Source organism: Spinacia oleracea, chromosome 5, assembly GCF_020520425.1.
Source record: "Spinacia oleracea cultivar Varoflay chromosome 5, BTI_SOV_V1, whole genome shotgun sequence".
Classification (NCBI taxonomy): domain Eukaryota; kingdom Viridiplantae; phylum Streptophyta; class Magnoliopsida; order Caryophyllales; family Amaranthaceae; genus Spinacia; species Spinacia oleracea.
The window spans coordinates 87643091-87715179 of record NC_079491.1 but is presented as its reverse complement, the minus strand read 5'-3'; the positions used below and the strand labels follow the sequence as shown (position 1 = coordinate 87715179).

General features: G+C 37.4%; 1 protein-coding gene and 3 long non-coding RNA genes across 4 annotated transcripts; 2 read left to right on the top strand and 2 right to left on the bottom strand.

Moving 5' to 3' along the window:
- Nucleotides 1–34485: 34485 nt before the first annotated feature.
- LOC110778923 (uncharacterized) lies at nt 34486–35160 on the top strand. The gene has a single exon (XM_021983461.2). The coding sequence runs from the start codon at nt 34486–34488 to the stop codon at nt 35158–35160; it is 675 nt and encodes a 224-aa protein (XP_021839153.2).
- Nucleotides 35161–49731: 14571 nt separating this feature from the next.
- Nucleotides 49732–50862, bottom strand: LOC130461860 (uncharacterized). Its single transcript, XR_008921809.1, has 2 exons — nt 50724–50862; nt 49732–50636 (listed from the first exon to the last, which is right to left on the bottom strand). It is a non-coding gene; the product is annotated as an uncharacterized lncRNA (long non-coding RNA).
- A 1804-nt stretch (nt 50863–52666) lies between these two features.
- Nucleotides 52667–71380, top strand: LOC130461110 (uncharacterized). Its single transcript, XR_008921452.1, has 3 exons — nt 52667–52741; nt 63323–63421; nt 71210–71380. It is a non-coding gene; the product is annotated as an uncharacterized lncRNA (long non-coding RNA).
- On the bottom strand, nt 65893–67619 carry LOC130461109 (uncharacterized). Its single transcript, XR_008921451.1, has 3 exons — nt 67399–67619; nt 66718–66806; nt 65893–65993 (listed from the first exon to the last, which is right to left on the bottom strand). It is a non-coding gene; the product is annotated as an uncharacterized lncRNA (long non-coding RNA).
- Nucleotides 71381–72089: the final 709 nt, after the last annotated feature.

Genomic DNA, 72089 nt, shown 5'->3' with positions numbered 1-72089 from the left:
CAAACTGCTCGACAAATCTGCATTTGTGCAACATCAATGTACGTAGTATACAAAGTATTATGTATGTAGTATGTCGGATATAAAAGTGAAATATTTACTTCGTTTATGGCTAATGGCTAAGGAACAACCGCTTGTTTAGGGATCTATGCTACTCCGTGGTTATGAGTGATATCAATGCTGTTTTGTAAATTATCCGACTGAGAGATTATATTCTGGGGGAAATAATATGAGTCAAGGCTCCATTAAAAGACTAGATGTACAGTTTAATCATCTACATTTAATGGTTAATCAAGCAACTTGATTATGGCAACTTGATTATGTGAGGAGATAAAAGTCCAACATCAAATTCCCTATTCCCTCTTTGATACTAGTGAAGTATGATCACACTTGGTACGTTACCTAGGTTCGCAAGTCAAAATAAGATTATTTTGAAGAAGATTTAATTTGTGGCTAACACAAGGTGTGAGTCTTTGAAGTTAGTTTCTCCCACAACCGAGTTGTGGCATAAGACATTTACCCACAACCAGGTTGTGGAGCTTCCTGCCACAAAACGGAGAAACCATTTTGCCTTTCTAATCTGACCACAACCCACCCGTGGAAAAGAAGACAAGCCACACCCAGGCCGTGGAGTAGGCTGTCGCATGACATATTTGCATGAAAATACAAGCAAAATCTGCTTTACAAACAGGAGATAAAGTCATTGGTTGAGGAGGGTCAAGTTCGTATATCCGGCCTTTGCATTCCAACAAGTTTGTGCGGTAAAAGGGAAGTTCCTTCCTTTAATTTATATTTGTAAAACTTTAACTTATTCGCATAATTTATTTTATGTGCCCTCTAATGCAAAAGTGGGCAATGTGAGGGTTAAAGCTAAAGTTCGAAGACTAACAAGTATGTTAGTTGTGATTTTGTGCGTTGGACACTAACAAGGGTATGCAGGTTCATTATACTTGGACGCGTAGCTAATGTGAATACCTGTTTGCAAAGCTAGCAATAAAAATGAGGATGCTCGTCTACTACTTTGGAGAGCACTATCATTAATGATAGTGTATCCATCATGCTTGATGTCAGGGAAGTTTCTTATCTAAATTTATGTTGGCAAACTCTAACTTATTTACATAATATATATGTAGATATGTCCCCTCCTTTGATGTGTGGTACATTGTTATTTGATACTTTGTTGGTCAATGTGGGGGTGTGAGTTAATGTTTGGGGCCAACGGGCTAGTTTACTAGCTAGAAATGAAGAGTATGTAGGAACACGAACACTTAAGCATTGAAATGATTAGTTTTATTAAAATAACTTCATGCTATTTGTTTTATTATGAGCATAATTGATGCATATGTGTGTGTTCCTATATGTGGTTGGCTTTGATAGTGTTCATATTCCTTGTGTGAATCATATGTTGTTGCATGGTACACACGTTAGTGCTTTAAATGAAACTAATTAAAGTTTCTAGTTACTCAATTTAAGATAAAAGACAAGCTGAGGATAAATGAATCGGTAAAGGTACGTCCTAACTACATTTGAGTTTGTAGAGGCTTTTTGGTAAGTACCAATTTTTAATTGAGTGGCAATTATACTATTGTATAATCCTAGCATATTGTGGAAATTTATTTAGAAATAGTTTCTCATAAATTGAATATGCTAACATGCTTGAAGTTCTAATATTGTATGATTAATTCATGACTTGATGATGCTTGTGATGTAAGCATACTTTGTAGGTAATCCTGTAGTACACAGGTGGAGAGCGTGAAAGTAATCTCCATAATTGACCGAAAGGTACAATGGGAAGAGGATCAAACGAGCAGGTTTGAGATGCCCATTGAGTAACAATTATGAGCCTATTATGAAGTTTATGGTCAATATCATTGGATCCTACAAGTCAAGATTCATACAATTAGAAAGGGCTATTGGATGATTGCTCATTGTGGGGGTAAGTAATTTTATCACATTTCTTTATGTTGTCATTCACTATTTACTGTATGTGTGAGTTGTCAGGTACAATGAGTTAATTGGCAAAGTGAGACACATTCGTGCAATTTAGACACGAGAAGATACAGTTATTTGTGAATGTGATACCTTCCTTGAGTATGTGAGATTAAAGAGAAAATATTCTTTAAGTAAGGACTTGGCACGAGTTGGTGTCAAACTAGATAAGAGGAAAGGTTTCTAATTCTATGTCGTGTTCAATTTCTACGGAAAACACGTGTTAGGGTGAGCTTATTCTCTTAATGAATCTATAGCCCGATTTTGGGTGGTTTTATGAGAGAACTTGATGGATTCACCGTTTTGTGTGAGGTTGAGTATTTTACTCTTAATGTATCTAGCCTTATGGCCCCTAGAATGGGTGGTACTATAAGAAGCCTTGATAGATACACCGCTTTATGATTAGGAAGGTTAATCCTTGTTGCTCTTGTGAGTCCATAGTCCTATTGTGTGGATGGTTCTTATTATTGAACTTGATGGATTTAAGATTGAAGTATCTAGCCTCATTGACTTCACTTACTAAGTGATTTCATGAGAAGACGTGATAGATACATTGTGCAATTTGTGAGGTTGAACAATATGTTCTTAATATATACATATCTCCTTTGAGTGGTCCTAATAAAACGGACTTGATGGATATACTGATGGATAAGGTTGGACGTTTAAAGTTCTTAATGTCTTCATATCCCTTTTGGGTGGTTTATGTGGCAAAATAGTCTTGATGAGACACCTATGTGAGTAAGAGGGGATGGCATCCTTCTATGAAAAACATGTTTGTTGTTTTTCTAATAATACTCACTAAAATCCAAGGGAATGTTGGCCTCGTATGACGTTTCATGCGGTCGCGGAATTTTTCAAGCTTCTAAAGGTGAAGCATATGGTGTTGGGTTTCTTCAATAGTCGTAGAGTTCAATCATCGGATACTTTATTGGTTGTTGAATACCTCGCTCCACTAATGTGTTAGTTCAAGTCTTTAGACACTAACATTTATGCGCTAAACCTTTCATTTACTGCTCAGGTTTCAAGATCTCTTGTCCGTATGCATTAGTGGGGGATTGTTGGTATTTTTAATGCAATACGGATCCCTTTAACATGATAATGCTTGTGGGCCCGTTTTAGTGTTTGTCGTGGATTATTGGTTTTGGAGTATTGTTTGGAGGTTGCGGTTTATACCAGATTCTTTATAAATACTCCTTTATTTATTCCAATAACAAAAACCAGAGACATAGAGAAACAATAACACTAGTGGAAAAAGGCTTATTTGCATCCCCGCATTTGCCACGCCATTCTGAACATGCGAAGCAAATAACAAATTTTAGCATATAATTTAGTCATTTGCGTCGCAGATTTATAATTTTGCGTGGCAAATGACTCTAGGAGCACCCTAGAGTCATTTGCCACGCAGAATTATACATCTACGACGCAAATTACTCAATTAAGTGCATCGCAGATTTATAATTCTGCGTGGCAAATGACTCTAGGGTGCTCCTAGAGTCATTTGCCACACATAATTATAAATCTGCGATGCACTGGTTGCAAAACGAATATTAATTCATTCGCAAAACGAATATTAATTCATTCTGACTTAGGTTATTGCTCGACAAATTAACACTGCGCCCTAGCTCCCCAACGAAACCACCACCAACACCAACACTAGCTGCTTTGTTCTCACCGGCGGCACTGCCGTCGTTGCTTCGCCGCCTTCCATCGTTGCCGCGCCGGCGTTCCTTGGCTGATTCAAGTACTGCCCGCGAACAATTCACTGCTTCCCCTCACTGCTGCGCGCTTCATTGCTTCCCCTCACTGCTCTGTTTTTAGAGCCGCCGCCCACGCCGCCGGCCACGCCGCCACCCACTCAGCCGCCCTCGTTCATTGTCGTCTCTCCCCTCTTAGGTATTGAATAGTTTTGATATTTATTGAATTTTAATTGTGTATTTTAATTTTAATTTTGGACATTATAATTGAATAATTATGCATTATAGTTGAATTTTAATGGTTGATATTATTTGTTGAATTTTAATTGGGTACATTTTAGGATTTAGGTTTTGTTGAATTTTAGTTGTAGGTTTTGTTGAATTTTAGTTGAATTATATTTTAATTGGGTGCATTTTAGGAAACCACCATCTTATGTTGCTTTTACTGGAAATCAATGCTTTGTTGGTGATGCTGCCAAGAATCAAAGTGGTAGAAACCCTGCAAACACCATCTTTGGTTTGTTTTTCTTACTCTTCTCCGACTTCAGCTTCATTTGAGATGCTATTGGTTTCCCAATTATGCTGGTTTTATAGTCTTCTGCCACAATGTCATGAATCATGATCTTATAGTTTTGCACTGTTTGGTAGAAATACCTTCTCATTCACTCACACTACTAGCCTCTTGCCTTACAACATACATTAGAGTGAATGCGGTGGACAAACATAAGATGAATTGTTGTTGTTGTTAAAAGAATCATGATATTAGTTGCCTCACATTACGAATACACGAATATTGTCTACTACGTTTTTCATTTGATTGTAACATGTCTCGTGAACTTGTACAAATTACTAATACATGAATGTTGTCTACAGTTTTTTACTTTTTAGCTAGTAACAGGCCTAATGAACTTGTATATATTTTTATCTCACAAAGTACCAGTTCTCCTTTTAGCTAGTATCAGTGTATCCACCTTCCTAAATAATCAGTCGTGCTCACTGACATTTTGTAACGCCCCGACCTCTAAATCACTTATTAAGGCATACTTAGCAGCGGAATTAACCTAATTCGGTCGGGACATTACTGCCGTAATCTCCCTTTTGGGAATTACAAGGCAACCATCAATCATAAGCTATTAAACTCCAAAATTAAGATAATAATCCTTACTTAAACTTGTTACAACTTAACATTAACTTAGGTGAACTTTGTAATAGTGAAATCCTCGCCACTACTCGTTTCCGTGGTCCCCAGCAGTACCTAAAACAGAAAACAAAACGGTGAGCCGAAGACTCAATAACGAGTTACCCTAGCATCGTAAAATCATTTCAATTCATTTTATTTAATAACACAGGGAGAATAGAATATAGTAAAACATTTAATAAATCATCATTTCAAAAGCATCATATCAAAAACATCATTTCAGGAACATTAATTTCAGTAACATCGTTTCAGGAACATCGTTTCAGGAACATTATTTCAGGAACGTCATTTCATTAATCTTTTTCCTTTTAACAGTATTATTCTGGTCGTCAGGACTTTACAGGAAAACATGGTAGGACGTCTCCTACGAACAGGGGAAGCCAGTGCTTCATAACAGGGGGAGTCAATGCTCCATAACAGGGGAAGCCAGTGCTTCATTTCAGGGGGAACCTTGGTTCCATATCAGGGGAAGCCAGTGCTTCTTATCAAGGGGAACCTTGGTTCCATATCAGGGGAAGCTAGTGCTTCTTATCAGGGGGAACCTTGGTTCCATATCAGGGGAAGCCAGTGCTTCTTATCAGGGGGAGCCTGGGCTCCATAACAGGGGAACTTGACCAGTTCTTACACTTTCATTTATCATGTTTACATTTCTTTTAATAGAACATCAATCAGGAAAATCTCATTCATTCAGGATATTTCAGTAAAATCATTAAATCTCGTTATTTCGTAAAATCATTTCTTTTCGGAATAATAATTCATGAAATCAATACTTTGCATAAAGCTGAATTATCATAAAATAATTCAATCAAATCATACTTGTAATCCCGCAAATCATAAAGCATCATTATAAAACATCAATCATTCATAACATCATTCATAAATACATTTCGAAGGGATTGCGGGTACTAGCAATAACCGTTACCTGAATTCCACGATTTGACAGGCCTTTTTCCTTGGTTCATTCGTCCTGAGCTTCGAGTCCGATTTCTTTCAAAGTATCAAATTATTGAATTCATTACTAAAACGATAAATTTCTTTAAAACTAATACGATTTTAAAATAATGAATATGTATTTTATAATTTCGGAATTAATGAAATCTTATTTATTCCCAAAAATCTGTCAAATTATATTTTAAATCATTATTAATAATTTATTTTATTGAAATGTGTAAGTAACTATTAATTTTCGTAAAACAATTAGATTGATAAATTCATAAATAATAATTTTATAAATGGTGAATATTGAAATGATGAATTTAATAAAAAAATATGAATGTTTATAATTTCTTGAAAATATTATTAAACGAAATTTCAATCAAAATTTCATAAATCGATTTACATGAATATTATTTAATTTCATTAATTAACGAAAATATTATTTAAATTCCATATTTGATAAATAAAGCTAGTAACTTATTTCTAGTAAAATCGATAATTAAACCCAAAAGTCCAAACAATTAAAATGGGCCAATTCAAGTTGGGCTTGGGAGAATAAATCAAGTTTCAAATTGAAACTTGATTTATTTGGATTTCTGGAAAGGGGAGGCACGAGCAGGGGAAACAGGGGAGGGGCACGAGGGAGGAGAGGGGAAGGAAGGAGGTTGGGTGGCGGCCGGATTTATGGGCGGCGCATCAGCGCGGAACCGCGCCGGTGAGGCGGCGGTGGGGGTGGGTGGTTCACGGCAGAGAAGCAACGAGGAAGGGGTGAGTTTGCGCAAAACACGGGAATTACAGGGGAGTATTTATTTTTGGTTCTGGGCGGCGGCGCGACGGTTATTGGGGACGGAGGTGGGTTCACATAGTGGAGAGGATGGCTGGGAGTGGTGGTGCGACGCTGGTGGTTGTGGGTGTGGTACATCGAAGAGAAAAGAGGGAGAGGCAGGGGAGTTGCGAGAGAGGGGAAACAGGGGACGGTGGGGTGAGTGCGGTGGTGGTGGCCTGCGCACAGAGGAGATGGAGGGTGGTGCGCGGCCTAACTGCGGTCCCGGCGGCTAGGCGTGAAGAAGAGAAAAGTCAGGGGAGGTGAGTTGAACTGAAAAGCAGGGGAGGGGCAGGGGAGTTCACGACGAAGGAGGAGGAGAAATAAGGGAGGTGTTTGGGTCGGGTGTTGCGCCGGAGATGGTGGTGAGGGTGGCTGTGAATGGGGCTGCGTGGTTGGGTGGTTGCAGCACGGTGGTGCCTTGAAAGGAAGGAGGGAAGCTTGGTGGTGATGGTTCGAAACAGAGAGGAGACTTAGAATTGAAAATTGGTTTTGATTTTCTGATGTTGAATTCCAATTGGTACCATGACTGATTTGTATAGTCAAGAAGAGTGAATGGGAAGGAAAAGTCCTTGGTCTCCAAGGCATGAATGTAGACAGAATTCAAGGAAAGGAGTGGGAACATAGGTGGAGAGGAGGAAGAAGAAGAGAAATGGAATTTTTTTCTCTTTCAAGGGCATTTTTGTAATTTCACAAGATTAGGCCAAAATTCTGAAAATTGGTTTCTGTTTTTAGGAAATTAATTAGAATAGAAATGTTTAATTAAAACTAAGTTTCGAGATAATCTCTTATAAAAATATCGTTAACGAAAAATAAATTTAGTTTTCGAATAGAATAAGAACGTTTCGAAATTATTAAAAATCCGAAATAATTAACGAAATAACTAAAATAAATAGCTTAAGCTCGTAACTTTGAAATTAAATCATGGAATCTGAAAAATAATAAATCGTGTAATAATATTAAAAATTCAAGTGAAGTAAACTTCGTTAATTAAAATAAAGATCAAAATTAGGATTAAAAACGATTTTAAGCTAAGTACAAATCATTAAGCATAATTAATCGAGTTTTAAAAATTCGGGGTATTACACATTTACACTGAATGCCATGGTTTCCAAACAGAGAAGAAAGCTATTCTTCCTTCTTCATTTGATAACTTATTCAAACTCTGATTAGGTTCTTACTCTACACTTTTGATTGTAAATAGGATATGTGGAAGAGAAATGAAAATACTTTTTAATTAGGAGAAACATACCCATTCTCATGCTTTTTCTTCCCCCCTTTCCTGTTTTCTTTTGAACCCCATGTGCAATAAGGATCTGATCTTGATGATCATATTGTGGAATAATCCTATGTTTCTTTGTGTTATCTTATTCTTTGTGTTTGTTCATATCAACAAATTTACAGATGCAAAGAAGCTTCTAGGAAAGAGATTTAGTGATGTAACAGTTCTGATATGAGCTGTACAGATCAGTGCACAAAACTAATCAGAACTGACCAGTTCTGTGCACTGATCTGCACAGTTCTGATCTGAGCTGTGTAGATCAGTGCACAGAACTGGTCAGTTCTGATCAGTTATGTGCATTGATCTGCACAGTTCTGATCTGAGCTGTGCAGATCAGTGCACAGAACTGATCAGAACTGATCAGAACTGTGCACTGATCTGCACAGAACTGATATGAGCTGTGCAGATGAGTGCACAGAACTGATCAGAACTTACCAGTTCTGTGCACTGATCTGCACAGCTCTGATCAGTTCTGTGCAGATCATTGCATAGAACTGGTCAGTTCTGATCAGTTTTTGTTAGGTTATGATACATATGACAATTCATAAATCATGCGGAAAAACCATTTAGCCAGGAATACATATTATTTACACATAATCATATAGCATAGTTTAGATGCATACTCTTTGTTGCCACTAGTGGAAAAAATGCCTGTTGTAGCCCCCTTATTGAGGGGGGCATACATAAGTGAGCCTCAATAACCACTCAGTCAACGCGGGTCAAATGTTTTACTAACAGATTGGGGCGGGCTTTTGTGGTGTTCGCTTCTATAGATACTGTTGAGGGGGGCTTTTGATTGCCCGCCTCAATAGACACTAGTCTAAAGGGGCGGGCTTATTTTTGTTCGCTTCAACAGGTCTTCGCAACATTTAAACCTCCTCATTTCATCTGTTTCATTTCTCTCTCTTCTCTTCACTCTCCTCTCTCCTCTCCTCTCTCCTGGTTCAAAACTCCTCAAACCCGCTATTTCGTCAACAAATCGGGCTCCCTCTCGCTCTCCTCACAGTCGTTGGCTTCCATGGAAGCTTTTCCTCCGCCTTCCATGGAAGAGTTACAAAGCTAGGGTATCTCCGCGACCTCTCTCCCTCGACTCTTCAAACTCGTCGATTTGTCTCCCTCCTCAAGCTAGGGTATATCGATTCGACCGTCATCTACTTCGTATTCTCGAGGAAGACGGCGTCGTTCTCCAAATGAGGTAACTCTTTCATCTCTCTCCATCTCTCCTGCATTCTTCAATTCTTTTAGGTTTTTGATTTTTCATATTATTTTTTATTAACTCTTTTGATTTATAATTTAGGTTTTTGATTATTTTTGTTGATTTTAACGATTTTTTATTCTCTAAAGGGAGGTGGCGGTGGTGGAGGTGCGGCTCGGGTTTAGGTAGGTCGTGGGTGGTCGGATGAGGCGACGCAAGCAAGGTGATGGCTTGCTGGTGGCTCTGATCTTGCGGTGGTAAAGAGATCTTCTTCTTCTTCTTCTTGGAATTACTCTCATCAATTCCAATTAATGATTTACAATTGTGGTGAATTTAGGTTTTTTATTTTAGGTTTTTTGTCTCAAATTAGTTGCGGTGGTGGTGGTTTGTAATCTGAATTCATTGATGAGCTTGGATGCATGATTAATTTGTTCGGAAGATAGGGAAGAAGACAGTACGGAGTAGAATATGTGGGTATGAGGTTGGGAAAAAAAGCATATTGCTCTTCCATGATTAGCAAAACATGTTTTTAGTTGGTAGGAATTGCTGTTGATTTCTGAACCTGAACGTTCTTACTTTTTAGTCAGTTTTTCATTGTATTCTAAGTAGTCCTAGTAACAAGGAAGAATTGCGAAAGAGGTTGAGTGTTGCTGAAGATGATGATGAATATTTGAGTTGGGATATTGAAGATGATGATGAGCCAATTAAGAAAAGCTAGAGAAGAAGGGTATGATACTTAGTATTGGATGTCATGTAATTGTTTAGTTTCAAATATATTCCTAAGTTTAATTCTTTTGTGTGGTTTTTAAGGTCATTGTATAAAGTATCAAAATCTGCTTTGTTCTAATTGATTTGAAATTGAATACTACGGAGTACATTACATTACACATTACAAGAAGAAACGGCAGTTACATTGAATTCATTACCAAGTTGATTATTTCATTGTTAATACTTGTCAAGTCTAAATTGCTAAAATGTTGAATTTGAATGTTACGAGGGTCTATTTGAGGTTGTTTTGGCAATCCTTGTTGATTTACTAGATGGTTGATTGGTTTAGTTGTTGTGGAACAATACAAGTGTAGTTAGATGAGATGTAGAATAGATTATATAATATATAGGGTGGTAAAGGTGAAACATTTTAAGGTTGTAAAATTAAGTTAGGAAGTGTAGAGGGATATGGAAGGTGCAGCTTATGATGCCAAACGATCATCATCATTGGCTCATTGCTCATTGCTCATTGGCTCAGTGCTCGTGTCTTGGGTTATTACTTAATGATTCATCTAGCAATTTAAGCCTACTAACTGCACAACAAGTTGTTGTTAAGGATCATGTTTATGCTAATAGAAAATATGTTATGGCTGTCTAGTACTCTAGTGGAGATCAGACTGAACTGAATATCTGCAGTCAGTCCCTTGTCCATAAGCTTAATAGTTACTACTGCTCTGTCAAGTGTCAACTATCAAACATGTTGATAAATTATAAATCATAACAAATCACAGATGCTAGAAAAGGTATTTTCTATTTTTCTATTAATTTTATGTTAGTATTAAAACTTTTGTTTTGATTACTGATTACAATCTTGTTTCAATCTTGTTTCTAGCTAGTAGCAAAATATACAGAATACCATAATCGTGGCCTGATTTCAAGCAACTGTCGTAAAGGTTGTTTTTCTTCTCCCTCATTTCAGTTTCTTATTGTTAATTATTTTTAACTTTGTTCACTTTTGTATGAGATAGAGACTGGGAATAGGTAGTTTTCTGATGCTTATCAAGTGTTCTGTAATACATCTAATGCTTATTGATCTGTGATCTATTTTCTCCCTTGAGACATAGAGAACGGGCAGGAAAAGAATTTAATATTTGTCATCTCCGAATGCACCAAAACATCAACTGCAAAATATACCTGCTTGAACTCCAGTAAAACAGAACTGTAATTTTGATGATCTTCTTCCATTTCTTTTCCTATTAAGCGTCTTTCAGTGTTCTCCTGAGAAATTTTTACCATCCAGATATTCTGATATTGGATTCTCATGTATGATTAGTAATGGTTTTTGGTTCCACATGCAACAAACATCAACTACAATGTATATTTTCTTAAAGTTCAGTAAAACTGAACTGTCATTTTGCCATTTTTGGTGAACTTCGGGCATTACTTTGTTGTTTAACTGATAAATTTTTACCATTCATATATCATACCTTGCTTTATCTTGGATTCTCATGTATGATTAGTAACGTTTTGTGGTTCAAAATGCAGCAAACACAGCAGTATATTGCAGCAACAGGAGGGCAAGCAGCCATAAGCTCCATACAAAGCTCCATATTTTAACTCATCCAGACATCAAGGTATGTTCACTTTCTGGATTGCTGGTGTATGGCTTTAAGAATTAATATTCTGTGAATTGGGGCATCTGTGTGTATGAAACTATGAACCATTGCTGGGAAAAAAAAAGAAATCGTTTTGTTGGTTAAGCTTGATGTTGAGATTGTGTTTTAAAACTGCTTTTAGATGTATATGGTAGATGTATGCAGTTCTTATTTTCCCTACTGTTGCAGGATTGATATTGTACTTTAGCACTTTAATACTTTACTGCACTAATTTGTGTTTACAAAGGTCTGCTATGAGCATCAAATGCCCTAAAATGCCTCAAATGTTCCTTAGATATTCGCCTTGCCAAGAGCCTTTAAGACAATCACCTCCTTTTCACCGTGTAATGTAGTGCCTTAAGTGCTCCTTTTTGTGCAGTTATTTAGGTTTACTTTTTTAGGTTGTTGTAATAGTGAGGAGGAAATCATATTTCAATTAAAATTAGGAAAAATTGAAAATATAAATCCAACCTTAAGGGGAGGTGGTGAGAGAAGGAAAAGAAAGGCGACAGTTTTATCAAGTGGTATAATAAGTTGGGTTATTCTGTAAATAATTAAAAATGGGATGGTTTTAAGTTATAACTACAACTTTCTGATCTCTTGTTTAAAAAATTATTCATGAATCCAATATGAATTCATGAATCCAGTGTCTTGTTTAAAAAATAATTGTCGTTTTATTTTTTTCGCTTGTATCATATGTAGGTATGCTAGGCACGCATGATAGCCTATGTTGGGTTGTACGAGATTGGAGGTGCTAAGAAAGGAGATCGTGTCTTTGTCTCTGTTGCGTTTGGTGGTGTTGGCCAACTGGTTGGACAACTTGCAAAATTGAGTGGTTGTTCATTTACAAGGAAGAGTAATTTTGGTAATGGTCAAGGGAAGCGTAGGCAGAATAATCGAATTGTAGATTCAAATATTATTTTTGTGTGAATTTATATTATAAAATTACATTAAACAATATTATTTCAATATTAATGTGAATGAAGTATTTATTGTTTACAATTGTCTATTTTATGAGTATTATGGTTCTTCTATTACCTAACAAAGAAAATTAAAGCAGAATATTAGTGGTGGTATTGGCGCAAAAATACAGGTATTGACGCAAAAATACAGGTCTGTTGAGGGGGGCATTTAAGAAGTGAGCCTCAACAGAGGTGTCTGTTGAGGCGGGCTTTTGTAAAGCCCCCCACAACAGGTCCTTATTTTTCGCTTTGGTTTTGGGCTGTTGAGGCGGGTTTTTGAAAGCCCCCCACAACAGACTACCTGTTGAGGCGAACAAAGCCCGCCTCAACAGCTATGTGAGCTGTTGAAGCCACGTCTGTCGAAGCGGGCCTTGTTCGCCTCAATAAGCCCAAAATGCCCCCCTCAACAGGTATTTTTTCCACTAGTGTGCGTGCCTTCCCTAGCTGCGCCCGAACCGAACAAGAACAAGTATTTAGGACTCGAAGTGTCGTCCCTCCGTAGATAGTCCACAGCACGTCCGGATCCGCCTTAAGATTGACCAACTAGAATCGCCCTTAAGGTACTAAAGATTTTCGGCACTTATAGTCAAGAAATGTGTCTGAATTTTCTCTCAAAAACTCACTTTGAATACTTGAATTATCTTTTTAAAATATGTGACCCTAGGCACTTATTTATAGAGTTATGGAAAGGGTTTTGGAATCCTATTAGGATACTAATTTATTTAATTATAACCCTACTAGGACTCTAATTAAATAATCATTATCTAATAGTTTTAGGATTTAATCACACTTCGAATCCTGATTGCTTCAGGATTCCCGCACAAGCATTGCACGAGCACCGTACACCCGCGCAAGCCTTGCGGCCCACGCTAGGCGCACAGCGCTCGGCCCACTGCTGTGCTCCGCGCGCGCGCCCAAGGCCTTGGCTGGGCCTGGCCTTGCGCTGGGCCTGGCCGAGGCTTGGCGTGCGCTGGTGCGCGTTGGCTCGCTGGGCGACGGCCTGGCTTCGTGCTGGGCCTTCGTCTAGCGGGCCTCGTCCGATGCTAATTCGTACGATACGCTTCCGATTAAATTCCCGATTCCGGAATTCATTTCCGATACGAACAATATTTAATATTTCCGATTCCGGAATCAATTTCCGTTTCGAACAAATATTTAATATTTCCGTTTCCGGAATTATTTTCCGATTCCGATAATAATTCCGATTCTGACAATATTTCCGTTTCCGGCAATATTTTCGATTCTGGCAATATTTCCATTTCCGATAATATTTTCCGATACGTACCATGTTTCTGTTTCCGGCAACATCTACGACTTGGATAATATTTATATTTCCAATACGATCCATATTTCCGTTTCCGGGAATATCATCGTTTCCGGAGTATTCATTTCTTTCCTGTGACGATCTCAGCTCCCACTGAAACCAAGATCCGTCGATTCCGAATATCCATAGATGGAGTATTTAATGCCATTAAATACTTGATCCGTTTACGTACTATTTGTGTGACCCTACGGGTTCAGTCAAGAGTAAGCTGTGGATTAATATCATTAATTCCACTTGAACTGAAGCGGCCTCTAGCTAGGCATTCAGCTCACTTGATCTCACTGAATTATTAACTTGTTAATTAATACTGAACCGCATTTATTAGACTTAACATAGAATGCATACTTGGACCAAGGGCATTATTTCCTTCAGTCTCCCACTTGTCCTTAGGGACAAGTGTGCATTTCCTAATTCCTTTGTCGCTCGATGCTTGCTCTTGAACATAAGGTAAGAGTTGTCATCCTTATTATGTCCAGAGGTGTTTCTCGGTTTAAGAGTTCAACTGATCAAATAAACAGATAATCATAGCCTATGATTCATCCGAGCACGGCCATGCATTTCACAGTTTCTAGCTCTCCGAGTGGCCTTGTACAACTTTTAAGCATCTCATCCCGATTTATGGGAGGACAATCCCAATCTTGCGATCTTGAGATTAGACTTCGTTTGATAGGTGATTACCTGAGCGTTGCCTTTATAGCCTCCTTTTACGGTGCGACGGTTGGTCAGCGTCAAAGCAAACAGTTCTCAAACAAGTAATCTCAAATCACTCAGGTATTGAGGATTTAGTGTCTAATAATTTTAATGAAATTTACTTATGACAGATTTTCATCTCTTACAGTAAAGTTTCATAGGTCTTGTCCGATACTAGTCTTCCCAAAGTAAGTATCTATGCAAATGATTATGACATTTCCATGTCCACATAGTTCAAGAAACAGAACTACTAGTCATCTTGCATTCTAGTCGTCTAACGTTTTCTATTCGTCCAATTTTATAGAAAACTCCGACTAGGGACCATTTTCAACCTTTGACATTCAAGTTCACTTGATAGACATTTCTTAGTCACAGGACTGGTCCTGACAGTCTATCTTGAATATTTCGTCAAATTTGAAGGGACTCATCATTTAATACTAAACCAAGATTAAATGGAATATGAAAATACATTTCATATATGATAAATGTTCAACCCCAATGTTTTACAACCATGGGCCTCTAACCCATCTTTAAAACATTTCATGGAATTCAAAGCTATGCTTGATTTCCAGTGCTACAACGTGAGTGTTGCTTCTCACTTGTTGCATAGGTTTAGTTATCATGCTTTGCTAATCTTAACATCCTTTTCATCAAATGTTCTTTGAGATATGATGATAAGATCTTTTCGAGTTTGTTTATTATGTGATCTAGTCTTTCTTACTTCGATGGTGGTTTTACTCATTTTGCAATGAAGAACCATCAAGTTAGCAGACGTTTTTCTTGCTTCAAGAGTGGTTCTACGCATTTTTCAATGAAGAACCATCAAGCCAGCAGATAGGTGATCTACCCAAGTTCAGTGAAGAACTTTAAACAACCCTGTTTTATTGCTTCTTAGGCAATAATTACTTTTACTTCAACTGTATAGGTTGCTAGTGATGCTTTGTTTGGATTTACCTATCCAAGCAGTTCATAGATATGTGGAAGACTCTCCAACTATATCTTAGAACATAGAAATTATTATTTTAATTTCCCACGCAACAACTCATGGTCTCCAACCCATGTTGCCATTTCAAAACACGATGCTCTATAGCTCGTCCTTATCAATGGTTAACTCCAAGGGAATCTTGCTTGATCCTTTGCCAGTGTTTATGCGTGTAGCATCAATATTTAGCATATCTTTATTTCCTTGAATCAAGAACTATTCCTATGTACCTTTTTAAGTACCATAAGTTTTTCTTGATCTCAATCTAGTTGATCTTTACTTAGATAATTAGAGATTGGTATATGTTCGTCATGCCTAAAGTCATACGATACGTTTTTGGCGATCCTCATATTATATCATACATGATAAATTATTTTGCAGAATAATTCCCAATTGAATTCTATTCATGTAACTTTAGCTTATCTAGTTTCAGTAGATACTAAATTCAGCTAAATTCTTTGACATATAATATAGGTTAAGAATCTCATTTAGACTCTTTGATGTTTAACTTAGTAAATGCTTATACATAGTTCAAACATCCTTTACTTAGATTTATTCACATGGGTCAAATATCTCCAATGGAGACTTTCGTGTTTGATTTAGTAAATGCCATTACTTAATCCAAAACAATATCATAAGATCTTTGTAAATAGATCTTAATACCCAGTATGTACTAAGTTTCGCCATGGTCCATCATTGATGAATAATTTCAAATCTAAGTCATTAGCATTTGAATGTTATTTCACAATAGAGAGATATGTGTGTAATACACATAGGACCAATTAAGTTTTAAGTACTCCCACTAAACTTCTTATATATCTATAAGAATCATGTATATTTTATGAAACTAAAATACTTATTAGCTTCATTAAAATATAATTCCAATTCCCAATTGCTTGCTTAAATCTGTACTTAGATTTTATAAGCTAGCTTTCTCTTTCAAGCATTTATTTGGATCCACAAATCCTATGACATACCATGTACATAGTTTATTCCAACATTTGATTGAGGAATACGTTTTGTCATCCAATTGCTATATGTACCAATATGCAATCATTGCTTGAATTATAGACTTAAGCATTACGATTTTGCATGAGGTTTCAACACAATCCATGCCATGAATTTGCTTTTAACCTTTAGCAACTAATCTAGCTTTGTGTGTGAACACAATTCCATGTTTGATGGTTTTTATCCTTAAAACAAACTTGCAACCAATAGGTGTGAAACTATTCTTGCAAATCAACAAAATTTCAATTTTGTCATCAAAATATTGAGTATGTTTTATGGCCTTTAACCAATTAAACATATAGTCTATATATGGCCTCTAACCATTTTAGGGAATCTGTGTTTCGTAATAGCTTTCTTACAAGTCACTTCTTTTAGTTTGACTGCAAGTTGTAGGTTTCTTTACTATCTAATAGAAGAATTGCATAGTTTCAGTGACCTGAACTCCATGTTTCATTACTATCTAATAGAAGAATCTCATAGTTCCAGTGACTTGAACTCTATGCCTACTAGGGTATAGAACATCAAACAATAGAATATCAATAGCCACTTGAAAGTCCTTTGAATATTCTGTTCTCCTTGAAGCACTTGTAAAGTCTTCTAAGAGATGTCTATTCTTTAAAGCCACTTCTAAAGTCCTTAAAGAATAAGTTCGGATTTTCTGAAGCACTTCGAAAAGCCTTCGGAATGTCCGTTTATGTTTGTTGTTCGCCTCGAAGACTTTCGAGGTCTATTTTCTCCCACTTGTCATTTTGGAAACGAATTTCCAAAAAGGACATTATTTCGAGCAAACAAACATTATGTTCTCAAAAATTCGTGGTAGAAACAATACCCTTGTGTTTCATTTGAATAAATCATAATGAAACATATATCTATACTTGAGCCTTAGTTTGTCGAATGACAAACACTAAGCTCCCACTGAGTTTAGCAACTCTCTAGATATATTTTATGAAAAGTTATTCTGAAATTACTTTTCAATAGCTTTGACGAATTTGGTTTAGTTTGGTGGTAGTTGAGCATTTTGTTTTAGAAATTATAGGAAAAGTCTTTATGATCCATCATTGATCGAATCAAGTACTAATTGACTTCGATTATTCCAACTAAGATATGCCATATCTTATGGACCTAGATTGTGAAATTACAACACACAATCATTGATGATCATATTTGGTCTCAAGTAATCATCAACATGATCTAACCTAGATCTTTATGATTTCTTGCCAAGTGGATTTTATACTTCTGAATCTTTGAACTAGCCAAACAGATTCAACTTATATCACATTTGAGTAAATAAACCTATATTCACTCAAATCCATGTGAAATAATAAAGTCATAAAATCTTTCTTTAGCTTTGAACTCTATTGTCTAGGCGTTCTAACAATAGTTCATATCTTTTGTTACTTTCAACAAGTAAGATTAGTTGTCTTAAAATGATCTAGAAATCAATCAACTTTCAAAAGTCCATCAAAATAGAGCTTATGAATGTTAACTTGTTGATATGGTCTAAGCAACAATGCCAAAGATTAGTGGAACTCAAATCAAGGGGTTGATTTGAACCTAGTAAAGTTCTTTAAAGAGTTGTTTGTTTTAATCAAGCATATTGACTCAACCTGTAATTGACCATTTCATTCAAATAAACAAATAAACATTGTTTTTGTTTTTCTTGAATGTGAGTCTTTCTGTGTTTGAAGCAGAAATTTAGGTATGCTGATTATGGAACAAAATAGCCATTAAGTTCCAGCCTTTGAAAGGACTTAAAACAAACTTAGATGACCCTACAATTAATGTAGCAATGCCATGCTTCATTTCCCACTTGTAGGTCATTAGTGTATCCTAGCTTCCATTGTTTGAGTTATTACCGAAGTAAGAACCTCAAGCGGTATATGATACCAAGGAAGTTTGATTGCTAGGTCACTTCTCTTTAAACATAAACTTATAGGTAGAAACGGAATCGTAAATTCCTTTCATTTGTTCCTCGTTTTCCTATTTCTTGTACCCTTTCTTATAGTCTTAAGAATTGATTTCTTTAGTGTTGACTTTTATTTTTGTTAGACATGTCCAATGTCACCAACAAGGTTTTTACCATTTTAATTTATGTTGAATATTCTGTTTCAACTAGATGATCTTACAAGAAGCTTCTAAAGTTCTCTAAGCATCGATCTATTCGAATGTCTAGGGACTAGACTCATTCGAGAATTAAATGGACAAAGATATTAGGTTGTTAACCATTGGTAAGGCTGAGCGTTTAAACTCAATGCTTCATGATTTCAAAACTACAGTGTATTTTGAATTCACAAGCACCAATTGGTTTGCCATTCGACTTTGATGTTCGAAAACAACCATAAAAGTCGCTATAAGAAACGTACATTTTAAATTGCTCACTTTCTCTCATTTCCGTGAATCGTTCTTGGATTCACTACCAATCGAGGAAATTTACTGTTACCTTTCTAAAAGGATTTATTGCAGTGCAAGATATTTAATTATAAACAATAATTAAAACATACATTGAAGCATGCAAAGTCTAAACATTTATCATGAATAATAACTTGAAAATTAAAGCAATCATGCAATTTCAACAAGTTATTAGCATTTTATTCGAATTTATTGTTCCGGCAGGTGTGAATAAAATGATTCCAAGATCCTAAAATCATTGAAGAACTAAGCACAGTTTGTCGACTTAATCCTAAAACATCTTAGGTAAGCAAAAGCCTTTTGCTAATAGTCTAGAAACTATTCTTGGTTGATAGGTACGTCTAAGAACTTATTAGGTAAACCTATCGATTTTGCCACGACATAAAAGGACTCCTTACTTATATCGTTGAGTTTCACCAAAACTAACATGTACTCACAATTATTTGTGTACCTTGCCCCTTTAGGACCAATAAGTAACACCTCGCTGAGCGAAAACTATTACTAGATTGATGTAAAGGATATCCAAGCAAGTGTATATTTTGGCATGGCACCTTTTAACTCAATTTTTTTTTTTAAGTTTGGAACTTAAGGCTCTTACTATGTTGGTTAGATTTTAAGTGAACTAAAATCCTTAATCATGCAACATAATCAAGCCGTAATCTCATGCATAATTAAGACATATTTAAAGCAATAAATAACTTAAAGCATGCATAAGATAAATGTGATCTAGTATGGCCCGACTTCATCTTGAAGCTTTGACTTCAAAGTCCGTCTTGAAAATCTCCGTGGGAGGCACCATTTTCTTCAAATAGGATAAGCTATAACTAATTACAACTATTTGACAGCACGCAGACCATATTTGAATTGAAAAATAACTTTGGTACTATAGACCAATTACATTCAAATTAATGGTGCGCAGACCATATTTTCTATCCTATTTGGGCCATACTAGTCACTTCATAACCTGCAAAACAGTACATATACAATATATACCATTCACCCATTCATTATCATGAATGGCCCACATAGCTGGTTAGTAAAACACATTATGCATCACGTAAACATTTGCAGCAATTAATCAAGGGCACCAATAATCTACCAATTATTCAGTCCTTATTAATTCTAATCAAGTTGTTTTAACCTTAAGGATTTGTAGACCTAATCAAGAGTTTATGACTAAAAGGGCTCCCACTTAAACCAATAAATTCATATGCTTTACTAATTTTAAACATAAAAATGTATTTCTAGTCTAACCGGAAACATACAAATTTAATTAAAATTTAAAGCTCATATAAATTTATAATTGAATCCAAAAAAGTTTAATTTAATTTCAGTCGTATTTAAATTAATTCATGATTTTAATTTTAGTAAAATAATTAGAATAAATAAAATTTATTATAATTATAATATTCAAAATTAAAATCCAAGAAAATAATTTAAATTATTAATTTTTAAAATTAATTAAAATTACGTAAACTGAAAATTTCAAATTAAACATTCAAAACGATCTAATCGCAACGCAAACACCCTACGCATCGCACGCCCATGGGCCGCACGCACACAACCATCGCTGGCCATGTGCGCGCAGCCCATGCGCTCGTCGCATAGCTGCTGCATCTTCCCATCGCAAGCCATCGCACAAGTGGTGCTCGTTGCGCGCGCGCCAGCGCTCGACGCACGCGAGCCATCGCTCGCTGTGCGCGCGCTCCAGCGCTTGATGCACGCGAGCCATCGCTCGCTGTGCGCGAGCAATTGCGCGCGATCAACGCTGGGCGCAGCGCTCGTGGCACGCGAGCTTGCGCTCGCTGCGCGCGAGGCAGTGCGCGTTGTGGCGCAGCTCGCTTGCTGCCCACACGTGACTGCCATGCCTTGCCTTCGCCCATGCCCATTCATCCATAGCTCGTGGCCCACGACACAAGGCAGGGCTGCTGTCTTGTGCTCGTGCACCATGCCCCTGCTCATTGCATTCGTGCCGCACGGGCGACGAGCTCCCTTGCTCGTCGTCGCATGCCCGCACTATACAACACCCCTTAAGGGTAACACGAAGCGTCCATTGCTTTGTGCGTGCAAGTTATATGAACGAATCGCATAAAAATTTAAAATTTATATTTAAAATTAATGACAAATTAATAAATAATATTAATTTCATAATTTTAGGGCGAAAAATCGAAAATTTATTATTCAATTGATTTCCGATTATTATGGATTCAAGCCTAGGTCATAAAAATTTAAAATTTATCATAAATTTACAATTTTTATGGTGGTTTTTAATCATAGGTTTCTAATTAAATTATAATTAATTATGAAAATCAAATTAATTCTAAATTATTCTAATTTTCAACAAATTAATCATAATTACAAATTAGATTGCATAATTAACAAGGCTAGGCATTCAAACTTGTTAAACATATACAGTAGGTCAATCAAAAATTCAAGATTTATCAACAAGAATCGCAAATATTTAATTTAACATCTTAAATTTACGAAATTTTGCATTCGAAAAACTAAAACCTTCGAAAAGTCATAGTTAGGCTTCGAATTTGAGAATTTTGGGTTCGGCAGAAAAATACGTTTTTTGTCAAAATTTTAGAATGCCTTTTACATGCGGAATTGACACAAAAATCACTCGATTTGGATGAGTAACGAAGAAACTGCCGAAAAACTGCGTACGTATAATTAAATAAACGCAATTTGCAATTAATTAACAATTACGAAAATTAATCACCCCTTTTAATTCTTGCAAATTTGTAATATTTAAACATGTTCATGCAATTTAGATTATGAAAATAATAAGAGGCTCGTGATACCACTGTTAGGTTATGATACATATGACAATTCATAAATCATGCGGAAAAACCATTTACCCAGGAATACATATTATTTACACATAATCATATAGCATAGTTTAGATGCATACTCTTTGTTGCGTGCCTTCCCTAGCTGCGCCCGAACCGAACAAGAACAAGTCTTTAGGACTCCAAGTGTCGTCCCTCCGTAGATAGTCCACAGCACGTCCGGATCCGCCTTAAGATTGACCAACTAGAATCGCCCTTAAGGTACTAAAGATTTTCGGCACTTATAGTCAATAATTGTGTCTGAATTTTCTCTCAAAAACTCACTTTGAATACTTGAATTATCTTTTTAAAATATGTGACCCTAGGCACTTATTTATAGAGTTATGGAAAGGGTTTTGGAATCCTATTAGGATACTAATTTATTTAATTATAACCCTACTAGGACTCTAATTAAATAATCATTATCTAATAGTTTTAGGATTTAATCACACTTCGAATCCTGATTGCTTCAGGATTCCCGCACAAGCATTGCCCGAGCACCGTACACCCGCGCAAGCCTTGCGGCCCACGCTAGGCGCACAGCGCTCGGCCCACTGCTGTGCTCCGCGCGCGCGCCCAAGGCCTTGGCTGGGCCTGGCCTTGCGCTGGGCCTGGTCGAGGCTTGGCGTGCGCTGGTGCGCGTTGGCTCGCTGGGCGACGGCCTGGCTTCGTGCTGGGCCTTCGTCTAGCGGGCCTCGTCCGATGCTAATTCGTACGATACGCTTCCGATTAAATTCCCGATTCCGGAATTCATTTCCGATACGAACAATATTTAATATTTCCGATTCCGGAATCAATTTCCGTTTCGAACAAATATTTAATATTTCCGTTTCCGGAATTATTTTCCGATTCCGATAATATTTCCGATTCTGACAATATTTCCGTTTCCGACAATATTTCCGATTCTGGCAATATTTCCATTTCCGATAATATTTTCCGATACGTACCATGTTTCCGTTTCCGGCAACATCTACGACTTGGATAATATTTATATTTCCGATACGATCCATATTTCCGTTTCCGGGAATATCATCGTTTCCGGAGTATTCATTTCTTGCCTGTGACGATCTCAGCTCCCACTGAAACCAAGATCCGTCGATTCCGAATATCCATAGATGGAGTATTTAATGCCATTAAATACTTGATCCGTTTACGTACTATTTGTGTGACCCTATGGGTTCAGTCAAGAGTAAGTTGTGGATTAATATCATTAATTCCACTTGAACTGAAGCGGCCTCTAGCTAGGCATTCAGCTCACTTGATCTCACTGAATTATTAACTTGTTAATTAATACTGAACCGCATTTATTAGACTTAACATAGAATGCATACTTGGACCAAGGGCATTATTTCCTTCAGTTTTGTGCATTGATCTGCACAGTTCTGATCTGAGCTGTGCAGATCAGTGCGTTTTATGTACCGGGATCACTAGAATGTGGCTACCACGTCATGCGTTTTATGTACGACATAATGATGAATCATGGTAATAGTCAAGATCTTACTAAGGTATGTTCTCATAAACTACGTACTTTATATAATAAATTGAAGTACACAAAACTATTATATTGATCGATCGTTGATAAATTGAATTATTTACACTTTTTTAGGATTTTTCAAGAACATTGCCTTATTCACCGGAGGAGATTAATGAGGTGAAAGATTTTTGGGCAGATTACTTCATGAACAATGTCGACTTTTAGCTTAATTTGTAATATGAACTCGATCTCTAGCTAGATACCTTTGTTGTAGTAATTTTATGTTTGTTTTGTAACATGTTGGTTGATCTATGACGAATTTAATTGCCTTTTATTGGGAACGTTAATTACGTTGTAAACTATTGTGACAGGTATTATTTATATATGTATTCCCGGTATTGGGAAGCGTCTACTTTCAAAGACGATCATGTCGGAATTTCCAAAAAAATATTAAAAAAACAATTTAAAAAAAATAAAAATTTAAGTCATTTGCCACGCACGTTAGCTTAATGTGCGAGGCAAATGACTTAATTTTTTGGCGCTCAAATTGTCATTTGCGTCGCACATTAAGCTATTGTGCGTGGCAAATGACTTTTTATTTGGGCGCCTGAAAGTCATTTGCCACGCACTTTAAGCTAATGTGCGTGGCAAATGACTTTTCAACATGGTGCCTGAAAAGTCATTTGCCACGCACATTTGCTTAATGTGCGACGCAAATAAGGGTCATTTGCATCGCACTAATCTTTTGCCACGCACAATGTGCGATGCAAATGTGCTTAAAAGTGCGATGCGAATGACCCTTTTTCCACTAGTGTAAAACCCTAAACAAATATTATCTCTGTCATTGTTGTCCCATAGAGATCTGAGCAGTTCTTGAAGTAATTCCAGCCTTTCAATCGGGGTACAGAGTTGGAAGGTAGTTGTGTTACCCTTGGGGAGCAATCGTCACTGAGAACCTTGTACCGGTGGTAGCGAAATACGCTTCTAGGGCAGGCGTAAAACCCGTTACAGCTTTTGAGATCAATTATTGAGTATTGTATTTCTTCCCTATTATTTTATTGTTAATTTTCATGGTTACAACGCAATATTTCCAACAGTATGCTTATGGAGGGTCGATGCCCCATTCGATTCCTGCTTGTTTGCGGGATCAAAAGATATCGATGGAGATTCATGCGATGTCATGACCTTTGTAGACTTGGATACGGTGTTTACATTTTCCGAAAGTGTAGCATTCAAAAGTGGAAATGGCAAATACTTAGGTGCATTTGTAAGAAACGGACTTCCATATCTACAATTTTCGTACGACCAACCTAATGATCCAAGGGTGGCACACGAGATGTTAACAACTCGTGATGTTACGGTTTGCATAAAATCCAAACACTATGGGAAATTCTAGAGGCTTGGAAATGACGATTGGATTCTAGCAGACGCGAATGATCCTCGTGGTAGTGATAATACTGCAGCGATGTTTAGAGCTTCTCCGGTGGATATTAATATTATTGCTTTACTAAACATGTCGAAAACTTGGTACTGTAAGAGCTTTACTCACAGTGGCTTTGAAAGTTGCTTGAATGCTGCTACACAACATGTTGACAAAGATGCGATACTAGAGATTATAGACTTGGGAAAGAGTTAAGAGTTAGAATTGGTTAAATCCTTCACCAAATGTTTGATTGATCTTGAAAGTATGTGAATTGTAATCAAACAAAGGTCATGGTATTTTTTACGTACTCCCTCTGTCCCTTAATACTTGCACCGCTTTCCTTTTCAGGTCGTCCCTTAATATTTGCACCGTTTCTATAAGTGGAGATCTTTACCAATATTATATTATTTCTCACACTTACCTACTAACCCACCTACACCCCTACTCCCTACAAAAAATCATTTAAAAATTCACATCCCCACTCACCACTCCCCACCCCTTATAATTTCCCACTAACTATATTAAAAAATACCCCACTATCAACTAACACCAATTAAATTAATAAGTCAATTCAAGTGTCTTAAACTCCGCACCGATAAACCGGTGCGAGTATTAAGGGTCGGAGGGAGTAGTAATTAAAAAAGGAAGCGGTCGTAAAACCTTTTTTTTTAAGGTGTTGTTGATTACAGTAATACTCCGTAATTGTTAGAAAACCTGTAAATGTAAAGGACGTATGGCTTATTATTAGCCGTAACAACAAAAACAAAAAAGTGATTATCTATAATCGAAAATGATAAAGGTCGCAACATGCGACCTTTAAGCCGTGTCACAATGATGACATGGCATGCTTATGTGTCATGATTTAAATTGGAAACTAAAATATTTAACTTATATAATCTATTATATACCTTTCAAAAAAATGTAGGAAAATCTTAATATTCTAATTTGTTTCCTTCTTTACATTGATTACCTTATTTATATATTTTTATAGTAAAAATATTAAATTGATAGTAAAAATATTCTGATGACGCATGGCCTACGTGGCGCCTATATGTACCAATTAAACTGCGACACGTAAGATTGCGACAATTAAATGTTGTCGCAACTTGCGACCTTTATCATCACCCATCTATAATATACAAGATGTGCTAATAATGTCTTCTATATTTGTACACTTTGTTTTTGTGACCGTAGCAATTGGGAAAGCTCCTCCTAGTTAGAGCCTCGAGAAATAGGGACGGAGTACAACCTATTTTTCTAATCTAATTTGGTGAACTAATCTAAACCGAGGAACTCGGAGCAAGTGAACTAAACAAAACCTAAGACCATGAATAATGGTGAGGTTGACCACAAGTCCACAACAATGCATTACGTTATCTTTCTTCCACATCACTTTCCACAATCTTGAATCACTATTACGAGTCACCTCTTTTATTGTTCTACAATGGTGAGGTTACCCATCAAACTCAAATGGCAGAAAAGCCCAAAAGTAGGTGATACGCGTCACTTTCTACTTTGACCACATCAATTTTTGCTCGCTTCCCAATAAAACATGGCTCGTGGGTCGAGTATGTTAGAGCACAACCAATGGTGAGTTACTTCAAACTCACAACACCTTCTCTCCTACTTGTGAGTTATCTCACCATTGAAGAGGGTGACTCACAACAATAAAATAGGAAGGGATGCAACCTCTGAATGGGAACCTGACGCGCGGGACCCACGTTACAGCCATCTTGAATCGTGGCCGTTCAAATGCTGGATTGCAAAAAAATAAAATTTATTACCTGAAACTGCTGACGCGCGTCAGCATTATTTTGCGGTCCAACCAAAATTTGACAAGTGTTCCATGAAAGAATCATTTGGCTGGGTTTATTTGTTTTCAACGATAACAATGGTAACAATGCAACGGCTATTATTTTGGCTATTATTTTTCATTCGTTAATTTTATAACGTTCACTTGATAACCTATTTAAAAAAATTTCCAAAAAATAATTACACCAACGGCATTCTTGTAATTTTATCTATAAATAAAGCCTAATATTGATATATTTTGGCATCCTTTAAATTTTACCCTCTTTTTATCATTGTAAAACCAAATTTAAATAGTATTCACATATAAAAATATTTCATAATTATGGATCTTAATAATCCTAATGACGAAAGTGGTTCCTCTAAAAATAATCCAAACTAACGATCTTTCAATTCTCCAAATTTCCAAATTAATTTTCCTTTTGATCCAAATAACCTTACTAATCCAAGTGCTCAAAGGATGTTATTTTATAACATTCCTAACCAACTAATGCATCCAAACCAACAATTTGTACAACAATTCCCAAATCAATTTTCAAACCCAAATTTCCCACAACAATTCCCAAATCAATTTTCAAATCAAAATTTTCCACAAATTTCCAAAATTATCCATTTGGTTTTATGTTCCCAATGTCACAACAATATGGTGTAAACCAAATAATTTAAAATAGTCCAACAACTCTCGGGGGAGAAAGAAGCAGTAACCTAACCCCACCCGAAGATCCAAGGGGTTCACAACAAGCTTATGATGATGTTGATGGTGCTAATGATGATGCTGATGATGATATTGTTGAAACTCCGTATGAAAGCAACACCATTGTGTCGAGAGAAAAATGGGGTGCAAAAGAAGATGACACACTCATCTCGGCTTAGATAGAATGTGCAGTTGATGATCCAGAGACGGCGACGGATCAAAGTTTGGCTATAATGTGGAGAAACATTATGGCCTTGTATGATCATGAAGGAAATAATGCCCTTGGTCCAAGTATGCATTCTATGTTAAGTCTAATAAGTGCGGTTCAGTATTAATTAACAAGTTAATAATTCAGTGAGATCAAGTGAGCTGAATGCATAGCTAGAGGCCGCTTCAGTTCAAGTGGAATTAATGATATTAATCCACAGCTTACTCTTGACTGAACCCGTAGGGTCACACAAATAGTACGTAAACGGATCAAGTATTTAATGACATTAAATACTCTATCTATGGATATTCGGAATCGACGGATCTTGGTTTCAGTGGGAGCTGAGATCGTCACAAGCAAGAAATGAATACTCCGGAAACGATGATATTGCCGGAAACGGAAATATGGATCGTATCGGAAATATAAATATTATCCAAGTCGTAGATGTTGCCGGAAACGGAAACATGGTACGTATCGGAAAATATTATCGGAAATGGAAATATTGCCGGAATCGGAAATATTGCCGGAAACGGAAATATTTTCAGAATCGGAAATATTATCGGAATCGGAAAATAATTCCGGAAACGGAAATATTAAATATTTGTTCGAAACGGAAATTGATTCCGGAATCGGAAATATTAAATATTGTTCGTATCGGAAATGAATTCCGGAACCGGGAATTTAATCGGAAGCGTATCGTACGAATAAGCATCGGACGAGGCCTGCCGGACGAGGGCCCAGCACGAAGCCAGGCCATCGCCCAGCAAGCCAAGCGCGCCACACGAATAGCCAAGGCCACGCCAGGCCCAGCGCAAGGCCAGGCCCAGCAGGCCATGGCAGCACGCGCAGCGCGCGCATCGATGGGCTGCGAGTTGTGCTGCTGCTCGCGTGGGCTTGCGGCTCGCGTGGACCGAGCGGCCGTGTGGGATGTGCGCGGGCATGGCCTGCACGCTCGTGGGTCATGCTCGTGTAGAGTTTGTGTTCACATACGAAACCTAAATTGTATAGGATTTGTTTGATGATTAAATTCCTAATCCTAAAAGGATAAAATTAATTAGTTGGAGTCCTACTAGGATTCTAGTTTAACTAATTAGTATCCTAATAGGATTCCAGTTCCTTTTCCATACCTCTATAAATAAGGGCCTAGGGTCATTATTTGCAAAAACGATTGAAGTATTCAAAGGGTAAGTTTTTGAAATAAAATTAACCATACACTTGCAAACACTAGCCGAAATTCCTAGTAACCTTAAGGGCGATTCTAGTTGGTCTAACTTGAGGCGGATCCGGACGTACTGTGGACTATCTACGGAGGGACGACATTTGGAGTCCTAAAGACTTGTTCTTGTTCGGTTTGGGCGCAGCTAGGGAAGGCACGCTACAACATGTATGCATCTATTCTATGCTAAATGATTATGTGTAAATAATATGCTTTCCTGGCTTTATGGTTTTTCCGCATGATTTATGAATTGTCATATGTATCATACTGGACTGGAATTGTCAATTGTCATATGTACCTTGTCAGAAAGGCTGAGATAATACTGGACTGTGAAGCCAAAGATTTACTCAAGGCTAGAAGGAGACCGTTCAAGAAAAGTGGAAAGTCCAAGGGCAATGCTAAATCAAAGCAGGACAAGTCCACATCAAGCTGTCTTTATTGTGATGGAATAGGCCATTACAAAAGAGAATGTCCAAAGCTAAAGGAAGATCAGAAGAACGGAACAGTCGTTCCATCTTCAGGTATTTTCGTTATAGACTGTATACTTGCTAATTCAACTTCTTGGGTATTAGATACAGGTTGTGGCTCACACTTATGTTCCAATCCACAGGGACTAAGAAGAAGTAGAAAGTTAAGCAAGGGTGAAGTCGACCTACGAGTGGGAAATGGAGCACGGATTGCTGCATTAGCTGTAGGAACTTATTATTTGTCGTTGCCCTCCGGGCTAGTTTTGGAACTGGAAAAGTGTTTCCATGTTCCAAGTCTTACTAAAAACATCATTTCTGTTTCTTGCTTAGATGCTAAGGGATTTTCCTTTTTAATAAAAGACAATAGTTGTTCGTTTTATTTTAAAGAGATGTTTTATGGATCTGCTAGATTAGTCAATGGACTTTATTTATTAGATCACGACAAACAAGTTTATAACATAAATACCAAAAAGGCCAAAAAGGATGATTCAGATCTCACCTATCTGTGGCATTGTCGATTAGGCCATATTAACTTGAAACGCATGGAAAGACTTCAAAAGGAAGGAATTATGGAACCATTTGACTTAGAGGATTATGGTAAGTGCGAATCATGTTTACTTGGCAAAATGACAAAGCAACCTTTCTCTAAAGTTGGAGAAAGAGCAACTGAACTACTGGGTTTAATCCATACAGATGTATGTGGACCAATGAGTACAAATGCTAGGGGTGGTTTCAGCTACTTTATCACTTTCACTAATGACTTCAGTAGATATGGTTATGTCTACCTAATGAAGCATAAGTCTGAATCCTTTGACAAATTCAAGGAATTTCAGAGTGAAGTAAAGAATCAATTAGGCAAGAAGATTAAGGCACTGCGGTCTAATAGAGGCGGTGAATATCTGAGCTATGAATTTGATGACCATCTGAAAGAATGTGGAATTCTATCAGAATTGACTCCTCCTGGAACACCACAATGGAACGGTGTGTCGGAACGGGGGAACAGAACCTTGCTAGACATGGTCAGGTCAATGATGGGTCAGGCCAAACTTCCATTAGAATTTTGGGGACATGCACTAAATACAGCTGCACTCACTATAAATAGAGCTCCGTCTAAAGCTGTCGAAAAGACTCCATATGAGTTATGGTTTGGAAAACCTCCAAATGTGTCTTTTCTTAAGATTTGGGGATGTGAAGTATACGTCAAACGATTAATTTCAGACAAACTTCATCCAAAATCTGACAAATGTATCCTTGTGGGCTATCCAAAGGAAACAAAGGGGTATTACTTCTACAATACATCTGAGAAACAAGGTGTTTGTTGCTCGAGATGTTGTATTTTTGGAGAAAGATCACATTTCCAAAATGACAAGTGGGAGAAAAGTAGACCTCGAAGAAATTCGAGTCGAACAACAAACTCTAGAGAATGCTCAAGATGACATTCAGGATGAAACTCAGAGATCTTTAGAAGAATCTGGTGAGAATCATGGTCAATCTAGAAATGTTACCCCGCGTAGATCGCAAAGATATAGATCTCAACCGGAAAGGTACTTAGGTATTTTGACGAACGAGAGCTATGACGTTCTATTACTTGAAAGTGATGAACCTGCGACTTACAAACAAGCTATGACGAGCCCTAGCTCCAAGCAATGGCAAGAAGCCATGCAATCTGAATTAGACTCCATGTCTGAAAACCAAGTATGGGATTTGGTCGATTTGCCAGATGGCTACCAAGCCATTGGAAGCAAATGGGTTTTCAAACTGAAAAAGGACAAGGATGGGAAACTTGAAGTTTCCAAAGCTAGATTGGTTGCGAAAGGTTACAGGCAAGTCCACGGTGTGGATTACGATGAAACCTTTTCACCAGTTGCAATGCTAAAGTCTATTCGGATAATGTTAGCAATCGCTGCATATTACGATTACGAAATATGGCAGATGGATGTCAAAACTGCTTTCTTAAACGGCGTTTTAACAGAAACTGTGTTTATGACACAGCCTGAAGGTTTTGAGGATCCATAGAATGCTAAAAAGGTATGCAAGCTAAAGAAGTCAATCTACGGATTGAAGCAGGCATCCAGGAGCTGGAATATACGTTTTGATGAAGCAGTCAGTGACTTTGGTTTCATCAAGAACGCAGACGAATCTTGTGTATACAAGAAGGTCAGTGGGAGCAAAATTGCTTTCCTAGTATTATATGTCGACGACATATTACTTATCGGAAATGACATTCCTATGTTGAACTCTGTCAAGATTTGGCTTGGGAAATGTTTTTCGATGAAAGATCTAGGAGAAGCACAGTACATATTGGGCATCAAGATTTACAGAGATAGATCTAAAAAGATGATTGGACTTAGTCAAAGCACTTATATCAATAAGGTGCTTGATAGGTTCAAGATGGCAGACTCCAAGCGAGGCTACCTACCCATGTCTCATGGAATAACTCTAAGTAAGACTTAGTGCCCAAAAACACTTGATGAGCGTAGACGAATGAATGGGATTCCATATGCATCATTGATTGGTTCAATAATGTATGATATGATATGTACACGCCCGGATGTTGCGTACGCACTCAGTGCTACGAGCAGATACCAGTCAGACCCAGGAGAGGCGCATTGGACTGCTGCCAAGAATATTCTGAAGTACCTGAAAAGGCACAAAGATGACTTCCTGGTCTATGGTGGAGATGATGAATTAATTGTTAAAGGTTATACGGACGCAAGTTTCCAAACCGAAAAAGATGATTTCAGATCACAGTCTGGGTTTGTCTTCTGCCTCAACGGATGTGCAGTAAGCTGGAAAAGTGCTAAGCAAAGCACCATTGCGGATTCTACAACTGAAGCGGAGTACATTGCTGCACATGAAGCAGCAAAGGAAGCTATATGGCTAAGGAAGTTCATAGGTGAACTTGGTGTAGTCCCCTCCATTAAAGGACCAATAGCCCTGTATTGTGATAATAACGGAGCTATTGCACAGGCAAAGGAGCCTAGACACCACCAGAGAGTCAAGCATGTACTTCGTAGATTTCACCTTCTACGAGAGTTCGTTGAAAGAAAGGAAGTCGAAATAAGCAAAATTGGAACTGATGACAACATATCAGATCCATTGACCAAACCTCTGCCGCAGGCGAAGCACAACTCGCACACTGCAGCTATGGGAATCAAGCATATTGGAGAATGGCTTTGATATCCTTGTTTAATGTTTTAAAGTTTTAGAGTTTAAATCTTTGTAAAACATTATTGGTTAATCATTCACAATAAATGAAGAGAATTCATTTTTCCATTTAATTTGTGGTTTATTAAATGATGAGTCCCTTCAATTTGGCGATATATTCAAGATAGACTGTCAGGACCAGTCCTGTGACTAAGAAATGTCTATCAAGTGAACTTGAATGTCAAAGGTTGAAAATGGTCCCTAGTCGGAGTTTTCTATAAAATTGGACGCATAGAAAACGTTAGACGATTAGAATGCAAGATGACTAGTAGTTCTGTTTCTTGAACTATGTGGACATGGCAATGTCATAATCATTTGCATAGATACTTACTTTGGGAAGACTAGTATCGGACAGACCTATGAAACTTTACTGTAAGAGATGAAAATCTGTCATAAGTAAATTTCATTAAAATTATTAGACACTAAATCCTCAATACCTGAGTGATTTGAGATTACTTGTTTGAGAACTGGTTGCTTTGACGTTGACCAACCGTCGCACCGTAAAAGGAGGCTATAAAGGCAACGCTCAGGTAATCACCTATCAAACGAAGTCTAATCTCAAGATCGCAAGATTGGGATTGTCCTCCCATAAATCGGGATGAGATGCTTAAAAGTTGTACAAGGCCACTCAGAGAGCTAGAAACTGTGAAATGCATGGTCGTGCTCGGATGAATCATAGGCTATGATTATCTGTTTATTTGATCAGTTGAACTCTGAAACCGAGGAACACCTCTGGACATAATAAGGATGACAACTCTTACCTTATGTTCAAGAGCAAGCATCGAGCGACAAAGGAATTAGGAAACGCACACTTGTCCCTAAGGACAAGTGGGAGACTGAAGGAAATAATGCCCTTGGTCCAAGTATGCATTCTATGTTAAGTCTAATAAGTGCGGTTCAGTATTAATTAACAAGTTAATAATTCAGAGAGATCAAGTGAGCTGAATGTCTAGCTAGAGGCCGCTTCAGTTCAAGTGGAATTAATGATATTAATCCACAGCTTACTCTTGACTGAACCCGTAGGGTCACACAAATAGTACGTAAAAGGATCAAGTATTTAATGGCATTAAATACTCTATCTATGGATATTCGGAATCGACGGATCTTGGTTTCAGTGGGAGCTGAGATCGTCACAAGCAAGAAATGAATACTCCGGAAACGATGATATTGCCGGAAACGGAAATATGGATCGTATCGAAAATATAAATATTATCCAAGTCGTAGATGTTGCCGGAAACGGAAACATGGTACGTATCGGAAAATATTATCGGAAATGGAAATATTGCCGGAATCGGAAATATTGCCGGAAACGGAAATATTGTCAGAATCGGAAATATTATCGGAATCGGAAAATAATTCCGGAAACGGAAATATTAAATATTTGTTCGAAACGGAAATTGATTCCGGAATCGGAAATATTAAATATTGTTCATATCGGAAATGAATTCCGGAACCGGGAATTTAATCGGAAGCGTATCGTACGAATAAGCATCGGACGAGGCCTGCCGGACGAGGGCCCAGCACGAAGCCAGGCCATCGCCCAGCAAGCCAAGCGCGCCACACGAACAGCCAAGGCCACGCCAGGCCCAGCGCAAGGCCAGGCCCAGCAGGCCATGGCAGCACGCGCAGCGCGCGCAGCGATGGGTTGCGAGCTGTGCTGCTGCTCGCATGGGCTTGCGGCTCGCGTGGGCCGAGCGGCCGTGTGGGCTGTGCACGGGCATGGCCTGCACGCTCGTGGGTCATGCTCGTGTAGAGTTTGTGTTCACATACGAAACCTAAATTGTATAGGATTTGTTTGATGATTAAATTCCTAATCCTAAAAGGATAAAATTAATTAGTTAGAGTCCTACTAGGATTCTAGTTTAACTAATTAGTATCCTAATAGGATTCCAGTTCCTTTTCCATACCTCTATAAATAAGGGCCTAGGGTCATTATTTGCAAAAACGATTGAAGTATTCAAAGGGTAAGTTTTTGAAATAAAATTAACCATACACTTGCAAACACTAGCCGAAATTCCTAGTAACCTTAAGGGCGATTCTAGTTGGTCTAACTTGAGGCGGATCCGGACGTACTGTGGACTATCTACGGAGGGACGACATTTGGAGTCCTAAAGACTTGTTCTTGTTCGGTTCGGGCGCAGCTAGGGAAGGCACGCTACAACATGTATGCATCTATTCTATGCTAAATGATTATGTGTAAATAATATGCTTTCCTGGCTTTATGGTTTTTCCGCATGATTTATGAATTGTCATATGTATCATAACCTAACAGATCAAGCTAGAGAAGATAATCCATCCACCATGCGCCCTAGAAGTTTGAGATCTATGAAAAGTCGGCGGGGAAGAATAAATAGAGATGTGAGTACATGTTTTGGTTATTATGCTGAGGCAATAAAAAGACATAAGTGTGGCACCAACACTCATGATGAGATGAATGAAGCTCATGAAATATATAGAGGGACGTGTAATGGTTCACGCTTTGGTTTAATTGGTTGTTGGGAGATGTTGAGAGACTTAGACAAATGGAGACCAATAGATCTAGAAGTACCTTCTAGTGGTGGTGGCAGTTTGAAAAGATCAAAACCTGATACTCCAACTGACGAAGGTCCAACAACTCGTGCTCGTCGTCGTCCTGATGGGGTGAAAAAAGCAAAAAGGAAAGGTAAATCTGTTGCTTGTTTTGGAATTCAAAATGTTGGTAGTTCTGAAATTCAAAATTTAGAGTCATTTACTCAAGCCTTGTCAGAGATGAATGTGATAAAAGGAAAACACAAAGATGTTGAAAAGAGGCGTATTAATGTAGCGGAACGTATGCTCGAGTATCAAAAGGAACGAGATGCCATCAAAGTTCGGAAAAAAGAGGGGGAAAAGAGGTTCAAGTTATTCAGTGTCCTTCTTGCAAAACAAAATCTATCTGAAGACGAAAAAGAAAGTTATCTGAAATTAAACCAACAATTTGCACATCTTTTAGGCTAGTTTAGACGTCAATTAAGTTAGACAAACTATCTATATTATGCTAGTTTTAATTGATGTAATGTTACCTTTATTGTTTTAAATTTCCTTTGTAACATTTTATTGTTATTTCTTAATGTAATGAAGTTCATGTTTTTATTATAATTTCTCTATTTCTATTAACTTTAAAAATTATTTCTTGCAAATAATTATATTATTAATATTAACTCCAGAATTAGAAATATTCTACATTGAAATGTCACATTTGATACATTGAATTGTTAGAAAATTATCATATTTTACAGTTATGTGTGCTCATACATTGAATTGTCACACAAAAGAAATCTACAAACCTTATCAGAAATCTAATCTTTTGGAGTTGTTTCCCCATTTATTGAATTATCAATGAAGAAAATCTGTAAACCTTATCAAAAATCACATTTATTATACTTTTGTGCCCGTACATTATAAACAGTAGTTATTTGCTTTGAATTATTTCACAAGGTCTATATAAGGGGGTTTTACTTCATAGTTCAACACACAAATATAATTAAGTATCATTTCTGCAACACTCTCCTCCCCTCAACAAAAAATATCACAAATGAACTCTGATTCAAATTCTTCTAGTTCATCTAGTTCAGGGTTATTTGACTACATGGTAAACGACTTTGTAGAGTGGCATGAATCAATTACTGAAAGGCGAAAAGCAGATGAATTGATCGAGGAAGCGATCAATACATATGTTGTTCCCCTTGTAACCTCTACTTACCAGGTCCCCTTCACTCTTGAACCTACGTACCAAAGGTGGTATGTACCAAGAGATCGAGAAGATGCTGATATACGGTTATATAACGACTACTTTAGTCCCCGACCATTGTACACAGACGATATGTTTCGCCGACGTTTCGCATGCGTAAAAATGTGTTCACACGCATTGTTCACCAGCTAAGAGAAAGTAATGTTTACTTTCAACAAAGGCGAGATGCCACCGGAAGACTAGGTGCATCGCCCCTCTAAAAATGCACTACATTAATTCGAATGTTAGCATACGGTACATCAGCCGATGCAGTTGACGAATATCTTAAACTCGCATCAAGTACTGCAAGGGAATGTCTCTCTCACTTTGTTGAAGGGGTCGTCTCTGAATTTGGACCGGAGTACTTGAGGAGAGTGAATACTACGGATACTGAGCGACTCCTCCGGGAAAGTGATATTCGTGGATTTCCTGGCATGATGGGAAGCATTGATTGCATGCACTGGGAGTGGAAAATTTGTCCACGTGCATGGAAAGGAATATATCAAGGGAGAAGTAAAACAACGACTATAATCTTAGAGGATGTTGCTTCACAAGACTTTTGGATATGGCATGCTTCCCTTGGTACACCAGGTTCTTGTAATGATATAAATGTCCTCCAGTGGTCGTGGGTGTTCTCTGATATTTGTTAGGGTAGAGCTCCTGAGGTTAGCTTCCATGTCAACGGAAATGCATACAATATGGGATATTATCTTACCGACGGTATCTATCCAAAATGGGCAACATTTATCCCAGCAATCAAACATCCACAAACCGGTAAGCATAAATTATTTACCAAGAAGCAAGAGAGTTACCGAAAGGACGTTGAACGTGCCTTTTAAGTGTTACAAGCTCGATTTGCAATAATACGTCAACCAGGTCTAGCTTGGTCGACTGAAATTTTATGGAAAATCGTAATATGGAATGTATTATCGTGCACAATATGATTGTCGAAGATGAGCGAGATGGATATTTGCATTACGATGCATCGAAATTTATCAATGATCAACCTCAAAATGTAGTTGGTATCATCAAACGGTAACAACAACCAACCATTTACCGTGAGAAATGGACAATTGGATAGGCTCAATTTAAGTGGTTATATGGCGAACAGAAATAATGTTCGTGATAGGGAGACCCATATTGCATTAAAAAATGACTTTGTTGAGCATATATGGGATCGTTTCGGCAACGAATGAAAAGATTAAGAAGACCGAAGTCGTTGTTAATGTAGATTGTATTTTAAATGTTTATGTATTTCTTTGTTTTATAAATTATGTGATCTAAATTTTATTTTATTTTAATTTTCATTTCGAATCCAAAATAAATAAATTAAATAGCTTACTTATTTAAGTGCCTATTAATATTAAATAAAATGCTTTAATTAAAAAATAATAATTAACGATGTCATTAGTTTTATTAATTAATTATATAAGCTCAATAACTAAAAATAATTAGTAATACATAAGAGAGAGAATAAATGGTGGGGTATTGATAAAATTAGGAGAGAGAATGGTGGGTAACCTCACAATTGTAGAAAAATAAATGAGGTAACTCATAATAGTGACTCAAGATAGTGGAAAGTGATGTGGATGATGATGTGGAAGAGAGATAAGATTATGTATGGTTGTGAGTAAGTAGCGTAGTGACTTACCACTACTCATGCTCTTAGTGACGCGACAATCACTACAGCCCCATCCCATGAGTAAGCTAAGAGTAAACATCTACAATGGTGAGCTTACCCACAAAGAAGAGAGAGTGTATTGTGAGTAACCACAAACTCACCATTGCTCATGCTCTAACAGCCACCTTAGAGTACTAGGCACAAAACCCTAGGGACTTTGCATGCTCTACATCCGTTGAACAATAAAGCTTTACCTTTTGAGGAAATAACTGTTAGAAATAATCATGTGGGCCTACATGTATGACCGTATGTGTATAAAAACTATCTTAAAGTTAGCCCATAAAAGTGATCGGTTTTATATTTAAGTATATTGGGCTTATAGGTATCTTATTGGTATGGGCTAATATGTGTAGAGACTCACTTCTATGTCTCTTATTTTATGATGGGCTTAATATGGGATATGGGAGACCCTATATATATATAGGTTCTAGGGTTAGGGTTATGGTCCCTGATTCATATGGTTTTCCATTCTCTCTGACCTCTCATCATCATAAGAATATCAAGGGAGACCATATAGAATTGGAAGATCCAAAACCCACCGTTCATCAATCCAATGGAGAAAGGTACGCTTCCGCAATTATACTACCGATTAATCTAGTATGAAGTATCTAGTTTAAATTAATTACAACAAGTGGTATCAGAGCCTTCTTCATATTAAATTAGTTGGTTTATTAAGGTTTGTTACTTATCTTCAATCGCACTTTTTTATTTTTCGAAGCCTGCGATTGATTTAGTTCCGCTGCGATTTCTCGTGCTTAATTTGAGTTTCCGCCACAATTTGGATCCTGTTTTGGTTTTGTTTCTGAATTGCGCTATGATTGGTTTTGCCAAAATTGTGGATATCTTTGTTATGATTTAGTTCTTTACGATCGGCAAATCGGTGGCTTTTGTGTTCAATCATTAACAATGTTTTAATACTCATGTTATTGATCTTTTTGTTTTGTGGGTAAAGTATTTGGTTTTTAATACTCCGTATTTGTTTGAGTGGCAATCATATTAGAGATTGATCGTGATGATATATTTTTTCCATATTATTTCTCATGATTAATTATGTTTACTGTAAGTTTCATCGTTCGGTGGGATTAGGTTTTTTTTTTACCTTTATTTATTTATTTATTTTACTTGCGTAATATATTATGTGTATCAAACGCATATAAGGTTATGTATTAAGGTTTAATAATCAGATTCAATTTTTGGCAATTTGTATTATTAATATGGTGATCGAATTGATTAATTGAATCAATACGTTGCCAAATAAGTAACCTCTTTTGTGTATATTAGTTAATTCCAATATTAAGATGGTTTTGTGTGTTTAATTTCCATGCGGGTAATGGTCGGCCCAAAGGAAGATTATTGTTTGATAGGAATTTAAACATACTTATGGTAATAAATATGTAACAGTTATAAGGTTTTTCATGTGAATGTGAAGTCGATCCAAAGAAAGGCTTAATATTTGACAGGATATTATTGTTAATATTTGATTACTACACCAAGAGTACCACTTACAGTTAATTTTTCTGTCCAAAGACTAAAGATTAATGTTGTGCTAGGTATCTTATGATGGGTTTTTCCAATACTTGAATTTGATGATTATATTTAGATTATGGAATTTATTGTGAGCTTGTGTTTTATTTGTTTTGTTCTATTTTCAGTGAATACTTCTGCTTCTGTAATATCTGCCAATGTCAACTCGATTCCATTACTAAATGGGACCAACTTTAAGGATTGGAAGGAAAATGTAAGCATTGTCCTTGGCTGCATGGATCTTGACCTTGCATTGAGAACGGATAAACCGCCTGCTCTTACGGCTGAAAGTACCGCTGATAAAAGCGTGACTTTGAGAGGTGGGACCGTTCTAATCGTATGTGTCTAATGATCATGAAGCTGGGAATTCCAGAATCATTTAGGGGCTCTGTGTTTGATGATGTCACTGCCAAAGAGTTCCTTGAACAAATTGAGAAGCGTTTTGTTAAAAACGATAAGGCGGAAATAAGTACAACTTTGTTGAACTTAATTTCCATAAAGTATAAAGGTCAAGGGAACATAAGGGAGTACATTACGGAAATGTCTCATCTTGCTTCAAAATTAAAGGCACTAAAGTTAGAGCTGTCAGATGACTTGCTCGTGCATTTAATTTTGATCTCTCTTCCTGCATAGTTTAATCAGTTCAAGATAAGCTATAACTGTCAAAAGGAGAAATGGTCTCTTAATGAGCTCATATCTCATTGTGTGCAAGAAGAGGAAAGGCTTAAGAAAGAGAAGACTGAAAGTGCTCATTTTGCTAGTTCCTTTAAAGGAAAACAAAAGAAAAGGAAAATGGATAAGGAAGCTGCAAGTGCTCCAGCTCAAAAGAAACACCAACAAAATAAATCTGAAGGTGTTAGTTGTTACTTTTGTCAAACTCCTGGACACCTAAAGAAGGATTGTACCAAATATCACACCTGTCGTGCAAAGAAAGGTACACTTCCTGTTTTGGTTTGTTTTGAGGTTAATTTAGCTTCAGTACCTAGTCGTACTTGGTGGGTAGATTCTGGTGCTACTACTCATATAAGTGTGTCTATGCAGGGTTGTCTGAGTTGTCGAAAGCCAAGTGATGATGAAAGATTCATTTATGTGGGCGATGGCAAGTCAGTTGAGGTTGAAGCAATAGGGACGTTTAGGTTGCTGTTAAGAACGGGTTTTTATTTGGACTTGAAAGAGACTTTTATTGTACCGTCTTTTAGACGGAATTCGGTTTCTATTTCTGTATTGGACAAATTTGGTTATTCTTGTTCTTTTGGAAATAGTCTGTTTACTCTTTCTCTAAATTCAAATATCGTTGGTACTGGTTCTTTATCTCATTGTGACAACCTATACTTGCTTGACACCATTGCTTCTTTTAATGAAGCCTTGCATACAAGTTCAAGAGGTACAAAGCGAAAGTTAACCAATGAGGATTTCGCTACATTATGGCACAAACGTTTAGGGCACATATCTAAACAAAGAATTGAAAGGCTTGTGTCTAATGGAATTCTTGATCCCCTTGATTTTTCAGATTTTCAAATTTGTGTTGAGTGTATTAATTGGAAACAGAGAAACAAAAGGAGATTTGAAGCCAATCGAACTACAGATGTCTTAGAACTTATTCATACAGATGTATGTGGGTCATTCTCTACGCCTGCTAGAAATGGTCAACCATATTTCATTACGTTCATAGACGACTTTTCTCGATATGGTTATCTTTATCTCATTCATGAGAAGTCTCAATCACTGGATGTGTTCAAAAATTTTAAGGCTGAGGTGGAAAACCAACTTGGCAAAACAATTAAGGCTGTCAGATCTGGCCGTGGTGGTGAATACTATGGTAGATACGACGGATCAGGTGAACAACGTCCAGGGCCATTTGCTAAATTCCTTGAAGAGTGTGGAATCGTCCCTCAATACACTATGCCAGGATCTCCTACCATGAATGGTGTAGCTGAGAGACGTAATCGGACTTTAAAGGACATGGTAAGGAGTATGATTAGTCACACAGCCTTACCAGAATCACTCTGGGGAGAGGCAATTAAGACTGCAGCTTATATCCTAAACAGAGTTCCTACAAAAGCAGCTACTAAAACCCCACATGAGTTATGGACTTTGAAAAAGCCCAGTATAAGGCTCTTACATATTTGGGGATGTCCAGCTGAGGCAAGGCCTTATAGGCCAAATGAAAAGAAATTGGACTCAAAAACAGTTAGTAGCTATTTTGTGGGATACTCTGAACGATCAAGAGGGTATAAATTTTATGATCCCACTACTAGATCAATCTTTGAGACGGGAAATTCCCGATTCTTTGAGGATGTTGAGTTTGGGGGGAGAGATAAGACATTTAGTTTTGGATTATACATTTCAGTTTTGGATATGATCATTTGGTTTTATTTTGAACATAATAATGTAATTTTCATATATCGTACATCAAATACACTAGAGATTTGTTTATTAGTTTAACCTTCAAAATGACATTTGCACATTCGTGCACATTCGTGCATGCAATAGCTATTTCTGATTTATTAGTATTAAGGGTTGATTCTTTCTTGTGGTTGTGCTCCCTTCCTTTAGTTGTTTCCTTGTTTGGAACTTATTTTGTCTACTACCTTTTGGTAATAAAATCGCTATTTTACCAAAATTTTATTATTATTATTTATTATAAATATTTATTATTATTATTTGTGAACTAATTTTGTAATATTTGTTAAATTGTTATATTTTAATGAAAAACATTACTTTGCAAGTGTTACAATAGATATTAAAAAGTGTGTAAATATGTAATGTTACCTAATAATAGAAAAGTGTTCCTAAATACTGAACAAGGTGTTACGTTACATGGTGAAAAGTGATACCTACGATTCAATAAAGTGTTACTGTAAATCAAAAGATGATATAAAAAAGTGATACTAATGGTTAAAAAGTGTTACCTAAGATATTACGAGTAACACTTTTAAAGTGCTACAATAGGAATGAAAAAGTGTTACATAAAATTATTTTTGGTAACACTATGAAAGTGTTATCATATGTTATTAAAAGTGTTACCTAATAGAATAGGTAGCACGAGCAGATGTATCACCCATAAAGTGTTACTTCTAATCTATGGAAACACTTTACCCCCTTTATGTAACAGTTTTTCGGTGTTACCTGAAGTTAATTATGTACTAGTGGTTGAAAGTGCAAGGCGTAGGTTCTATTTTCTTTACGAAACTCGGGGTATTTTCCATCAATAAACCTCCACTACGGGTGTAGACACCTAAATCGTGTCTCCCCATTGGGATGAGGACGATACCATTATCCTTATTAGGCGGTTGGAGCAACTCCGTGCGGAAATCCCAATTGCTAAGAACATTTCCAAAATCCAAGAGCCAAAATCCAACCCCCGAGGCCGTTCCCATTCCGGAACTCGGTACAAAATACAATTTCCAAAAATCAATTTCAAAATCCAAGTACAATCTCATCCAATGGACTATCCCATTGGTTTTACAAGGCCCTTTCCAGTCGAAATGACACTAAGCAATCCAAATTCGGGCGCCGACCCACAAAACCAAGCAAGTCGGGCCTCGTCCCGTAAAACCGAATTCAAAAACCCGAAACGGCTTATTTTTTAGACGCAAACTAAGCCTTAATCATCAAGCAAACAATACGTGCCAACTTCGTACAATTCGTACGAAGGTACACCATTACAAGCCAAAACAAGGATGGCATCTTTCGTCCTTGTTTGGCAGCTTCTGCGCCACGTCAGCAGCGCCTGGCGCTGGCAGCTGCGCTGGACGCTGGCGTGAGCTGGCGTTTAGGAGCAGCTTCTCCTATTTAAACCCCTAATTCTGAGCATTATGGGGGAGGCAAAATCAAAACACAACGTCGTAATACAAAAATTTCCACTCAAATCAAAATACAAAAATCCTCCAAAATCACATACAATTTCAAAAGTTCTAAGCAATTGGGAGCTCTAAAAGGAATTCTTGCCTAAACCTAACTAGTTAATTCCGAATCCCAACCCTAATCAATCATGTTTCTTTGATTTTCTCTTTCAAAAATGATTAGTAAGTTGGCATTTTTAATCCGAAAAGTGTCCTTACAACAATCATACATTTCTTACAAAATTCAAACTTTATGTGATACAGAAATGCAAACTTTCAAGATTCAATGATGTTCAAAGTTGTTTGTAATCACTTCTTTGAACTAGAATCACCTTCAAAACATGGAGTAATCAAAGATGATGCCTTTCTAATGTTTAAAGGTTTAATCTTTGAGATTCAAGACTCCACTTTTCAAATTTCAAGTTCAAGTTTCAAGATCCAATAATGTTTAGGGTTGTTTGCAATCACTTCCCTAAACTAGGATCATTTCAAAATAAGAGCACATCAAAGATCAAACCTTTTCAACATTAAAAGGTCCAATTTTTGAGATTCAAGACTCTTAAGTTCAATGTTTCAATTTCAAGTTCAATATTTCAAGTTCAAGTTCAATATTTCAAAGTTCAACATTTCAAGTTCAATATTTCAAGTCCAATATTTCAAGATATAAACTTTTCAAGTTCAAGTTCTATGTTCAAAATCTAAGACACTTTAGGTCGAGCAAATTGACCTAAAGTAGAGATTTTTGCTTTGAATCCGTGTCGGGCGCACTTATTTTTAAGGAATCGCTTGGCGTTCGGATCTCATGTGCTAAGATTCAAGTTCAATATCGCACTTTCAATTATGCAAGTTCAATACCACACTTTCAATTATGCAATTTCAATTCCGCACTTTCAATTATGCAATTTTAATTCCGCAACTTTACTTGCCTAGTCCTTCTAGGCAATGCGGTTCTACCTCCTAGTCCATTTCTAGGTGGTCTTGTACTTTACTAATTTTGCACGTATTTTCCATTGTGATGTTGCTTTACTTGCTTATTGCTTTCATCACCTAACATGCTAAATACTACAAAATACAAGGTTACGCCACGCTTAACAAAGATAATTTCTTGGACAAACCGATCTTAGGTTCCCTTAAATTAACTTTAAAGCAAAGTGACCACAATACAAAGTAGAAATTCTATTTGTTCTAAATTCAAACCCACATAGTCTAAACTGGGGTATTTTCGAAAATGTTGTGCCACACATTTGAATCATTTTTAAAGCTCGCGGAATAAGCATCTTGTTCCCTTGCCCGGATCTCACCCATCCATTTCTAAGATTCAATGCCTTATCCTAATAGAGTCACTTTTTGGTCTTTGCAAACGAGACCCTAAATAATGTTTGGTGGCGACTCCTTCAAAATACAAAGATACAAAGGTTATAAAAACCGCCCCCGTAGGAAGGGAAACCAACGTACAAAAAACCCCCCTACAATTCTGGTGACTCCACTAGGGAGTTCCTGATTTCAACTTCGAAAATACGAGCAGACTTTAAGCATCAAGCCATTGATCTGCTTAAGTTCTGGATGCCAGCACTGGCGCCAAGCGCAGGCCCCTGCGCCAAACGCCACTGCCTGCATCCAGCATAGTGGCTCACAGTGGCTTGCTGCCGACGTTTGCTCAAGTTTTCAAATGGGAGTCAGTGTGTCTTTGAATTTTGAAGGATGCTCCCAAACCTTGAGAACGAATGTCGAAAAACGAGCTTTTCAAATACAATATTCAAGTGCGATTTCAATTTTCAATTTTTAGGCATTCCATGCATTTTTCGAAAACCATATTTGTGCAAACCGAATTTCTACCTTGCCCAAATGGATGTGTTCTACATTCGTTCTAGCCCCGGGGGCAACGAAATGGTGACTCTCTATACGGTTCCAGACCAAAGTGTGTGACCATTTCCCGCCTACCGAAACTTGGCATTTGCTTGACATTCCCGATGTCAAGTATGGAGGTCGTCTGCCGACACACATGTCCCTTAGGTGGATGTGCAACTTGTTGCCGGATCCGCCTCTTAGTCGAGTACCTTTTGACACCCAAAGCCGGCCACTTGCATCATACAAAACTTAGACCGACCTTAGGTTGAGAACTTTGCATGGCGCATTCATATCCATGTTAGTGTGACAACGTGCTACTTGTGCATTGTGAGGGCGTCTTTACAAGCGTGAATGGCTAACTTCGAGTTCTAGCTTTGCCGAAACCATTAGCCTCCAACTAGGAAACCAAACCCCTAGGAGCATCATTCAAGCCTCATGCATCTAAAATCGCCGATTTAAGCTCTTTTAGGAGTGCCACACCATTTGATTCAAAACCCTTAAACACGCCTCGCGCACAAATCCCAAATTCAAATTCAATACAACGGCGTCATAATGCCGGATTTTCTAGTCCAAATTTCGAGTTTCAAATTCATAACTCAATCCAACGGCGTCATAATGCCGGATTTTCTAGTCCAAATCTCGAGTTTCAAATTCAAAATTCAATCCAACGGCGTCATAATGCCGGATTTTCTAGTCCAATTCTCGAGTTTCAAATTCAAAATTCAATCCAACGACGTCATAATGTCGGATTTTCTAGTCCAAATTTCGAGTTTCAAATTCAAAGTCCAATCCAACGCGTCATAATGCCGGATTTTCTAGTCCAAATTTCGAGTTTAAATCCAACGGCGTCATAATGCCGGATTTTCTAGTCCAAATTTCAAGTTTCCAATTCAAAGTTCAATCCAACAGCGTCATAATGTCGGATTTTCTAGTCAAAATTCCAAATTCCAAATTCAAAATTCAAGTCAAACGGCGTCATGCCGGATTTTCTAGTTCAAGCATTTAAGTCTTCAAGTCCATCTTTCGAACCTCAAATTCTATGATTTTAAGTTGTAAGACATCGAGACGTTTATTTGATATGATAGAAATAAAATTGGAACTTATATATTCAATCTTTCTATTTTTGGTCTCTAAAATGGTTGTTTTTATTTTTTTATTACGTGCATTTAATAATTAAAAATTAAAACTAAAAAAGACCCCGTCAAAAATTAAAAACGGCCTCTAATAGCAACACTTTTTAATTAAACACTACTAATTAAGTTAAATTAAATTAGTTGTTTGGTGCACAAAATTTCCCCCCATAACCAAAGCTTTAATAGCGCTTACATATTGAATGATGCTAAATGAGGCAATATATTACAGCGCTTTTAAAAAGTGATATTATTATTTTAACATCGGTACTAATTAACAGCACTTTAAAAGCGCTATCTTTAATTGAAAAAAGCGCTATTAAAAGATTATTGTAGTGTAGTGCTCAAGGCGATCTTAACGACGAGGATGATTCTGATGCAGAACGGGTTAGACGTGAGGATGAGAGGGGTCGTACGGTAGTTAATGCAGTTGGAATAGCGATTAAAAATGGGACCAAAATCCCTTTAGAATGGGATCCACTTTCGGGTATACCATGCGGCGAATACAAGCTCAGTTTTACGACCTACATTGGTGTAGTGACTCAGGAGCGAGTATGCATAACCTATGATAGGTGGAACGATGTTCCAAAAGAAACATTAGATGAATTGTATGAGTGGATAAAAGTAAGTATATTTTTACACAATAAGTAACTTAAATAATTTTATTATTACATTGCTTGTTACTGTATGTTTTTAATAATAATGATTATTGATGCAGAAGGGATTGATTGTGTTAAAAGAGCGTAAAAAGTATATCTTGCAGCAAGCTGATGACAGATGGAGATCGAGCATACAAGACCAGATTAAGGAAGAAATGGCTGTACCATAAATCTGGAAGGTTGAGAGCAAGGCCACCGGATTGGAAATATCCTTGGCTAACTCAAGAAATTTGGAATAAATTTGTTGCACAGAGTACTTTTGAAAAGTTCAAGGAATTAGTTTATTATATTTTGTTATGATTAGTGGCGGCATTAGTCCACCAGGTTTACCTACAGCCACACCAACATAAAACCCATTGTATTTGCTGTCAGATTCTACTAATATTTCTTGCTCTAACATCAAACCAAGTACAATGTTGATTCAGACCAAAACTTATATACTCACCCAGCTTCAACTGGTTTCAAACTATAAAAACAATGTCTTCAGTGTCGTTTAATAAGGTGGTATTAGTAGATAGTAGAACAAGTGTCTTATTTTGAGCTTTGATTAATAATGGAAGACTAGTAGCAAAAAGGAAGTATACTATAAAATATCTTATTTCTTCATTACATATTCTTTTCAATAGTTAAACGGTTCTACTGTAGTTATAGAGACTCAAATGTGCCCATTACTCTAGTAGCGATGTGAGTCTTTCCAGCACCCAACAACTTTGCTAAACCAAAAATTGACACCTCTGCATTAAACTCATCATCTATCAGTATGTTCCTTGATTTGATATCTCGATGCACAACCCTAGGCTCAATGGCTTCATGCAAGTAAGCAAGGCTGAAATGAATATTATTTCAGTTTCTCAAAAACATAAACTGGACACTTAGGAGTAGCAAGAAGGAAAAAGTAAGAAGTTGTCGAGCATGTTAGCCTAAAGAATACTTAGTATACAAAGTATAAATCAGGTCTAATATATTGCAGACTTGATTTCGGGATAGTTTAATTGGTTAAAATATTTGGGGTAGATATCTACTGTAATATGGTGTTTGATGTTAGTTGTTAGTTGTAAAACAATATGCGTCTACTAACTTTGATGTTAGTTGTTAGTTGTAAAAAAATTTGCATCTACTAACTTTGATGTTAGTTGTTAGTTGTAAAAAAGATTGGTTGCTCATTGTTTATTTCAGTATGCACTGAAAGCTCAAGCTGAAAGAGGTGAAATTTCTTTCAAGAGCCGCCCTGATGACATTTTGGCAAGGGTAATAAAGAAGCCGGAGCATGGTGGAAGTGTAAGGGGCGTTGGATCAGGTATCACAAATAAGCAGTATTTTGGGTTTGCCAAACCAACACCACCTAGCCAATTGCGTGCCGAACTCACTGGTATGAGGAAAGAGATGGAAATGATGAGAAACCAATAGAATCTCTTAATATCTTATTTATTTTTGGGTCAAAACCAAGCCGAGGCGTAGGAGAAGTTGAAGCAATTGATAGCTTGTGGTGCTAGGGGACAATCTCGTGGTTCCATTGGTCAAGGGAGTGGCCAATCTGGCAGTTTTGGAACTCAATGGTTGAGTGGTGCACGACCTACTAGTTCTTTTACCGAACTACTTGCTGGAGGTACACATCAGGGAGGCCAAGGTATCACAAGTTCTCTTTTAGACACTTGAATTCAAGCGCAAGAGAAAGAGAAAGAACTTCAGCCTTACCATGTTTCATTACCGCAGTCAGAACAACCCTTCCATGTTTCATGGCCGCAATTAGAACATTCCCTTGAGCTTGGAACTCAATGGTCGAGTGGTTCCCAACCTACTGGTTCTTTTACCCAACTACTTTCTGGAGGTACTCATCAGGGATGTCAAGGTGTCATAAGTCCTCTTCCAGACACTCGACTTCAAGCTCAAGAGCAAGAGAAAGAACTTCAACCCTACCATGTTTCATTACCGCAGTCAGAACAATCCTTTGAGCATGAAGACCATCAAATTTACTCTCCACAAACACGAGAACGGTGGTATTCCTTGGCCCGAAACATACAACACTCAGCCGATTAGTGCTGACCATCCTGAGGTATTAAGACCAGCTTTATCTATAGAAAGTATTGAATGCATATTTTATTAATTTCATAGAAACTATAGATTTATTACATTAATACTATGATCTGTCAGTTAGGTTGGCGTGTAATAGTCTTACTTTTTCTAAGTTCATGATTAGTCTGCATGATTTCGTTGCATTTTGATTCATTTTGCTAAGAATTTTTAATTAACACATACAAAGGCATGATTTGGTGTTGATATAAGAGTATCATCCAGGTTAATTCAAAAGCTAGTGAGGCATCTAAAATCCCAATTCTTTGATCCACTCACAACCACCCCTCCCCCTCCCTCTATTCCTAAAAGAACAGTCAGAAAAGAAAAGATACAGAAAGGAAAAAGGGGTTGTTGTGAAGTATATCTTATGTACCTAAATATATAGAAGTTTTTTGTTACATAAGCTATTATACAGAATAAAAATATTTACAGGTTTTGTAAAATATACTCCCTCCGTCCCTTAATACTCACACCGTTTTTCTTTTCGGGCCGTCCCTTAATACTTGCACCGCTTCTATAAATGAAAATTTATACCAATATTATATTATTTCTAACACTTATTTACTAACACCACCTACACCCCTTTTTCCTACAATAAATCATTTAAAAATTCACACCCCCACTCACCACTCTCAACCTCTTACCCATTTCCCACTAACTATATTAAAAAAATACCCCACTATCAACTAACACCCATTACATAAATAAGTCAATTTAAATATCTTTAACTCCGCACCGGTCAAACCGGTGCGAGTATTAAGGGACGGAGGGAGTACAACTTAGCATCACCTACAAATTATGATATTAGGACAATTTCTGGTGAAAATATACATCTTATGTACCTCCTCTGAGTTGCATAAGCTCCGTATTGAATCTCTTTTCGTGACAATTCCTTAAAAGGGTTTTTAAATGACGCCCGCGTTTTCTTAAAAATGCCCGCATTTAGTGTAGAAAAATACAATTTTGCCCTTTTAATATTCTCCTCCTCCAACAATAATAAAATAAAAATTAATAATAACAATAAAAAAAATCCTTAATATAATTTTTAAAAAATAACAATAATACTAATAATAATAATAAAAATCTAGCCACTCATAAATCATAATCAATAAAGGGAAGCAAAATTGAAAAACAAATCATCATCGTCAATCGCCGTCATCATCAAGTTCAAAATTGATAAAAATCATCATCAAATTGATTAACAAAATAGCAGCAGCATCTCCATCAAATTCAAAATTAATAAACAAATTAAGCATCATCATCATCATCACCAAAAGATTAAGCAGCATCTTCTTCATCAAAAGACTAAGCAGCATCATCATCAATTCATCACCATGAATCTTAAACACTGACAAAAACGAGGAAGAGTAATCACCTTGAATTGGAAGAGATTTGACGAAATCGTTGACTATTCGCGAAGAAACTCTAAACCAGACAACCATTGTTGATGGCCTGGTGTCGATGATGTTTGTGTTTTCAAATAAAACCCACCGCGCACTGCAATTGCGCCAAAAGCATGGATTCTTCGCACTACCATTGCGCCGACGAAAGGGCCACCGCGTAGATCTTGTGCGCGACCGTCGTGTTGCCGGCGCAATTGTTGTGCGCGGCAGCCATGTCTCCGGCGCCAATTCTGTGCGCGGTAGTTCTCTTTTTTTTCCTTTTTTTTTGCAAGAATCTTGTTATTATTATTGTTATCAATATCATTTGAGATCGTAAATGTTCATCGGTTGTGAAACAGTGTGACACAGATTATGGAGTATTATCATATTGTAAAATAAATAATTATTGTTTATTTTTAAATTTTCAATTATTATTTTTATTATGGGATATAATTTAATAAGGGTAAAATCGACTTTTCATATAAAAAAGGCGGGCGATATTAACGTATGCGGGCGTCGAATAGCGATACACTTCCTTAACTGACGCAAAGAATAACTGGACCTGTATAAGGTCAACAACAAGTTGTGTATAAGAGACACTATCAAGGAAGATTCAAGCATGTGGAAAACAGATTACCAAAAGACATACCTTTTCAACAACAGAAGTGGGCTTAAAAGTCAAATACAATCCAATTATTAGAGATGAAAAGAGGCTTCCATGTTTTTTGTTTAGGAAAAACCCAGAGATCCAGAATCTTCTAATTTCTTTATTTAAAAAACTCCAGTTCTACTCTACTGATCTTAACACTAACTGCATTTCTTATGTATTTAATATGAAAAGGGTATGTATGATTGTTGTTTGGCAATTGAGGAACACAAAGTAGTCCAGATTGTTGCAACGGGACAAGTGTATATACTAGGGGAATCATTAGTGGTTAAGAATCATTTTTTTGATGTGGCCCCTAGTAATCGCCGAGTCTCTATAAAGGAAGATATTGTGTCTACTGCACTACTGTCGTGTCCTACTAAATAAGTCACTTTCGTTTGTCAAGCAAATGATAGTTTGTTTCCATGGCCGACTCACTTAACTTGTCCAAAGAATAAGGTATCCTCACTTATTCTCCTAATAAAGTTTTTATCAGTCTCTATGGACATTCCACTTATAGTTTTTATGTCTTTTTTAAAGTAACCAAAAGAAAAAGAGACCACCCCTTTCTCGCAATTGCCATCATCATCACAAGAAGCATCCACAAAAAATTATAAGGTCACTGATGAGAATCGTGCCAAAGTGAACTCCAGTGTGTTAGTTCCAACGAAAAAGGTATTCGCACTTGTTCTCCTAATAATTTATATTATTTTCTATGTGCATTCCACTAATAATTTACATTATTTGCTTTTTAAGCAACTAAAAGAAAAAGAAAGCAACCCCTTCTCGCAATTTCCATCATCGTCACAAGCTACATCCATAAAAAAGTATAAGATCACTGATGAGGATCGTGCCAAGGTGACCTCTGGTCTATTAGAAGTTTTCAAGAATGAAGCTATGGGAATGAGAAAGAAGAATTAGACCATCGCATTACTAATACCACTTTTTGTTCTTTGCAACGAGATAAAAGCTACGTTTGATTATGAAGCTATTTTTTTTTGGTGCTTCCAAAGAGATGTCGGAGCATCTCACATGTCTCTTTTCATGAGGTATGTATCATGCTACATACTTTGTATCTCTTTAACTAAATTTCACTTGTACCTATGTTATCAGTAAGTCACAAATTGATTAATGGCTGTTGCTACTGGCTGCTTCTGATATGCATCTGATGCTATCAGTAAGTCACAAATATTCTTCAAGGTCCTGATCTGCTTCTTCTGATATGCGTCTGATGCTACTGGTCTGCCTCTAATGCTTCTGATCTGCTGGTTCTGCTTTTGTTGTGTTGCTTCCATTTCTGTCGTTTTTGCTGTTGTTGCATATGCTATTTTTTTTTGTTGCCATTTGGTCCATCTCATGTACTTGCTTTATGTAGTATGAACTTATAATGACTAGTATATAGAAAATTATGCGTGCATATATCCGACTTGTCCCGAAATCCTGAAAGCACATAGGCACCACCGTGTAAAATATCCCTTGTCTTGAAACTAAGAAACAACACTTAATATAAATACTTTGATGTGTAAGGTACTTGAGCGAGGGGTGTAGAAAGGAGAGTGTATCGGGAATGTATGGCTTTTGCGATGTTAATATTCTTTCTCCATTAACCCCGGCGGAAGAGAAATATCGATCTAACTATTTGAGTAATGTTTTTGGGTGCAATGGAGGCAAAAATATAAATCAAATATTTTTTGTTCCGTACATTGAAAGGTTAGTTATGTTCACTTCATGAACTTTATTAATACTTTTTTGTTTGTTGTTGGTTTCACTAATACATTATATATAGACGACATTGGATGTTAGCTGTCATTAGTCCGTAGAAAGGAACAATGTTTTGGCTTGATCCAACAGGACAGGAAAATGAAATTCCAGAATTTGTTCAGGGGATCATTTTGGCGTACTTTCTCATATTTTTTTATGTAACTTGTCAAATTCTGCAGGGGAATGTAAAAAATTTCTGTTGTTCATCGAAAGGATATCAAAATGAAAATAAATCCAACAATTAGTGGATTCAACCACAAGTATGCAATTCACTGTTAGGTTATGATACATATGACATTACATAGATCATGCGGAAACAACCATTAACCCAGGACAACATATTATTTACACATAATCATATAGCATAATTTAGATGCATACTCTTTGTTGCGTGCCCTCCCTAGCTGCGCCCGAACCGAACAAGAACAAGTCTTTAGGACTCCAAGTGTCGTCCCTCCGTAGATAGTCCACAGCACGTCCGGATCCGCCTTAAGATTGACCAACTAGAATCGCCCTTAAGGTACTAGAAAATTTCGGCACTTTATGAGCAAGATGTGTGTTTTAATTTTCTCTCAAAAACTCACTTTTGAATACTTTGAAACTTGTTGTATAAATTATGACCCCTAGGCCTTTATTTATAGAGTTATGGAAAAGGAATCGTAATCCTAGTAGGATACGAATTAATTGAAATTAGAATCCTACATGAATTCTATTTAATTAATTTATCCAATTAGGAATAGAAATTTAATCATACACTGACTCTTGTAGATTTAGGAATCACGCATGAGCACAAACTCACACACACACGGCAGCCACAAGGGCTGCCCATGCGCGTGCGAGCAGCAGCCCACGCAGCGCGGCCCACGCAACGGTGGCCTTGGCGCGCGCTGGGCCTGCCTTGTGGTAGGCCTGGGCGCTGCCTTGGCTGGGCTTGTGGCGCGCGCGTGCTTGCTGGGTGATGGCCCGGCTTCGTGCTGGGCCTTCGTCCGGCAGGCCTCGTCCGATGCTAATTCGTACGATACGCTTCCGATTAAATTTCCAGTTCCGGAATTTATTTCCGATACGAACAATATTTAATATTTCCGATTCCGGAATTAATTTCCGTTTCGAACAAATATTTAATATTTCCGTTTCCGGAATTATTTTCCGATTCCGGTAATATTTCCGATTCTGACAATATTTCCGTTTCCGGCAATATTTCCGATTCTGGTAATATTTCCATTTCCAATAATATTTTCCGATACGTACCATGTTTCCGTTTCCGGCAACATCTACGACTTGGATAATATTCATATTTCCGATACGATCCATATTTCCGTTTCCGGCAATATCATCGTTTCCGGAGTATTCATTTCTTGCCTGTGACGATCTTAGCTCCCACTGAAACCAAGATCCGTCGGTTCCGAATATTCATAGATGGAGTATTTAATGCCATTAAATACTTGATCCGTTTACGTACTATTTGTGTGACCCTACGGGTTCAGTCAAGAGTAAGCTGTGGATTAATATCATTAATTCCACTTGAACTGAAGCGGCCTCTAGCTAGGCATTCAGCTCACTTGATCTCACTGAATTATTAACTTGTTAATTAATACTGAACCGCATTTATTAGACTTAACATAGAATGCATACTTGGACCAAGGGCATTATTTCCTTCAGTCTCCCACTTGTCCTTAGGGACAAGTGTGCATTTCCTAATTCCTTTGTCGCTCGATGCTTGCTCTTGAACATAAGGTAAGAGTTGTCATCCTTATTATGTCCAGAGGTGTTTCTCGGTTTAAGAGTTCAACTGATCAAATAAACAGATAATCATAGCCTATGATTCATCCGAGCACGGCCATGCATTTCACAGTTTCTAGCTCTCCGAGTGGCCTTGTACAACTTTTAAGCATCTCATCCCGATTTATGGGAGGACAATCCCAATCTTGCGATCTTGAGATTAGACTTCGTTTGATAGGTGATTACCTGAGCGTTGCCTTTATAGCCTCCTTTTACGGTGCGACGGTTGGTCAACGTCAAAGCAACCAGTTCTCAAACAAGTAATCTCAAATCACTCAGGTATTGAGGATTTAGTGTCTAATAATTTAATGAAATTTACTTATGACAGACTTTCATCTCTTACAGTAAAGTTTCATAGGTCTTGTCCGATACTAGTCTTCCCAAAGTAAGTATCTATGCAAATGATTATGACATTGCCATGTCCACATAGTTCAAGAAACAGAACTACTAGTCATCTTGCATTCTAATCGTCTAACGTTTTCTATGCGTCCAATTTTATAGAAAACTCCGATTAGGGACCATTTTCAACCTTTGACATTCAAGTTCACTTGATAGACATTTCTTAGTCACAGGACTGGTCCTGACAGTCTATCTTGAATATATCGTCAAGTTGAAGGGACTCATCATTTAATACACCACAAATTAAATGGAAAAATGAATTCCTTTCATTTATTGTGAATGATTAACCAATAATGTTTTACAAAGATTTAAACTCTAAAACTTTAAAACATTAAACAGAGACATCAAAGCCATTCTCCAATATGCTTGATTCCCATAGCTGCAGTGTGCGAGTTGTGCTTCGCTTGCGGCAGAGGTTTAGTTAATGGATCTGATATGTTGTCATCAGTTCCAATTTTGCTTATCTCGACTTCTTTTCTTTCAACGAACTCTCGTAGAAGGTGAAATCTACGAAGTACATGCTTGACTCTCTGGTGGTGTCTAGGCTCTTTTGCCTGTGCAATAGCTCCGTTATTATCACAATACAGGGCTATTGGTCCTTTAATGGAGGGGACTACACCAAGTTCTCCTATGAACTTCCTTAGCCATATAGCTTCCTTTGCTGCTTCATGTGCAGCAATGTACTCCGCTTCAGTTGTAGAATCCGCAATGGTGCTTTGCTTAGCACTTTTCCAGCTTACTGCTCCTCCGTTGAGGCAGAAGACAAACCCAGACTGTGATCTGAAATCATCTTTGTCGGTTTGGAAACTTGCGTCCGTATAGCCTTTAACAATTAATTCATCATCTCCACCATAGACCAGGAAGTCATCTTTGTGCCTTTTCAGGTACTTCAGAATGTTCTTGGCAGCAGTCCAATGCGCCTCTCCTGGGTCTGACTGGTATCTGCTCGTAGCACTGAGTGCGTACGCAACATCCGGGCGTGTACATATCATAGCATACATTATTGAACCAATCAATGATGCATATGGAATCCCATTCATTCGTCTACGCTCATCAAGTGTTTTTGGGCACTGAGTCTTGCTTAGAGTCATTCCATGAGACATGGGTAGGTAGCCTCGCTTGGAGTCCGCCATCTTGAACCTATCAAGCACCTTATTGATATAAGTGCTTTGACTAAGTCCAATCATCTTTTTAGATCTATCTCTGTAAATCTTGATGCCCAATATGTACTGTGCTTCTCCTAGATCCTTCATCGAAAAACATTTCCCAAGCCAAATCTTGACAGAGTTCAACATAGGAATGTCATTTCCGATAAGCAATATGTCGTCGACATATAATACTAGGAAAGCAATTTTGCTCCCACTGACCTTCTTGTATACACAAGATTCGTCCGCGTTCTTGATGAAACCAAAGTCACTGACTGCTTCATCAAAACGTATATTCCAGCTCCTGTATGCCTGCTTCAATCCGTAGATTGACTTCTTTAGCTTGCATACCTTTTTAGCATTCTTTGGATCCTCAAAACCTTCAGGCTGTGTCATAAACACAGTTCTTGTTAAAACGCCGTTTAAGAAAGCAGTTTTGACATCCATCTGCCATATTTCGTAATCGTAATATGCAGCGATTGCTAACATTATTCGAATAGACTTTAGCATTGCAACTGGTGAAAAGGTTTCATCGTAATCCACACCGTGGACTTGCCTGTAACCTTTTGCAACCAATCTAGCTTTGAAAACTTCAAGTTTCCCATCCTTGTCCTTTTTCAGTTTGAAAACCCATTTGCTTCCAATGGCTTGGTAGCCATCTGGCAAATCGACCAAATCCCATACTTGGTTTTCAGACATGGAGTCTAATTCAGATTGCATGGCTTCTTGCCATTGCTTGGAGCTAGGGCTCGTCATAGCTTGCTTGTAAGTCGCAGGTTCATCACTTTCAAGTAATAGAACGTCATAGCTCTCGTTCGTCAAAATACCTAAGTACCTTTCCGGTTGAGATCTATATCTTTGCGATCTACGCGGGGTAACATTTCTAGATTGACCATGATTCTCACCAGATTCTTCTAAAGATCTCTGAGTTTCATCCTGAATGTCATCTTGAGCATTCTCTAGAGTTTGTTGTTCGACTCGAATTTCTTCGAGGTCTACTTTTCTCCCACTTGTCATTTTGGAAATGTGATCCTTCTCCAAAAAGACACCATCTCGAGCAACAAACACTTTGTTCTCAGATGTATTGTAGAAGTAATACCCCTTTGTCTCCTTTGGATAGCCCACAAGGATACATTTGTCAGATTTTGGATGAAGTTTGTCTGAAATTAATCGTTTGACGTATACTTCACATCTCCAAATCTTAAGAAAAGACACATTTGGAGGCTTTCCAAACCATAATTCGTATGGAGTCTTTTCGACAGCTTTAGACGGAGCTCTATTTATAGTGAGTGCAGCTGTATTTAGTGCATGTCCCCAAAATTCTAATGGAAGTTCGGCCTAACCCATCATTGACCTGACCATGTCTAGCAAGGTTCTGTTCCTCCGTTCTGACACACCGTTCCATTGTGGTGTTCCAGGAGGAGTCAATTCTGATAGAATTCCACATTCTTTCAGATGGTCATCAAATTCATAGCTCAGATATTCACCGCCTCTATCAGACCGCAGTGCCTTAATCTTCTTGCCTAATTGATTCTCTACTTCACTCTGAAATTCCTTGAATTTGTCAAAGGATTCAGACTTATGCTTCATTAGGTAGACATAACCATACCTACTGAAGTCATCAGTGAAAGTGATAAAGTAGCTGAAACCACCTCTAGCATTTGTACTCATTGGTCCACATACATCTGTATGGATTAAACCCAATAGTTCATTTGCTCTTTCTCCAACTTTAGAGAAAGGTTGCTTTGTCATTTTGCCAAGTAAACATGATTCGCATTTACCATAATCCTCTAAGTCAAATGGTTCTAGAATTCCTTCCCTTTGAAGTCTTTCTAAGCGTTTCAAGTTCATATGGCCTAATAGACAATGCCACAGATAGGTGAGATCTGAATCATCCTTTTTGGCCTTTTTGGTATTTATGTTATATACTTGTTTGTCGTGATCTAATAAATAAAGTCCATTGACTAATCTAGCAGATCCATAAAACATCTCTTTAAAATAAAACGAACAACTATTGTCTTTTATTATAAAGGAAAATCCCTTAGCATCTAAGCAAGAAACTGAAATGATGTTTTTAGTAAGACTTGGAACATGGAAACATTCTTCCAGTTCCAAAACTAGCCCGGAGGGCAACGACAAATAGTAAGTTCCTACAGCTAATGCAGCAATTCGTGCTCCATTTCCCACTCGTAGGTCGACTTCACCCTTGCTTAACTTTCTACTTCTTCTTAGTCCCTGTGGATGGGAACATAAGTGTGAGCCACAACCTGTATCTAATACCCAAGAAGTTGAATTAGCAAGTATACAGTCTATAACGAAAATACCTGAAGATGGAACGACTGTTCCGTTCTTCTGATCTTCCTTTAGCTTCAAGCAATCTCTCTTCCAATGCCCCTTCTTCTTGCAGTAGAAGCATTCGGATTCAGAAGTGGGTTGACTGACCTTCCTCTTTGCAGATTTGGCGCCAGTTTGCTTAGTTGGGCTGGCCTTGTTGCCACCTTTCTTAGCATTCCTCTTCTTTCCAGATTTCTTGAACTTGCCCCCACGCACCATAAGCACATCCTGCTTATCACTTTTGAGCGTCTTTTCAGCGGTCTTCAGCATACCGTGAAGCTCAGTGAGCGTTTTGTCCAGACTATTCATACTGTAGTTCAGTTTGAACTGATCATACCCGCTATGAAGAGAATGGAGGATGGTGTCTATAGCCATTTCCTGAGAAAATTGCTGATCCAGCCGACTCATATTCTCAATGAGTCCAATCATTTTGAGAACATGTGGACTTACGGGCTCGCCTTTCTTAAGCTTGGTCTCAAGAATTTGCCTATGAGTCTCGAATCTTTCGACTCGAGCCAGATCTTGGAACATGTTCTTCAACTCACTGATGATTGTGAAAGCATCTGAGTTGATGAACGTTTTCTGCAGATCCGCACTCATGGTGGCGAGCATTAGACATTTCACATCCTTGTTGGCATCAATCCAACGATTGAGGGCAGCCTGAGTGACCCCGTCGCCTGGAGCTTCGGGCATCGCCTCATCTAGGACATACTCCTTTTCTTCCTGCATAAGAACTATTTGCAAGTTCCTTTGCCAGTCAAGGAAGTTTTTCCCGTTCAACTTCTCCTTTTCGAGAATTGATCGAATGTTGAATGAATTGTTGTTTGCCATATTAAAAACTACAATTGAAAAGAATAAACAAATAAATAACCATTCACAGTTTCTCTTAATAAACTTAAATTCTAGCATACATGCATAATTCAATGTTTATTAAGCATTTTATTCAAGTTATGTGTTCCGGCAGGTGTGAATAAAATGATTCCAAGATCCTAAAATCATTGAAGAACTAAGCACAGTTTGTCGACTTAATCCTAGAACATCTTAGGTAAGCAAAAGCCTTTTGCTAATAGTCTAGAAACTATTCTTGGTTGATAGGTACGTCTAAGAACTTATTAGGTAAACCTATCGAATTTGCCACGACATAAAAGGACTCCTTACTTATATCGTTGAGTTTCACCAAAACTAACATGTACTCACAATTATTTGTGTACCTTGCCCCTTTAGGACCAATAAGTAACACCTCGCTGAGCGAAAACTATTACTAGATTGATGTAAAGGATATCCAAGCAAGTGTATATTTTGGCATGGCACCTTTTAACTCAATTTTTAAGTTTGGAACTTAAGGCTCTAACTATGTTGGTTAGATTTTAAGTGAACTAAAATCCTTAATCATGCAACATAATCAAGCTTTTGATCTCATGCATTTTAAGACATATTTAAAGCAATAAATAACTTAAAACATGCATAAGATATTTGTGATCTAGTATGGCCCGACTTCATCTTGAAGCTTTGACTTCAAAGTCCGTCTTGAAAATCTCCGTGGGAGGCACCATTTTCTTCAAATAGGATAAGCTATAACTAATTACAACTATTTGATGGTTCGCAGACCATATTTGAATTGAAAAATAACTTTGGTACTTTAGACCAATTACATTCAAATTAATGGTATGCAGACCATATTTTCTATCCTATTTGGGCCATACTAGTCACTTCATAACCTGCAAAACAGTACATATACAATATATACCATTCACCCATTCATTATCATGAATGGCCCACATAGCTGGTTAGTAAAACACATTATGCATCACGTAAACATTTGCAGCAATTAATCAAGGGCACCAATAATCTACCAATTATTCAGTCCTTATTAATTCTAATCAAGTTGTTTTAACCTTAAGGATTTGTAGACCTAATCAAGAGTTTATGACTAAAAAGCGCTCCCACTTAAACCAATAAATTCATATGCTTTACCAATTTTAAACATAAAAATGTATTTCTAGTCCAACCGGAAACATACAAATTTAATTAAAATTTAAAGCTCATATCAATTTATAATTGAATCCAAAAATTTAATTTAATTTCAGTCGTATTTAAATTAATTCATGATTTTAATTTTAGTAAAATAATTAGAATAAATAACATTTATTATAATTATAATATTCAAAATTAAAATCCAAGAAAATAATTCAAATTATTAATTTTAAAATTAATTAAAATTACGTGAACTGAAATTTTCAAATTAAACATTCAAAACGATCTAATCGTAACGCAAACAACCTACGCGTTGCACGCCCATGGACCGTACGCACACAGCCATTGCTGGCCATGTGCGCGCAGCCCATGCGCTCGTCGCATAGCTGCTGCTTCCCTATCGCAAGCCTCCGCACACATTGTGCTTGCTGCGCGCGCCAGCGCTCATCGCACGCGAGCTATCGCTCGCAGTGCGCGCACGCGACATCGCTCGCTGGGCGCGCGAAATCGCTCGCTGGGCGCGCGAGCCATCGCTCGCTGGGCGCGCGACATCGCTCGCTGGGCGCGCGAGCCATCGCTCGCTGGCGCGCGACATCGCTCGCTGGGCGCGCGACATCGCTCGCTGGGCGCGCGACATCGCTCGCTGGCGCGCGAGTGATGCTGGGCGCAGCGCTCGTGGCACGCGAGCTTGCGCTCGCTGCGCGCGAGGCTGCGCGCTCTTGTGCGAGGCAGCGCGCGCTGTGGCGCAGCTCGCTTGCTGCCCACACGCGACTGCCTTGGCTCGCCCTTCGCCCATGCCCATTCGTTCATTGCTCGTGGCACACGACACAAGGCAGGGCTGCTGCCTTGTGCTCGTGCACTACGCCCTTGCTCATTGCATTCGTGCCGCACGGGCGACGAGCTCCCTTGCTCGTCGTCGCATGCCCGCATTATACAACACCCCTTAAGGGTAACACGAAGCGTCCATTGCTTCGTGCGTGCAAGTTTTATGAACGAATCGCATAAAAATTTAAAATTTATATTTAAAATTAATGACAAATTAATAAATATTATTAATTTCATAATTTTAGGGCGAAAAATCGAAAATTTATTATCCAATTGATTTCCGATTGTTATGGATTCAAGTCTAGGTCATAAAAATTTAAAATTTATCGTAAATTTACAATTTTTATGGTGGTTTTTAATCATAGGTTTCTAATTAAATTACAATTAATTATGAAAATCAAATTAATTCTAAATTATTCTAATTTTCAACAAATTAATCATAATTACAAATTAGATTGCATAATTAACAAGACTAGGCATTCAAACTTGTTAAACATATGCAGTAGGTCAATCAAAAATTCAAGATTTATCAACAAGAATCGCAAATATTTAATTTAACATCTTAAATTTACGAAATTTTGCATTCGAAAAACTAAAATCTTCGAAAAGTCATAGTTAGGCTTCGAATTTGAGAATTCTGGGTTCGGCAGAAAAATACTATTTTTGTCAAAATTTTAGAATGCCTTTTACATGCGGAATTGACACAAAAATCACTCAATTCGGATGAGTAACGAAGAAACTGCCGAAAAACAGCGTACGTATAATTAAATAAACGCAATTTGCAATTAATTAACAATTACGAAAATTAATCACCCCTTTTAATTCTTGCAAATTTGTAATATTTAACCATGTTCATGCAATTTAGATTATGAAAATAATAAGGGGCTCGTGATACCACTATTAGGTTATGATACATATGACATTACATAGATCATGCGGAAACAACCATTAACCCAGGACAACATATTATTTACACATAATCATATAGCATAATTTAGATGCATACTCTTTGTTGCGTGCCCTCCCTAGCTGCGCCCGAACCGAACAAGAACAAGTCTTTAGGACTCCAAGTGTCGTCCCTCCGTAGATAGTCCACAGCACGTCCGGATCCGCCTTAAGATTGACCAACTAGAATCGCCCTTAAGGTACTAGAAAATTTCGGCACTTTATGAGCAAGATGTGTGTTTTAATTTTCTCTCAAAAACTCACTTTTGAATACTTTGAAACTTGTTGTATAAATTATGACCCCTAGGCCTTTATTTATAGAGTTATGGAAAAGGAATCGTAATCCTAGTAGGATACGAATTAATTGAAATTAGAATCCTACATGAATTCTATTTAATTAATTTATCCAATTAGGAATAGAAATTTAATCATACACTGACTCTTGTAGATTTAGGAATCACGCATGAGCACAAACTCACACACACACGGCAGCCACAAGGGCTGCCCATGCGCGTGCGAGCAGCAGCCCACGCAGCGCGGCCCACGCAACGGTGGCCTTGGCGCGCGCTGGGCCTGCCTTGTGGTAGGCCTGGGCGCTGCCTTGGCTGGGCTTGTGGCGCGCGCGTGCTTGCTGGGTGATGGCCCGGCTTCGTGCTGGGCCTTCGTCCGGCAGGCCTCGTCCGATGCTAATTCGTACGATACGCTTCCGATTAAATTTCCAGTTCCGGAATTTATTTCCGATACGAACAATATTTAATATTTCCGATTCCGGAATTAATTTCCGTTTCGAACAAATATTTAATATTTCCGTTTCCGGAATTATTTTCCGATTCCGGTAATATTTCCGATTCTGACAATATTTCCGTTTCCGGCAATATTTCCGATTCTGGTAATATTTCCATTTCCAATAATATTTTCCGATACGTACCATGTTTCCGTTTCCGGCAACATCTACGACTTGGATAATATTCATATTTCCGATACGATCCATATTTCCGTTTCCGGCAATATCATCGTTTCCGGAGTATTCATTTCTTGCCTGTGACGATCTTAGCTCCCACTGAAACCAAGATCCGTCGGTTCCGAATATTCATAGATGGAGTATTTAATGCCATTAAATACTTGATCCGTTTACGTACTATTTGTGTGACCCTACGGGTTCAGTCAAGAGTAAGCTGTGGATTAATATCATTAATTCCACTTGAACTGAAGCGGCCTCTAGCTAGGCATTCAGCTCACTTGATCTCACTGAATTATTAACTTGTTAATTAATACTGAACCGCATTTATTAGACTTAACATAGAATGCATACTTGGACCAAGGGCATTATTTCCTTCATTCACACCTTGAACTTAGTTCTTCTTAATAAAATATGATATATTTTCCTTAAAACAGTCAAATATTTTCTGAATTATTGATTTGAAATTCATTATGAAATAGTGTCCTCGTCAAGCTTAAGGAACCAATGATTCTGGATGTTATGTATGTCGTTACATGCAAGAGACAATATCAAAGAGACAACAAGTGGTTCCTCCAAAGGTAACCGTCCTTTGTTTTGCCAATTAAATATATTATTTTAGACAGCAGAATACTATGATATTTTACATGGCTATATATTCATAGTATGTGAAGAAATTAAAACATGACAGAGACTACTATGGTATTTTACATGTTTATATCCCACTTTGGTTTAAGGTTAATGTGTTTTTTCTTAGTTATATGTAGGGATGGACATGGGCCGGATCTAGGCCAGGTGTGGTGAGACCCAAACCCATACCCATATTTTTTAGGCGGACCCAGCACCGCCCCAGATCCATTGGGTCTGAAAAATTAAGAGCCATGCCCAGATCCAATGGGTTTAATGGGTCTCGGGTCAAAAATGGGTCTAGTGTTATTTATTTATTTTTAACATTTTTGTCTTAGAAAATTTTCCCGCGCCATTAATTTAACCGATTTACCATCACATATTCACATTCGATACATAAAATATCACAATTTGCAAATTAATGCCAAAATACTAATGCATGCATGTATTCAATTAGACTATTTCTAATTTCTAATAATTGACCGTGTCCATGGCCGGATCTGGACCGGGTCAGGGTCTGAGAATATTGGACCCAAACCCAGACCCGTTTTTAAACACATGGATCCAGATCGTCCCCAGATCCATTGGGTCTCAAATAATTAGACCCGGACCCTTAAATATGGGTCGGGTCCAACCGGGTCTGGACCGGTCCTGGACCCATGCCCATCCCTAGTTATATATGTTTCTTTTTGTTTCCATTCACTCCCAAGTTTTCAGTACTTCCCCGAAACTCTTTTGCACAATTTTTTGATCATGATGAGAAGTTGGCATTGTAATTCAAAATTTTCAGTCTGTGGCTCTGTGCTTCATAAAAAACAGTCACTGCTCATTGGTGAAACTTTGCTATTGTCAATAGCCGAACTGCTATTTTCTTGCATGTCATGATTGATGCCTCATATTGGAACTTGGCAGTTTTTTAGTTTAGAAGAGATGAGTTTAAGACATTTTTTCTTGGTTGTGATTGTTTAGCTATAATGATACACTTTCAATTGAGTAAGCAGGCTCTTAGATAACAGACTTCCCTGCAACCAATATCCAAATCTGTTTTCCTAGATGGAACTAGGTTGCTGGTATCTAGTGAACAATAAACTTCTCTACAGGCAGCTGATTGTTTTATGTAAGTAATCGGTTTTAGGGTTCTTGCTAGATTTCAGATTAATGAGGTAGCCAGTTTGATCCAATTAATGAATATATGTCCTTTATTCTGATTTTCTACCAGCAGCTTCTGAAATGCTTTTATGGGTTCATACTAAGTGAAATTTTGTTTAAAGGAACTAGCATTAGTCATTGAAGATTGAAATTTGAAAGACTACATAATTCTGTGAATAAGTTTTGTGGTTTTATTCATCTTAGAATCTGCACGCAATCTAAGTAGGATTGGCAGAAATTACTTTTTTGCTTAAGCCTCCTCGCTCCTGGAAGAATGAGTTAATAAAATTCTAGTTTAGCATTTTGTATTTGTAGCTTGTAAGGTGCTAGAAATTTCCCTGAGTTTCTTCGTCCACCCCAAATTGCTTCTTCTTTCTCTGATTTCATCGTCTCTTCTACCGACTTACTACCTAAGAGACCTTCTACGAAATTCGTCTCCATCTTCCTCCCCATCTTCTTCCCATCCTGGAACAAACTCAACCCATGGGACAAACTTCCAGAAGAAATAACCAACTTCCCATTTCCGTACTCAGGCTCATGATTATTCATCAAATGGAACGAAATCACAGACATAACAATTTCATGAATATGATCACTGAGTGTTAAAGTACCTGAATGACAAATAGAATCCAAATCATCACAAACAAGATAATTAGCGGCTTAAATCTCAGCAATTTGGTTCCTGTTATCACTAGTGGAAAAAATACCTGTTGAGGGGGGCATTTTGGGCTTATTGAGGCGAACAAGGCCCGCTTCGACAGACGTGGCTTCAACAGCTCACATAGCTGTTGAGGCGGGCTTTGTTCGCCTCAACAGGTAGTCTGTTGTGGGGGGCTTTCAAAAGCCCGCCTCAACAGCCCAAAACCAAAGCGAAAAATAAGGACCTGTTGTGGGGGGCTTTACAAAAGCCCGCCTCAACAGACACCTCTGTTGAGGCTCACTTCTTAAATGCCCCCCTCAACAGACCTGTATTTTTGCGTCAATACCTGTATTTTTGCGCCAATACCACCACTAATATTCTGCTTTAATTTTCTTTGTTAGGTAATAGAAGAACCATAATACTCATAAAATAGACAATTGTAAACAATAAATACTTCATTCACATTAATATTGAAATAATATTGTTTAATGTAATTTTATAATATAAATTCACACAAAAATAATATTTGAATCTACAATTCGATTATTCTGCCTACGCTTCCCTTGACCATTACCAAAATTACTCTTCCTTGTAAATGAACAACCACTCAATTTTGCAAGTTGTCCTACCAGTTGTCCAACACCACCAAACGCAACAGAGACAAAGACACGATCTCCTTTCTTAGCACCTCCAATCTCGTACAACCCAACATAGGCTATCATGCGTGCCTAGCATACCTACATATGATACAAGCGAAAAAAATAAAACGACAATTATTTTTTAAACAAGACACTGGATTCATGAATTCATATTGGATTCATGAATAATTTTTTAAACAAGAGATCACAAAGCTGTAGTTATAACTTAAAACCATCCCATTTTTAATTATTTACAGAATAACCCAACTTATTATACCACTTGATAAAACTGTCGCCTTTCTTTTCCTTCTCTCACCACCTCCCCTTAAGGTTGGATTTATATTTTCAATTTTTCCTAATTTTAATTGAAATATGATTTCCTCCTCACTATTACAACGACCTAAAAAAGTAAACCTAAATAACTGCACAAAAAGGAGCACTTAAGGCACTACATTACACGGTGAAAAGGAGGTGATTGTCTTAAAGGCTCTTGGCAAGGCGAATATCTAAGGAACATTTGAGGCATTTTAGGGCATTTGATGCTCATAGCAGACCTTTGTAAACACAAATTAGTGCAGTAAAGTATTAAAGTGCTAAAGTACAATATCAATCCTGCAACAGTAGGGAAAATAAGAACTGCATACATCTACCATATACATCTAAAAGCAGTTTTAAAACACAATCTCAGCATCAAGCTTAACCAACAAAACGATTTCTTTTTTTTTTCCCAGCAATGGTTCATAGTTTCATACACACAGATGCCCCAATTCACAGAATATTAATTCTTAAAGCCTTACACCAGCAATCCAGAAAGTGAACATACCTTGATGTCTGGATGAGTTAAAATATGGAGCTTTGTATGGAGCTTATGGCTGCTTGCCCTCCTGTTGCTGCAATGTACTGCTGTGTTTGCTGCATTTTGAACCACAAAATGTTACTAATCATACATGAGAATCCAAGATAAAGCAAGGTATGATATATGAATGGTAAAAATTTATCAGTTAAACAACAAAGTAATGCCCGAAGTTCACCAAAAATGGCAAAATGACAGTTCAGTTTTACTGAACTTTAAGAAAATATACATTGTAGTTGATGTTTGTTGCATGTGGAACCAAAAACCATTACTAATCATACATGAGAATCCAATATCAGAATATCTAGATGGTAAAAATTTCTCAGGAGAACACTGAAAGACGCTTAATAGGAAAAGAAATGGAAGAAGATCATCAAAATTACAGTTCTGTTTTACTGGAGTTCAAGCAGGTATATTTTGCAGTTGATGTTTTGGTGCATTCGGAGATGACAAATATTAAATTCTTTTCCTGCCCGTTCTCTATGTCTCAAGGGAGAAAATAGATCACAGATCAATAAGCATTAGATGTATTACAGAACACTTGATAAGCATCAGAAAACTACCTATTCCCAGTCTCTATCTCATACAAAAGTGAACAAAGTTAAAAATAATTAACAATAAGAAACTGAAATGAGGGAGAAGAAAAACAACCTTTACGACAGTTGCTTGAAATCAGGCCACGATTATGGTATTCTGTATATTTTGCTACTAGCTAGAAACAAGATTGAAACAAGATTGTAATCAGTAATCAAAACAAAAGTTTTAATACTAACATAAAATTAATAGAAAAATAGAAAATACCTTTTCTAGCATCTGTGATTTGTTATGATTTATAATTTATCAACATGTTTGATAGTTGACACTTGACAGAGTAGTAGTAACTATTATGCTTATGGACAAGGGACTGACTGCAGATATTCAGTTCAGTCTGATCTCCACTAGAGTACTAGACAGCCATAACATATTTTCTTTTAGCATAAACATGATCCTTAACAACAACTTGTTGTGCAGTTAGTAGGCTTAAATTGCTAGATGAATCATTAAGTAATAACCCAAGACACGAGCACTGAGCCAATGAGCAATGAGCAATGAGCCAATGATGATGATCGTTTGGCATCATAAGCTGCACCTTCCATATCCCTCTACACTTCCTAACTTAATTTTACAACCTTAAAATGTTTCACCTTTACCACCCTATATATTATATAATCTATTCTACATCTCATCTAACTACACTTGTATTGTTCCACAACAACTAAACCAATCAACCATCTAGTAAATCAACAAGGATTGCCAAAACAACCTCAAATAGACCCTCGTAACATTCAAATTCAACATTTTAGCAATTTAGACTTGACAAGTATTAACAATGAAATAATCAACTTGGTAATGAATTCAATGTAACTGCCGTTTCTTCTTGTAATGTGTAATGTAATGTACTCCGTAGTATTCAATTTCAAATCAATTAGAACAAAGCAGATTTTGATACTTTATACAATGACCTTAAAAACCACACAAAAGAATTAAACTTAGGAATATATTTGAAACTAAACAATTACATGACATCCAATACTAAGTATCATACCCTTCTTCTCTAGCTTTTCTTAATTGGCTCATCATCATCTTCAATATCCCAACTCAAATATTCATCATCATCTTCAGCAACACTCAACCTCTTTCGCAATTCTTCCTTGTTACTAGGACTACTTAGAATACAATGAAAAACTGACTAAAAAGTAAGAACGTTCAGGTTCAGAAATCAACAGCAATTCCTACCAACTAAAAACATGTTTTGCTAATCATGGAAGAGCAATATGCTTTTTTTCCCAACCTCATACCCACATATTCTACTCCGTACTGTCTTCTTCCCTATTTTCCGAACAAATTAATCATGCATCCAAACTCATCAATGAATTCAGATTACAAACCACCACCACCGCAACTAATTTGAGACAAAAAACCTAAAATAAAAAACCTAAATTCACCACAATTGTAAATCATTAATTGGAATTGATGAGAGTAATTCCAAGAAGAAGAAGAAGAAGATCTCTTTACCACCGCAAGATCAGAGCCACCAGCAAGCCATCACCTTGCTTGCGTCGCCTCATCCGACCACCCACGACCTACCTAAACCCGAGCCGCACCTCCACCACCGCCACCTCCCTTTAGAGAATAAAAAATCGTTAAAATCAACAAAAATAATCAAAAACCTAAATTATAAATCAAAAGAGTTAATAAAAAATAATATGAAAAATCAAAAACCTAAAAGAATTGAAGAATGCAGGAGAGATGGAGAGAGATGAAAGAGTTACCTCATTTGGAGAACGACGCTGTCTTCCTCGAGAATACGAAGTAGATGACGGTCGAATCGATATACCCTAGCTTGAGGAGGGAGACAAATCGACGAGTTTGAAGAGTCGAGGGAGAGAGGTCGCGGAGATACCCTAGCTTTGTAACTCTTCCATGGAAGGCGGAGGAAAAGCTTCCATGGAAGCCAACGACTGTGAGGAGAGCGAGAGGGAGCCCGATTTGTTGACGAAATAGCGGGTTTGAGGAGTTTTGAACCAGGAGAGAGGAGAGGAGAGAGAAGAGTGAAGAGAAGAGAGAGAAATGAAACAGATGAAATGAGGAGGTTTAAATGTTGCGAAGACCTGTTGAAGCGAACAAAAATAAGCCCGCCCCTTTAGACTAGTGTCTATTGAGGCGGGCAATCAAAAGCCCCCTTCAACAGTATCTATAGAAGCGAACACCACAAAAGCCCGCCCCAATCTGTTAGTAAAACATTTGACCCGCGTTGACTGAGTGGTTATTGAGGCTCACTTATGTATGCCCCCCTCAATAAGGGGGCTACAACAGGCATTTTTTCCACTAGTGTATCCTGAAACTGGATTATTTTCATGTCATCTTCGAGTTGGGAGTTCCTGTTAACGAGATTTGTCTCGTCTACTGGTGGCCTTGTGTCGATGTTGTAGGGAAAGAGTAAGGTATGCCTTTCATCTGCTTGTTCATAATCAGTGTTTGCATCTAACATAGGAGATCCGAGTACCAAGAATTAACCACTCAACTTCTGTCACAATTTGTCGAATAAGTTGTATAGCCTGTCTGATTGAAGCAGCAGTCTTTCTATGTTCCTGACATATAGGATGATGGGGCTCTTTTCTGATGTGGAGATTATTACCTGCAAGTTAAAAATGACATTTCTAAGTTCATACTCTATAGTCTTTAGTGTTCATGGAGTTCAAGAGAATTAAAGGTCCATTCTATTCGACTTATTTTGTCTGAACTTATCTAAACTTATTTGAACTTAGATGAACTTATTTTATCTAGGTTGGTGGGTTCATTGTACTCCCCCCCCCACCCTTAGCTAACTAGTAGCACGAGATAGCCTTTCCTATTAATTTTTTTTTTTGATGAAAAGCCAGGAAAAACCATTAAAATAAAAAGTTACCAAAGTACAACCATGACAATCAGGGATGTATCTCCTCCTGAATTACAGTTACCAGAAAATCACAAGGATTATCAAACAAAACTACAGGGTTACGACAGAAGCTATTATAATAACTGTCCTTCACCCTACAAACCTTGGCCAAGATATCAGCAGCTACATTGGTTCTTCGGGGACTGAACTGAATTTGAATGTTAGTGATCCGCGTAACAAGCTCCCTGCATTGCAATATTAGATTGAAATTAGCATCTGGTACTTGTGTGTCCTCTAGCAAGTGCTTCACAACAAGTTGAAAATCTGAATGGATGACAATGTTCTGCCACCCTTTCTCAACCACGATCAGAAGACCTTCATTAATCGCCATAAGTTCACTTGTCAGCACACTTGGGCCTTTCTTATTAGCTTACGAAACCAAACACTTTGACAGATAAAATAATTAAGACAGGGTCCAGTAGATATGGGTGAGAAATGAAAGGTGATTACTTATGGGAATTGGCAGTGAGCTTCCATTTTTCCATTATTAAGTCATTCTAAAGACCTCCATGGCCTTGTTTACTGTGCAATCTAATGTTTGCAAAATCAGTACACTGTATGAGCTTTCTAGGATAGATTGTTGCAAGCAGGCCAGATTCAAGCTGAAATTTCTGCTGTCAAGTGATATGCTCAAACTTGATCCTGCATCAGATTAAGAGTTTAAGATACAAATGTGAAATAGTTGGGTACACATTGATGTAGTGCTTTAAATTCCTCTGCATTGTTTCTCCCTCTACTTTAGCAGAGTACTATTCTTTTTCTTGCTTCAGTAATTTTTTTTTATGTTTAATTTTCTGAAATAAATTAGGGAAAATAAATTTATCATTGCTAATACACCAAACAACAACAAATCTACCCTAATAAAAAACAGTTCTAGACACCATAACAAATTTCAACTTCTATTTTACTAATGGCTTTTCTTCCGTTGGGCTTTATATCTTTTAACATATACCTATTCTAATCATTTTTATGTCTTGTATGTAGTACTTTCCTCAAGTTCATGCGAGTTATTCTCAAGCGATGATTGACGAGACACATGATATTTTGGTTACATATTTTTTCAAGCAAAAACAAGTTATCAATGATCAGATTGATGAAGATGAAGAAAATGATATTTTGGACGTTGATCATGAATGATATTTGTAGCTACTTCATATTGACACTTTCTAACAAATGTTTTGCGAATCTCATAGCAAGTTAATACATTTGAAGTATTCTTTTGGATTTAAGCTTGTGATTGGAGTTTGGAGAATGTTATATTATAGTAGTTTTATTTAATTTTTTGCGTTGGAGAACAAGAAGGTACATTGGTCGGTTTGGAGTATTTTATGCACATAATATAGAGTTAATGGATTTTTACCATTGAATTGAGCCAATTTGGATACTGGATGGAATCTAACAGGTACCATGTAATTTGAAAATATATAATCTGTCACTAATTTATTGGTTGTAGCTGCCATTTAAAATTTAATAAAAAAAAAATCAAAGAAACTAGATATTTAATAATTCTGGTTTCTTAGATTGCACGTTTATAATTGAGGAGCATCAAAGAAACTGTAGATGCTTAATATACAGTCTCTTAAAAAAAATCAAATAAACCGCACTTTGTAACAAAGTGGTTTCCTAGTACAGTCAAAGTAACCGCATATTTCCTCAATTCGGTCTCTTTTTCTTTGTATTTAAATTCATAGGAAATGATATAAGAAACCAGTTTTATGCCAAAATCGGGTTCTTAGATATATCAAAGAAACCATGCCAAAACTCCGGTCTCTTTTGCTAAGAGACCTACTACCTAGGCACCGTATAAAGTGAGGTTTCTTTGCCTTGTTTTACCCGGTTTCTTAGGCTATTTTTGTAGTTGTGC

Bases quoted from the DNA above. Each gene is read 5' to 3' on its own strand.
- LOC110778923 (XM_021983461.2), top strand. From the start codon at position 34,486: ATGCGCCCTAGAAGTTTGAGATCTATGAAAAGTCGGCGGGGAAGAATA.